General features: G+C 40.8%; 4 protein-coding genes and 1 pseudogene across 5 annotated transcripts; 3 read left to right on the forward strand and 2 right to left on the reverse strand.

Annotated features, from left to right (window-relative positions):
- Positions 1-5525: 5525 nt before the first annotated feature.
- Positions 5526-8881, reverse strand: LOC111978998 (apolipoprotein D). Its single transcript, XM_024009261.2, has 5 exons — positions 8820-8881; positions 8363-8490; positions 7480-7601; positions 6722-6810; positions 5526-5941 (listed from the first exon to the last, which is right to left on the reverse strand). Exons 2-5 carry the CDS (start codon positions 8480-8482, stop codon positions 5691-5693), a joined length of 582 nt encoding a protein of 193 aa, XP_023865029.1. The 5' UTR covers positions 8483-8490; positions 8820-8881; the 3' UTR covers positions 5526-5690.
- A 5858-nt stretch (positions 8882-14739) lies between these two features.
- Positions 14740-19138, forward strand: apoda.1 (apolipoprotein Da, duplicate 1). Of its 2 annotated transcripts, none has more exons than XM_024009600.1 (5): positions 14740-14822; positions 16368-16508; positions 16789-16910; positions 17274-17359; positions 18514-19138. In XM_024009600.1, the coding sequence occupies exons 2-5, from the start codon at positions 16389-16391 to the stop codon at positions 18738-18740; spliced, it is 555 nt and encodes a 184-aa protein (XP_023865368.1). In that variant the 5' UTR covers positions 14740-14822; positions 16368-16388; the 3' UTR covers positions 18741-19138. The 2 variants fall into 2 exon arrangements, with proteins under 2 accessions (XP_023865368.1, XP_023865367.1); XM_024009599.2 differs by having other exon boundaries at positions 14744-14822; positions 16355-16508.
- Positions 19139-19243: 105 nt separating this feature from the next.
- LOC111979218 (COP9 signalosome complex subunit 9) lies at positions 19244-28426 on the forward strand. The gene is made up of 3 exons (XM_024009602.2): positions 19244-19573; positions 24286-24358; positions 27913-28426. The coding sequence occupies exons 1-3, from the start codon at positions 19511-19513 to the stop codon at positions 27948-27950; spliced, it is 174 nt and encodes a 57-aa protein (XP_023865370.1). The 5' UTR covers positions 19244-19510; the 3' UTR covers positions 27951-28426.
- Positions 28427-30616: 2190 nt separating this feature from the next.
- On the forward strand, positions 30617-38619 carry LOC111979216 (proline-rich protein 36-like; annotated as a pseudogene).
- A 1942-nt stretch (positions 38620-40561) lies between these two features.
- Positions 40562-47543, reverse strand: LOC111979167 (uncharacterized). Its single transcript, XM_024009512.3, has 5 exons — positions 47374-47543; positions 46479-47180; positions 46285-46338; positions 43915-45144; positions 40562-43764 (listed from the first exon to the last, which is right to left on the reverse strand). Exons 1-5 carry the CDS (start codon positions 47393-47395, stop codon positions 41756-41758), a joined length of 4017 nt encoding a protein of 1338 aa, XP_023865280.1. The 5' UTR covers positions 47396-47543; the 3' UTR covers positions 40562-41755.
- Positions 47544-57356: the final 9813 nt, after the last annotated feature.

Genomic DNA, 57356 nt, shown 5'->3' on the forward strand with positions numbered 1-57356 from the left:
GAGGCCCTTGGTGCAGTTCCTCGAATTATGCTTTTTTTTTTTTATCCTGGAGGGATAACGTGGGATTAGTCTACAGCTAGGTGTGCAGTATTGTGGGGGGTGGGGTGTTTCTGCTAACTAAGGGTGTTATTGCATGGGGGACAGTGGTGGACAGTCTCTCTCTCGCTCTCTCTATCCAGTTTAGGTGTGAGCATGAGGCTCCCGCAGGGTTAAGTGGACTCAGGATCGTTACACTGTTGCCATGTTTGTCATACTAGCACCCTCCAGTCACTGGTGCACGTACGCACACACCACACACACACACACACACACACACACACACACACACACACACACACACACACACACACACACACACACACACACACAGACAGACAGACAGAAGCAGACAGACAGACAGACAGACAGACAGACAGACAACAGACAGACAGAACAGACAGACAGCAGACAGACAGACAGACAGACAGACAGACAGACAGCAGAACAGACAGACAGACAGACAGAACAGACAGACAGACAGACAGACAGAACAGACAGACAGACAGACAGACAGAGACAGACAGACCAGACAGACAGACCAGACAGACAGACAGACAGACAGACAGACAGACAGACAGACAGACAGACAGACAGACAGCAGACAGACAGACAGACAGACAGACAGACAGCAGACAGCAGACAGACAGACAGACAGACAGACGACGACAGACAGACAGACCAAGAACAGACAGACAGACAGACAGACAGACAGACAGACAGACAGACAGACAGACAGACAGACAGACAGACAGACAGACAGACAGACAGACAGACAGACAGACAGACAGACAGACAGACAGACAGACAGACAGACAAGACAGACAGACACGACAGACAGACAGAACAGACAGACAGCAGACATAAGAACAGACCAGACCAGACCAGACAGACATGACAAGACAGACAGACAGACAGACAGACACAAACACACACACTCACTCACTCACTCACTCACACAGACAGACACAAACAGACATACAGACACAAAATCACACAGACACAAAGCTATCGTTGTAGTTGAGATTTTAACATGGTTGAGAAGTAAGGAAGATCGAGAAGGAAGTTAGCATTTCGTTGGACGCTGTGTACCATGTGATCCCGTACATACAACTAATAATACTGGAAACTTGCCCATGGACTTCGTAGACAACTGAAACAATGTGACATCATGCATTTAGAGATTTAACCACAGAGTTTTTTTCCCAACTGCTGGCATAACATTACTTGCTAACTTAGCGAGCTAACGACAGTTGTTAGCTAGCTAGCTAAACAGTCTTCATAATATCAAATTTGGTAGTGCTAAAACAAGAAGTCACAAATACATTTCTTCCTGTAGACCCTTTTCCAGTACACGACACACTGACGTCATGCTCTTGGCGGCAGTAAGAAACCAGCTCCATCTGCACCCATTCAACCCTAGCCTAGATTTACATTTTTATTACTTCTAAACAAAATAACTTTTTGGGGTTCTCATACGCTTACAATTATGTTTTGATTCTTGCTTGAACAGTCACTAAGATTATATTTGGCTGTGATCTTTGCAAAATAACTATTTTTGAAGGAGCAGTTGTTAGCTAGAATGCTAACACTCATTGAAATAGGCTGTACCAAAAGTCTAGCCTCTGAGCAATTTTACTGGTTGAAGTTGAAGTGTTTTTTAAAGTATAATACAGTTGATTTGCGATGATGACACAAACATTATATTACGCAGGACATTCTTACGAGACAAAAAATCCAATTATAATCCAAAAGTAAAATGCAACATGTAAATAGAGGCTTTTTTTGCTGGTGTTCTATAGGAAGTCACCCTTGTTCTGCCACCAACTCGCCCTCGTGCTGGAAATGTTTGCAAACACAGAAAGGGGTCTTTGAAGAAATATTATTCTGAACTTAAATACATTATACATTAAATGCTTTGCTTGCTTACCTCAATTTGAAAAACAGTTTGTAAATCCTCCAGGTTTTACAGACTGTAATTTTGAGTCTTGTATCAACTGTCAGTTGAATTAAAAAATTTCCATGAATTTGAAATGTTGAACATGACAAAATTCCAAACTTTCTTGAACAGGAATACAAGGATAACAAGGAAACAGTAAACATTTCATCCCCCACGAATGATGCAGAGCCCCCTCTTGGAATATCAGTTATAAAGAATATATATAGCTGCAAGCAGCAATTGCGGGGGCCAAGCACGCCATAGCCACATGTAAGTCACCATTTGGTTAATCGGAGTGACCTTGGAGTGACCTATCATTGTGCAAATTTGACAAAAGACCAGGCGTTTATGTAGTGTAATCAAATCATATAGGAAGGAAAAGTAGCAGCATTTTATCAAAACAATCTGTTCCCCCAAAAAGTTTAATTTGCAGAAAATGTAATGGGCAGAGTGCATACACTGAGTGTACTAAACATTAGCTATTTCCATGACATACACTGACCAGGTGAATCCAGGTGAAATATATGATCCCTTATTGATGTCACCTGTTAATTCCACTTCAATCAGTGTAGATGAAGGGGGGGGACAGTTGAGCTTTGAGACATGGATTGTGTGTGTGCCATTCAGAGGGTGAATGAGCAAGACAAAATATTTAAGTGCCTTTGAACGGGGTATGGTAGTAGGTGCCAGGCGCACCGGTTTGTGTCAAGAACTGCAATTCTGCTGGGTTTTTCATGCTCAACATTTTCCCGTATGTATCAAGAATGGTCCACCAACCAAAGGACATCCAGCCAACTTGACACAACTATGGGAAGCATTGGAGTCATCAAGGGCCAGCATCCCTGTGGAACGCTTTCGACACCTTGTAGAGTCCATGCCCCAACGAATTGAAGCTGTTCTGAGGGCAAAAGGGGGTGCAACTCAATATTAGGAAGGTGTTCCTAATGTTTTGTACACTCAATGTACGTCCTTATGGGAAACTTGTTGCTCGAATTACACGCAGTGTTAGAAATAGTGCAAGTTATCCTCAACCTTGAGAGGAATGACATGTGTGTCATTCGTTTTGAAAGTGGAGTGTAAATGACTGGTTCATGTACAGCTGTCTAACCAAGAGTAACAAGGCAACAGTAAACATGTCATCCCCCCACGAATGATGCAGCGCCCCAACTTGGGCCAATTAGTGAATAATATGGATTAATGAGAGAACAAACAACAACCAAATCTTATGTTAACTGAATGGAATTACAGGGCCCATAGATGTTGTTCACTGCAGAGCTTATGGGAAATGTGTTTTATTTTACTAGGCAAGTCAGTTAAGAACAAATTCTTATTTTCAGTGACGTCCTAGGAACAGTGGGTTAACTGCCTTGTTCAGGGGCAGAACAACATATTTTTACCTTGTCTGCTCGGGGATTTGATCTTGCAACTTTTCAATTACTAGTCCAACGCTCTAACCACTAGGCTTTAAGTAGGCAAGTCAATTAAGAACAAATTCTTATTTACAATGACTGCCTACCAAAAGGCAAAAGCCCTCCTGTGGGGACGGTGGCTGGGATAATTTTTTAAAATAAAAAATATATAATAAAATAGTATAGAATTACACTCTGGTTTTTACCTCAAAATAATGTGAAATACACATCACCGGATGTTGGTGGAACCTAAATTATGGAGGACTGACTCGTGGTAATGGCTGGAGAGTAATTAGTGGAATGGTATCAAATACATCAAAAACATGGTTTCCGTGTGTTTTATCCGATTCCATTCGCTCTGTTCCGGGACGTTAATGTGAGCCTCCAATCAGCAGCATGCTGTGAAACACATATAAACAATAGCCTAAATCAGCATTTCCCAAACTCGGTCCTGGGGATCCCAATGGGTGTACGTTTTGGTTTTTGCTCCTGACACTACACAGCTGATTCAAATTATCAAAGCTTGATGACTAGTTGATTATTTGAATCAGATGTATAGTGTTAGGGCAAAAACAAAATGTGCACCCCTTGGGGTCACCGAGGACTGATTTTGGGAAACTCTGACCTAAATGCAGACTGATTTTGGGAAACTGGCCTAAATGCAGACTGATTTTGGGAAACTGGCATAAATGCAGACTGATTTTGGGAAACTCTGGCCTAAATGCAGACTGATTTTGGGAAACTCTGGCCTAAATGCAGACTGATTTTGGGAAACTCTGGCCTAAATGCAGACTAATTTTGATGGGGGCAATGAGAAGATTCTAAATCTTTCCCGAAAGGGGGGACACATGAGTGGCATTTCCATTGTTCTCTTTACTCTCTTTACCACATCTATAGGAATGCAGGTCAGAGTGATCCTCACATGTATTTTAATTATGTTTGCCTTTTGTGGCAATGCTTTGAATTAAAATATAAAAAGAGTGGCCTGGACCCTGAGAAGGCTCCACATGAGGCTGTTGAACCAGAAAGATAACTGTTTGTGAACGGTTTCTGTCTGTCTGCCTGGGGGGAGGGGCTGTCAAACCAGACAACCATATTGTGAGGGGAATGCTCACTTCATCCCCCCAAAAAAGAAGAGGAACTCACTAATAAAGGACTTAGGAATTAAGTAAACAAAGTATTAAGATACTTAGCTAAACCGCTAATTTAAGAATCTCCCTGGTGTAAGCTGGGATTTCTGTTCGGCTTGTTTGCACCCTGTATTATGTAGTCACTGTGAAGTGGGTTTAGCCTTATACAGAGCTCTAGCTATAAATTCCATGGTTTGTTCCCAGAGACTGGACAGCATGAGATAAAGGCTCACGACAGGGCTGTCCAATAACAGCGCTAAGCCTCTATAATGTTTCAAAGGTAAACAATGCATTCAAATTTCACTGTATTTATTATATATAGAGATTTTTCATTTTTCAACAGAATAAATACAGCACACACAATCACTTATATACTTAGAAGCCTAATCCTGGAGTAACAGGACTCCCTGTTGCTTTTGGACACATCGCAGTACTATTACTGTACATAACATATTGCCCTTAATATTTAATAACATTACTGTAATAGAAAATCAGGATCTATTTGTGATAAATACATATAAATAATATATTTACTTAACTTGTCCTTTTGATTACAGTACAAAAAGGGCCCCCACAAGTGTTAGTTGTGTAACCTGGTATGGCGGACAATGGATAATGGTGGGAGCATGTGCAGACGTCAGGGAGAAGGCTACAGAGTCTGAATTCCGCCCCGGTCATAGTGCCATCTAGTGCTTCACAGAAAATCAGTTTAGGAAAAAATATATATACTGTACTGAGCATGTGAATTCACAGTAGGACACTCATCTCTAAATACCTATTTACTTGTGAGACAATATGGAATGCATATGGTAGCAATATTGTCATATAAGGTGACAGAATGTTTTTTATGCCTTTGATGCATCATTGGACTGGTTTCTCTTTTTTTAAATCATACATTTGCTTGCTGAATGGGACAAAAGCTTCCATTTTATACAGTCACCTCACTGAACAGCGAGGTGATTGGAATCATTATAAATACTAGTCAGAAAAAGTACACATTCACACCAGATAAATGTTTCTAGTATAATTTTATTGCATTTCCTCATAAGATAACATGTACAGACCAAACGCAAAACAACCATGCAGGTATCAACCATTGGACGTTGTACAGCGGTCTATGTGCATACCATGTTATGAATCCAAATCATCCGTCTGTTGTAGACTGAATCAGGTCTCTTAGGCCCACAGAGGCATGTCGGCGCACAGCTCTTGGCTCTGGTCGGTGACGGTCATCACGTCGATGTCGATGCCATTGGAGGTGAACACGTGGTACAGCTCCTCCAGTTTCTCCTCAGACAGGGTGGACTCTCTGCTCAGGATCCAGGCAAAGTCAGCATGGAAGGTGCCCAGGATGTCAGTGCAGCCGTACACCAAGGAGTGGCCCTCGTAGTCAGTGGACAGAACCCAATAGTTGCCGGGGGGAGAGTCTGCAGGAGAGGAAAACATATTCAAATACACTTAGTAGTTTATTTACGAGAATAATTCAAAGAAATAAATGGATTATAATTTTACATTTTTCTACAGAGGTCCATATGAATATAAATATTGTTACGAAACCCATAACTAGCCTAAGGATATTGTTGCACTCGCTTTGTCTAGGGATCCTAGGCCTAGCTACATGGTCTGTAACCTGAATGTGTGCATTTCTGTGAGAAATCTGTGTATGTGCCTTGGTGTTGAATGTACATGTGCTCAGGGAGACAGCAACCTTACCTTGGTCCAGAGCCAGTTCAGTCTTTCTTGACCTCTTGGTCATCCAAGAAGACTATTATTGTTTAGATGATGACGAAACATGAATATGTACAAAAAAGAAAAATACAAAAGGCATGCCCCAAACTAAAGACAAAAACAAACAAAAGGCCTCATGGCCACCAAACAAACCAAGCAGCCTTACAGCTTACCAGCTGCTACTATGACTGACCATCAGCTTCATTGGCAGCACCTGATGTGCTTATCAACAAGGCTCAGCATTTGGACAAGGTTGCTGCTGCCCCCTGGGGGATGGAGTGTGGAAGTGTATCCTGTCAATATGTTTGCCTGACCGTGCGCTAACACTACACAGCCCACTACATAAACGCTATACAAACACATACAGGGTCAGACCAGACATGGGTCAGAAGCAGACCATTTAAGAAGTCAAATGGACTTATTTAGGTCTACCTCATGAGAATGTTGAGACAAGTATATTAGACTTGACGTGTGTTTACCCTCGAAGAAGGTGACTTCCAGCTTGGCGGGCTCAGAGGGGTCACTGGCCTTAGCATAGCCAGTGATAACACTGACAGTGTTATCAGCACTGAGGGGGAAAAAAGGGAGAGAGAGGTTAGAGGTTAAACACATTTAACAATGGCGTTTTATGAGGCCTACAAACTCAGGGGCCTCTACTCCATCAATGGCAGATAAAGGAAAACAGCACTCATTCACTGGGAATGTTTCTGCTATAGCTGAGGTGATCACCTTGTTCACCGACTCACCACCACGTAAGCTGCGGACATTTCCATTGGATAATGACATCACATCCCACCTGTACTTAACATACCATTCTGAGTAAACCCACAGTGCGGTTTTCCATTACATGTACTTGATTGAATAGGAGGCTTAGACTTGGGTTAATAAAAGGTAGTCTGCTCTCCTGGAATGAGATACAAACATTGAATTTTGACTATCTCTTTAAAGGTAAAGTCAGCGATGCATGATTTCCAACAATAACTAACAGCACGAGGCAAAACTTCTCTGTGGCTTCAGATCAGGTAGCTATCACGTCGTTGCTATGGAAACGCGCCCGTGCACATGCACAGGTACTCTGTGATACTCTACGAGAGCATCATCTTGCATTGCACTCATCTACATCTGCATTGCTGCTCGTGGGAACGTCATATCGCTGAGTCTCAGTTGAATGTAAAAAAATACTGTAAAAAAGTACTTTTAAAAAACCGTTTTAACTTGATCTCTTTAATGTACATACAGCAGCTCCCTGTTGAGCACTCCAACGACTCCGGGGCTCTCCAGGGAGTAGGTAGCTGTGGTACACTCGCCCTTCTGGAAGACGACAGGGAGCTTCTTGATCTCGTACCACTTGCCCAGATACTGTTGTCAAAGACAAAGGTCAAAGGTTATACGACAATGTGATGCTACGGTATGGTTTAGAGCTCAGGGGTTAGGTTTCCCCTATGTACAGATCTAGGATCAGATTCCCCTGCCCCATTCCTAAACTTAACCATTTGTTGGGAATGGTTGCAAAACTGACCCAAGATCAGCATCTAGGGGCAACTTTACCCTACTCCTCCTGACTTTGACATGCCATGGCTTTATCCATACCTGCAGCTCACAACATGCCAGTGGTTTGATCGAAGGCAACACTTTGGTCACACTTAAAGTAGATACAAGTTGCTGTATACCTGTGTAGTAATGCTGTAATAACATTGTATTCAGTGTTTTCTTTTTATTAAAGTGGAAATAGGATCGATCTCTCTTCCACTTGTGTAATAACACAAATGCTCAAACGCGTTACTATGTAATGACAAAACAATTACTAAATTAATAGGTAACAATTTATGAATACAACACAGGAGGTTGGTAGCACCTTAATTGGGGAGGACGGGCTCGTGGTAATGGCTGGAGCAAAACTGGTGGAATGGTATCAAACAAATCGTTTCCATGGTTTCTATGTGTTTGATGCCATTCCATGTGCTCCGTTCCGGCCATTATTATGAGCCGTACTCCCCTCAGCAGCTGGCTGTGGAATACACTGTTACTACAATTCCATGTTATCACTCAATGAATTACAATGCTACTGCACATGCATAAGAGCAACTTCAAATACAGTAATAAAAGTTAGGTATAGTCACCCTGGCGGCGTCGAAGTTAGCTTGGACGGGAGGTTGGGGGCATTTTCCAGGGCGTAAGGTTTGGGCGTTAGCGGCCAGAATAGACAGCAGAGTCAGAGAGAGAACCTGTAGAGCCTGCATCTTGGGTCCTGGGTAGGAACGAACACATACGCAGAAAAGCAGAGACATTTTCACCAACTCCGTTGGAGGACAATGCAAATTGACTTAAAATATACAGTGATTAATTAATATCAAAACTATTTAGGAAAAAGAACAACATACTGTATAAACAATTATCCTAGACACTGGTCAAGATACGTCAATTTTATGTCAGAAGTACGTTACGAATGCAATGCATTGTGCCTAACAACTACAGATCTACAGTGTGTACAGTGTCATTCTTCAGGCAATGGGAAATCGCAGAGCTTAAAGCATCAGAGAGCGAAAGAGAGAGACAGGGGGAAAGGGTCCCACTTACCTGCACTTGTTCAGAAGATCAACCTGTTTCAGTGATGTTCAGTGGGTTATAGACGCCTATTTATACGTCAAACTCATTAGTTATGCGGCTGACGCATGGCTTTCATGTCGGGTTTTCTCAGAATTCCAGAATTGAGAGTGTGTGTGTTAGTGTTTGTATTAGGGTTGGGAGTATGGCACCTGTTCAAATGGACCTTGTGGAAACAAACTCCTGGCTGACTCCTGCTAGTGGCTGACATGTTAGTGGTTTCGGGTTGTTACACAAGTGAAATAACACGGCATTTTGGCAGATGCTTTTATTGAAACCGACTTACAGTTGTGAGTGAATCCATTTTCCGTGTTGGTGACCCTGGCGGGAATCAAACCCACACAATCCTGCTGTTGCAAGCGCCGTGCTCTACCAAAGTACTAAGTAATAACATGTTAATACACAGTGTGTTTCTACACAGTGTAACTTGACTTCTTACCACTTTCTTAGATTCTGTACCATTGCAAAAATATTGCCAGTATTCAAGCTATGACTTGCGAAAATGTGCAGCAAAGCTTTTAATTTGATCCCCTCATCCATTTGACTACAATTGTTTTTAACATTTTTTAACTGGGGATACAAAGGGGCTTATATAGGGGTTGATTTTTAGCGGAATAGAAGACAAATTATATTTTTTTATATGTTGTCCCAAGGGTGGCAGCTACCATAGTGGTTAAGAGCACTGGACCAGTAATTGAAAGGTTTCTGGATCAAATCCCCTCGCTGCTTTGGATAAGAACATCTGCTAAGTATTCAGACCCTTTTCTATGAGACTCAAAACTGAGCTCAGGAGCATCCTGTTTCCATTAATCATCCTTGATATGTTTCTACAACTTGATTGGAGTTTACCTGTGGTACATTTAATTGATTGGACATGATTTGGAAAGGCACACACCCGTCTATATAAAAGTCCTACAGTTGACAGTGCATGTCAGAGCAAAAATCAAGCCATGAGATCGAAGGAATTATCCATAGAGCTCCGAGACAGGATTGTTTCGAGGCACAGTTCTGGGGAAGGGTACCAATGTCACGACTTCCGCCGAAGTCGGTTCCTCTCCTTGTTTCGGGCGGTGTTCGGCGGTCGACGTCACCGACCTTCTAGCCATCACTGATCCATTTTTCATTTTCTATTGGTTTTGTCTTGTCTTCCTTCACACCTGGTTCCAATCCCATCAATTACATGTTGTGCATTTAACCCTCTGTTTCCCCTCATGTCCTTGTCGGTGATTGTTTGATTGTATGTTATGTGCAAGTTATGTTTTGGTGTGCAACGGGTTTTGCATCCAATTTTATTATTTTGTATATTTTGGTTTTCGGAGTTTTGTGAGCACTTATTATACCAAGTTCCTTCTCCTGACTTCCCTGCCACCAGCACGCACCCATTACAACCAAAAATGTTTCCAAGAACACAGCAGCCTCCATCATTCTTAAATGGAAGAAGTTTGGAACCACCAAGAATCTTCCTAGAGCTGGCCGCACGGTTTGAGAAATCGGGGGTGAAGGGCCTTGGTCAGGGTGAAGGTGACCAAGAACCCAAAAGCCACTCTGACAGAGCTCCAGAGTTCCTCTGTGGAGATGGGAGAACCTTCCAGAATGACAACCATCTCTGCAACACTCCACCAATCAGGCCTTATGGTAGTGGCCAGATGGAAGCCACTCCACAGTAAAAGGCACATGACAGCCCACTTGGAGTTTGCCAAAAGGCACCTGAAGGACTCTCAGACCATAAGAAACAAGATTCTCTGGTCTGATGAATCCAGCATTGAACTCTTTGGCCTGAATGCCAAGCGTTACGTCTGGAGGAAACCTGGCACCATCACTACGGTGAAGCATGGTGGTGGCAGCATCATGCTGTGGGGATGTTTTTCAGAGGCAGGGACTTGGAGACCAGTCAGGATTGAGGGAAAGATGAACGAAGCAAAATACAGAAAGATCCTTGATGAAAACCTGCTCCAGAGCGCACAGGACCACAGACTGGGGCGAAGGCTTCTGGACAAGTCTCTGAATGTCCTTGAGTGGCCCAGCCAGAGCCCGGACTTGAACCCGACCGAACATCTCTGGAGAGACCTGAAAATAGCTGTGCAGCGATGCTCCCCATCCAACCTGACAGAGCTTGAGAGGATCTGCAGAGAAGAATGGGAGAAACTACCCAAATACAGGCGTGCCAAGCTTGTAGCATCATACCCAAGAAGACTCAAGGCTGTAATCGCTGCCAAAGGTGCTTCAACAAAGTTGAAGGGGCTGAGTCACTGGCTTACTGGTGCCATCCCTAGGAGGGGTGCGTCACTTGAGTGGGTTGAGTCACTGACGTGGTCTTCCTGTCTGGGTTGGCGCCCCCCCCCCCCCCTTGGGTTGTGCCGTGGCGGAGATCTTTGTGGCTTGTCTCAGGATGGTAAGTTGGTGGTTGAAGATATCCCTCTAGTGGTGTGGGGGCTGTGCTTTGGCAAAGTGGGTGGGGTTATATCCTGCCTGTTTGGCCCTGTCTGGGGGTATCTTCGGATGGGGCCACAGTGTCTCCTGACCCCTCCTGTCTCAGCCTCCAGTATTTATGCTGCAGTAGTTTGTGTCGGGGGGCTAGGGTCAGTCTGTTATATCTGGAGTATTTCTCCTGTCTTATCCGGTGTCCTGTGTGAATTTAAGTATGCTCTCTCTAATTCTCTCTTTCTCTCTTTCTTTCTTTCTCTCTCTCGGAGGACCTGAGCCCTAGGACCATGCCTCAGGACTACCTGGTATGATGACTCCTTGCTGTCCCCAGTCCACCTGGCTGTGCTGCTGCTCCAGTTTCAACTGTTCTGCCTGTGGCTATGGAACCCTGACCTGTTCACTGAACGTGCTACCTGTCCCAGACCTGCTGTTTTCAACTCTCTAGAGACAGCAGGAGCGGTAGAGATACTCTCAATGATTGGCTATGAAAAGCCAACTGACATTTACTCCTGAGGTGCTGACCTGTTGCACTCTCAACAACCACTGTGATTATTATTATTTGACCATGCTGGTCATTTATGAACATTTGAACATCTTGGCCATGTTCTGTTTATAATCTCCATCCAGCACAGCCAGAAGAGTACTGGCCACCCCTCATAGCCTGGTTCCTCTCTAGGTTTCTTCCTAGGTTTTGGCCTTTCTAGGGAGTTCTTCCTAGCCACCGTGCTTCTACACCTGCATTGCTTGCTGTTTGGGGTTTCAGGCTGCGTTTCTGTACAGCACTTTGAGATATCAGCTGATGTAAGAAGGGCTATATAAATACATTTGATTTGATTTTATACTGAGTAAAGGGTCTGAATACTTATGTAAATGTGATATTTCCATTATTTTTAATATTTTTTAATTTGCTAACATTTCTAAAAACCTGTTTTTGCTTTGTTATTGTGAGGTATTGTGTGTAGATTGATGAGGGAAAAAACGATTTAATCACTTTTAGAATAAGGATTAAATAAATATTTTTGGTTAAAAAAAAAATCTTGAACCTTTATTTAACTAGGCAAGTCAGTTAAAAACTAATTCTTAATTACAATGATGGCTTACCCGGCCAAACCCGGACGACGCTGGGCCAATTGTGCGCCGCCATATGGGACTCCCAATGACGGCCGGATGTGATACAGACACTAAGGCACAATGTCAAAGGTGCGGAGGAATAGCGGTTGTCAGGGTGTTATTGTTAAAGAGAATGTGTTCTCAATGACTTACCTGCTTAAACCCGTGAATGACATTGCATTATTTGCCATTTACGTAAACGGTAAGGACGTGACCCCTGGAGCCCATCAACAGGAGCTAGTGTCCCAGGATGGGGGTACCTCCCCCCCCCCCCCGAGTGTGTACACAGCTGTCTTACACACTGGGTTCTGCCACCCTTTAGGGTAGCACGTGACAGTCTAGTGGTTGTATAAGGATGTCAATCATAATTATGCAAGTTCTACATCCATGTAACTGACACCTGTTTCACATTACACGGTGGAGCTGTGTGATTACAGGTACAGTATAGGAACTTCATACTACATGTTGGTTGGGTTTGAGTTCAACTATTAGTCAATTAGTCAATTATTATCAGTAAAATTATCTGAATACTTGGGGTGTATTTATGTCTACTGTCTCAAAACAAATACTTTGTATGAAAAGTTTTTGGGGTTTAAAAAAAAATCACATAAATAAGAGACAATAAAATAAAGTATAACAAATATGACAAATTATGATTTCCCAGTACTTGCCAATTCTACTGATATGAATCAACATACATTTGACAGTAATTAGTTATGTTAGTTAAGGCCAGATGTTCCTCAGTTCACCATATGGTGAGGTATCCCTGTACTCCCTGTTCACTCATGACAGCACGGCCAGGCACGATTCCAACACCATCATTAAGTTTGCCGATGACACAACAGTATTAGTAGTAGTAGTAGTAGTATTGAAAGTAGTAGCTGTTGTTGTAGTAGTAGTAGTAGTAGTATTGGAAGTAGTAGTAGTATTAGTAGTAGAAGTAGTAGTAGTTTTGGAAGTAGTAGTAGTAGTAGTAGTAGTAGTAGTATTGGTGGTAGTAGTAGTAGTAACTGTTGTAGTAGTAGTAGTAGTATTGGTGGTAGTAGTAGTAGTAGTAACTGTTGTAGTAGTAGTAGTAGTAGTAGTGGAAGTAGTAACTGTTGTAGTAGTAGTAGTGGAAGTAGTAGTAGTAGAAGTAGTAGTAGTATTGGAAGTAGTAGCTGTTGTAGTAGTTTTGGAAGTAGGAGTAGTAGTAGTAGTATTGGAAGTAGTAGTAGTAGTAGTAGTAGTTTTGGAAGTAGTAGCTGTTGTAGTAATAGTATTGGAAGTAGTAGTGGTAGTAGTATTGGAAGTAGTATTAGTATTAGTAGTATAAGTAGAAGTAGTTTTGGAAGTAGTAGTAATAGTAATACTAGTAGTATTGGAAGTAGTAGTAGTAGAAGTAGTATTGGAAGTACTAGTAGTAGTGGAAGTAGTAACTGTTGTAGTAGTAGCAGTAGTAGTATTGGTAGTAGAAGTAGTAGTAGTAGTAGCATTGGAAGTAGTAGTAGTAGTAGTGGAAGTAGTAACTGTTGTAGTAGTAATAGTAGTAGTATTGGTGGTAGTAGTAGTAGTAGTAACTGTTGTTGTAGTAGTAGTAGTAGTAGTGGAAGTAGTAACTGTAGTAGTAGTAGTGGAAGTAGTAGTAGTAGTAATAGTAGTAGTAGTGGAAGTAGTAACTGTAGTAGTAGTAGTAGTAGTGGTAGTAGTAGTAGTAGTAGTAGTAGATTTGATTTGATTTGACTGTGTGGACTGAGCTTGTTAGAACAAATTGCTTAGTAAATACCTAGTAATGTCTGCACAGCTAAATAGAGTGCTACTCAAACATTTCCCAGTGAACCAACAACAACAACAACAACAAAAAGAACAGACAACACTTTCTTGTAAGTAAGAAATAAGAAATAAAGGTCCTGGATTCCCCCTCCAAGTGTGACATTAATATTTCACGACAATGTCCCAGAGAGTGCTGCCCATCCCAGTCCATCCTATTCCATCCCAGTCCATCCTATTCCATCTATTCCATCCCAGTCCATCTATTCAATCCTATTCCATCCCAGTCCATCTATTCCATCTATTCCATCCCAGTCCATCTATTCCATCCTATTCCATCCCATCTATTCCATCCTATTCCATCCTAGTCCATCTATTCCATCCTATTCCATCCCAGTCCATCTATTCCATCTATTCCATCCCAGTCCATCCTATACCATCTATTCCATCCCAGTCCATCTATTCCATCCTATTCCATCCTATTCCATCCCGCCAGATTGTTTTATAACATTTATCCTGGTATGTCCCCATGACTCCAGTTTGCTAATTGTTTACTTTATGTCAGAAATAAGCCCTGGAACAAAGACGTTCATTCATGACAGAGACTTCAGTGTGGCGTGACCCAGGAGAGAGAAGCTTCTCTTATAAATACACATCCTGAATTGACCAGATATCCTGACCAGAGAGACAGAGGTAAGATGTGCTTTTCGCTGTTGTATGGGATTTCATATAAAGATAAATGTTTCGAATGAATGAACGCTATCAATGTTCAAATTAGAAAACTTGTTTGGGAAGTTCAAATGAATGGTAGAATGTGGTTGGTATGATAGCAAGAGAAATAAAGTAGAGTTTGCTGAATCTCTTTGTCATCTGAGACGAAGAGACCAACAGCAGGGACTGGGAAATTAAACTAATCTGTCCTCTATATAGCTGTATAGTTACAAATAGCAGTGAACCTAAAATAACCCAATGATTGATGTGTGTTACATGGTTGTTGCTGAAACACATTTATATTGATCTTTCTTTTCTGTCTTGAAAATGTGACTAATTAGGAGAAAGTGTGAGTGACATTTGCCGGCCATTTTAAGACAGATATCAGAGATACTGTATGTTTTGCGTTTATAACAGATAGAGATATTATATGTTAATATTTTGCATTTGAGGAAATGATGGCCGATAAGTCATCTGTCCTCCTTTTCTCCATTTACTATTTTAATCGACAATGAAAAAAACACTGTCGAGATGGAATTTCCTGTGGTTTACTCTCTTTAACCATCTTTCTATTAGTAAAATGGACAACAACAACATCTAAGGCGAGTTTCACCAATTATGCCTATTCCTGGACTGACTTCTTGTCCCCAAAAATGTTCTATTATATTGACAAGATAGTCAAGTGACCGCTCTAACAATGGAAATACATGTCATCAAAGATGGAAGGCAGGTGGGAGGAGGCGAGATCAGGTGGGACCATTCTAGCCAATGAGAGGGCAGATAGACATGTGAACAAGAGGCCCTAGAGATACTGTAGATAAAGGATTCGTCTTTGTATCTGTGCCATTATAGATCTGTGACCGCATGGGAAGCACCATTGAGGCTATCGCCATTTTAAAATGTAGTTAATTTCCTTCTTCTTCATTGGCTGATTGCGCCAAATTCATAGGAATCTCCACCTAATTTACTATTTTGAAATGGTGGAAGTCCTCAACTCAAATTTCCATGCTAAAACTATATATCTCTATGGTAAAAGGCACAACTAAAAAAGTTGCCAAAAATCCAAGTGCGTCCACTTATATCAGTGCATTTGTAAACTCAGGAGGCCGCATCGGGGAGAACGGCTCATTATAATGTCTGGAATGGAGTAATGGAATGGTATCAAACACATGAAAACCATGTGCTTGATGTGTTGGATGCCATTCCAATGATTCCGTTCCAGCCCGTCCTCCCCATTTAAGGTGCCACCGGCTGCCTGTGATTTGTAACAACCTAACCATTACGAAACTTATTTTCGATCAAATAAGCCTCATGTGGCAAATTAGGATGACATTTTTTGTTGACCAAATTCTACACTCTCATTAACCTCCATACAAAAATTCCTCATTTCGGGGGCTTATTTTCGTGGACAGATTTTGGGCGGAGTAAACCTCTCGCTTCGCCTCTTCCTCTCTGTTGTCCCTCAGAAAATGTTATTTAAAAAAAAAAAAAAAGTTTTCTCTGTTGATTGATAGTAATTATTTTCAGGTGACGGCTGCCCCTGTGACCATGACTCCATTGTTTGCCCTCCTCTTGCCTCTCCTCCTCCTGCCCCTCGTCAGTGCCCAGGTTCCCCACTGGGGGCCTTGTCCGGAACCAGCCGTCCAGCCCGCCTTCAGCATGAAAAAGGTACTAACCCCCTGCCTGACCAATCGGCACAGATAATTGACCTACTGTACCTGCCAATCATGACTGGCCAGTCAATCAGAAAATGAAGAGACCATGACTAATGTAGTGTTTAGTGTTCATCTTGTAAGACTTAGTATGACATTCACTGTGATATGTTCATGATAATAATCATTTATTTAAATAACTTGTATAGCACTTTATCACAGAAAGAATCAACAAGCACAACAACATGTTAAGTTGGAGATTTTGAGCATTGGTGTTTATTTACCCATGGTTCTAGTTCGTGGGTAGATGGTTTGAAATCGCCAAACTGCCTGCCCAGTTTGAGAAGGGGAAGTGCATCGAGACCAACTTCTCCATGAAGGCTGATCAGACCATTAGAGTGGTCAGCTCTGAAATATTGTGAGTAGATTACGTACACCTAGGATTGAAAAATTCCGGTAATTTAAATTCTCCAGTTTTCCAAAAATCCTGGTTGGAAAATTCCGGATTTCCTGCTTATTTCCTAATAATTCTGGGAAAACCAGGCAATATTGGGAAAGTTACAGGAAATTTTCAACCCTAGATACACCTTTTGATTACATACACTTTTATCCTGAACAATGTTGTTCGCAAATTCAAAGTAGTGAGCCATGCAGTTTATTTCAGTTGTGACACATTTCATTTCAGTTGAAAATCAGATCCTTTCAGTTGCTGTACAGTTCTTTCTGTTGATATCCTTTGATATGAATCTCATGCTTTTGACCTTTTGGTAACCTTTGACAGAAAGGGAGAGCTAAGAACTATCGAGGGGACAGGAGTCACAGAGGACTTAAAGAACCCAGCCAAGTTAGGCATCAGCTACTCTTACGGTGAGTGTTATGATCAGCTGTTACACCATAACTACAGTAGAGCAAGGCAACCAGGATTGTGTTCAGTAGGGAGAAACTGCATTAAATAGGGAGGGACTGCCTGAACTTGTCCTACACCTCATCTAGGGCAGGAGTGCCACTGCCCAGCTCCAGTCCTCAAGAGCTCCAGTCTATTCTGGTTTAAGCCATCCCTTTTCTTCTTACAAGTGTAACCAGGGTCCTGTTCAGTAGGGAGAAAACCGTTTGAAATGGCATAAACCCTGGATTGCTGATGCTTTGTATTGGCCAATGAGAGGCTTTGAAGCCACCGTCCATCATATTAGCACTTCCCAGAAGGAACAAAGGAATAGGAATTCTACAGTATTTCAATAAAATGTTTCAAGGACAAAATTGAATGTATTTAAGTATTTTATTGGTTGCAGCGGGGAAAGTAACATTAGAACTTGCAAAAAATATATATACTTTAAGGAGCATGTTTTATATATTTTTATTTTCATGCTCACATAATATTATTAAAAAATATGCATTAAGGTGTAATAGAATAAAGGTGGCAAAAACAAATGTAGACATTAATAAATTACTTTTTTACAGCGGTGGGGGAGTTCCAAGATGGAGGCACGGTGGCTTCAAAACAGCGGCCCCTGTCTATCATCTAGTGTATATTAAATCATTAAATAAAACAGGGAGGTAGCTTCTACCTGAAATTGTCCAATGAGATTTAGTTTGTTTGTTTTCCGTTGCTAAATGTTTTTGCTACAGTGTGCCCTACTAAACATGTGTGTAGACTTCCCAGCTAACAAGTGGCATTCATTGGTCAACAAAAACGAGAAAGATGCTAGCCTTTAAGGACAAACTGAGCAGTAGAGATCACTCACCACAGAGTTCAAATGGTACGGGGTTGTTTTTTGAAAGTCAGGAGATGTCATGAGTTGGACCTGTTAGCCCATATAAACAGAATAATATAAAATAAGAACCGAAGGCCATCTCATCCCACTTTGTTGATCTTGACATCATTTGAGAGGGATAATGACATTTTCTGCAGTTTGAAGAAGTCATCACGACTGCAATCACGTTATAATCTGTGGAATAAACGTAATGTGATCCTGTGCGTCTTGCCTTCATGTGTTTGTTTCTCATCTCTGTGTCTCTAACAGTCCTGCCCTACTCTCCTTACTGGATCATCTCCACTGACTATGAGAACTCAGCGCTGATCTATTCCTGCACCGATGTCCTGCGTCTGTTCCACATGGACTTTGCCTGGATCCTGGGTCGCACACGCACCCTCCCCGCCGCCACCGTCGACAAAGCCAGGGAGATCTTCACAAGCAGCAACATTGATGTTAGTCGGATGGTTGCCAGCAGGCAGCAGGGCTGTGATTAGACCCTCTGGGAGATTCAATAGAATTGGATAGAGTAGAGTAATGTAGAGTAGAACTTTTCCCACAGGGACATTTGGTTTGCAACAACATAGTATGCAAAAGAGATGTTGATGGAAACAAGTTATATATTTTCCCTCATCTGTGTAATAATATGTTAGCTCTGGCAAACTTCAGTGACATTCTATTAATTATTCAGGGGAATCGTTAGAGGAAAACCATGTACAGTAATAGTTTGTCTGAGTTTTATGCTTTTCTGTCAAAAATAATTATATATTATACAATTACGTTATTTTAAATCCTATGACTGGAAATTAATTGTTGTGACCTAATTTAAAATGTTTGTCACAAGCTGAAAACATCAGTATTCTCATTAGAGGCAATAAAATTACAAGGAAATCAATATCATGTGAGCTTGATTGGACAGATTTATACTGCCACCTTGTGGCTACTGTAAAAAGAGAATGCATGATAAATGCACGAGTCTTAATATGTTAAAACTCCTAACATTGTTTTAATCCATCATATGGTCTCATTTAACATAGTCTTAAACTAAACACAATGTTGGCGTAAATGTACCTTAGGAGGCACTTGTATACCCGGAACCTTTATTCTGTTGCATGCGCGTTCCTTGTCTCCCCATCGGATATATTTTTATATGACACTGCATCAAAACCGGCGACGGCAGCTAGCTAGCGGCTAGTTTGCTAAACATTCAAGCGTTCAATTATTTAATTAATGTATGACAATTAAAGACCGATAAAACTCAACCGTTATGAAGCCAGCAGTCGACGAGATGTTCCCCGAAGGAGCTGGGCCATACGTGGATCTTGATGAGGTTTGCAAACATTTGTTACGCTTCAGAATTGTTAGTTAGCTATGTTAGCTAACGTTAACATGACCTGTTAGCGAGCTACTGTAACTAGTTAGATTTCCTCTGCATGAACTCACACTAGAAGTAACCAAGCTCTATTTGGTGGTTGTAGGAAATTTAAGTTAGCTTTAATTGAATTTAGCCAGCTCACCACTGTCGTCTTCGGTGTGGGTTTATCGGCGATAGGCATTCAACGTTATGCTGCATTACCACCAACTACTGTACTGGAGTGTGGGCCAGAGACAGGGAGAAACTAAATCCTATCTGCCACCCCGTTACTCTTAAAAAAAGATAATAAAATATTTGAGACTATATCTAATGACGTTCGACACAATATACTCTTTAAACTAATTTCCTGTATCCACTTATCCCTCTTACTAAATCTCAGCGGCTCTCTTTCCCTCTGATACTGCCCACACTGTAGCAAATTACCAAATCACCTTTTATTGGTCACATACACATGGTTATCTGATGTTGATGCGAGTGTAGCGAAATGCTTGTGTTTCTAGTTTCTGACAGTGCAGTAATATCTAACAATTTCACAACAACTACCTAATGCACACAAATCTAAAGGGGTGAATGAGAATATGTACATAAAAATATATGGATGACCGGGCGGCATAGGCAAGATGCAATAGATGCTGTAAAATACAGTATATACATATGAGATGAGTAATGTAAGATATGTAAACATTATTAAACTGACTAGTGATCCATTTATTAAAGTGGCCAATGGTTTCGAGCCTGTATGTAGGCAGCAGCCTCTCTGTGTTAGTGATAGCTGTTTAACAGTCTGATGGCCTTGAGATAGAAGCTGTTTTTCAGTCTCTCGGTTCCAGCTTTGATGTACCTGTACTGACCTCGCCTTCTGGATGGTAGCGGGGTGAACATGCAGTGGCTCAGGTGGTTCTTGTCCTTGATGATCTTTTTGGCCTTCTTGTGACATCGGGTGCTGTATGTGTCCTGGAGGGAAGGTAGTTTGCCCCCGGTGATGGGTTGTGCAGACCGCACCACCCTCTGGAGAGCCTTGCGGTTGTGTGCAGTACAGTTGCCGTACCAGGCGGTGATACAGCCCGACAGGATGCTCTCAATTGGGCATCTGTAAAAGTATGTGAGGGTTTTAGGTGACAAGCCAAATTGTTTCAGCCTCCTGAGGTTGAAGAGGCGCTGTTGTGCCTTCTTCACCACACTGTCTGTGTGGGTGGGACCATTTCAGTTTGTCCGTGATGTGTACGCCGAGGAACTTAACTTTCCACCTTCCCCACTGCTGTCCCATTCATGTGGATGGGTGCTCCCTCTGCTGTTTCCTGAAGTTGAGTGAGAGGTTGTTTTCCTGACACCACACTCCCAGGGCCCTCACCACCTCCCTGTAGGCTGTCTCATCGTTGTTGGTAATCAAGCCCACTACGGTTGTGTCATCTGCAAACTTGATGATTGAGTTGGAGGAGTGCATGGCCACACAGTCGTGGGTGAACAGGGACTACAGGAGAGGGCTGAGCACGCACCCTTGTTGAGGATCAGCGAAGTGGAGATGTTTCCTACTTTCACCACCTTGTGGTGGCCCGTCAAAGTCCAGGACCCAATTTCACAGGGTGGGGTTGAGACTCAGGGCCTCAAGCTTAATGATGAGCATGGAGGGTACTATGGGGTTGAATGCTGAACTGTTGTCAATTGACAGCATTCTTACATAGGTATTCCTCTTGTCCAGATGGTATAGGGCAGTATGCAAATTGAAGTGGGCCTAGGCTGGCAGGTAAGGTGGAGGTGATATGATCCTTGACTAGTCTCTCAAAGCACTTCATGATGACAAAAGTGAGTGCTCCTGGGTGGGTGATAGTCATTTACAGTTGAAGTCAGAAGTTTACATACACCTTAGCCAAATACATTTAAACTCAGTTTTTCACAATTCCTGACATTTAATCCTAGTAAAAGTTCCCTGTCTTAGGTCAGTTAGGATCACCACTTTTTATTTTAAGAATGTGAAATGTCAGAATAATAGTAGAGTGATTTATTTCAGCTTTTATTTCTTTCATCACATTCCCAGTGGGTCAGAAGTTTACATACACTCAATAGTTTTTGGTAGCATTGCCTTTAAATTGTTTAACTTGGGTCAAACGTTTCGGGTAGCCTTCCACAAGCTTCCCACAATTCCTTCTGACAGAGCTGATGTAACTGAGTCAGGTTTGTAGGCCTCCTCGGTCGCACATGCTTTTTCAATTCTATCACTCATCTATCACTCCAGTGTTAATTAGCTAAATTGTAATTACTTCGCTACTATGGCCTATTTATTGCCTTACCACCTCACGCCATTTGCACACACTGTATATAGACCTTTTCTTTCTATTCTGTTATTGACTGTAGGCTTGTTTATTCTATGTGTAACTCTGTGTTGTTGTTTGTGTCGCACTGCTTTGCTTTATCTTGGCCAGGTTGCAGTTTGAAATGAGAACTTGTTCTCAACTGGCCTACCTGGTTAAATAAAGGTAATAAAAAAAGTCAAATCCTTGACTTTGTTGCTCTAAGCCATTGTGCCACAACTTTGGAAGTATGCTTGGGGTCATTGTTCATTTGGAAGACCCATTTGCGACCAAGCTTTACCTTCCTGACTGATGTCTTGAGATGTTGCTTCAATATATCCAAATAATTGTTCTTCCTCATGATGCCATATTCTTGTGAAGTGCACCAGTCCCTCCTGCAGCAAAGCACCCCCACAACATGATGCTGCCACCCTCGTGCTTCATGGTTGGGATGGTGTTCTTCGGCTTGTAAGCCTCCCCCTTTTTCCTCCAAACATAATGATGGTCATTATGGCCAAACAGTTCTATTTTTGTTTCATCAGACCAGAGGACATTATTCCAAAAAGTACGATCTTTGTCCCCATGTGCAGTTGCAAACCGTAGTCTGGCTTTTTTATGGGCAAGTCGGTTAGGACATCTACTTTTCATGACACACGAATGTTTACAAACAGATTATTTCACTTATAATTCACTGTATCACAATTCCAGTGGGTCAGAAGTTTACATACACTAAGTTGACAGTGCCTTTAAACAGCTTGGAAAATCCAGAAAATGATGTCATGGCTTTAGAAGCTTCTGATAGGCTAATTGACATAATTTGAGTCAATTGGAGGTGTACCTGTGGATGTATTTCAAGGCCGACCTTCAGACTCAGAGCCTCTTTGCATTGACATCATGGGAAAATCTAAAGACCCAATCCAAGACCTCAGAAAATCTCCAAGTCTTCATCCTTGGGAGAAATGTCTAAACGCCTGAAGGTACCACGTTCATCTGTAAAAACAATAGTACGCAAGTATAAACACCATGGGACCACGCAGCCATCATACCACTCAGGAAGGAGAACGCGTTTGTCTCCTAGAGATGACGTACTTTGGTGTGAAAATTGCAAATCAATCCCACAACAGCAAAGGACATTGCGAAGATGCTGGAGGAAACAGTACAAAAGTATCTATATCCACAGTAAAACGAGTCTATATCGACATAACTGAAAGGCCCTCATCAAGTAAGAAGCCACTGCTCAAAAAAAAAAAAAAAAAAGCATTACGAGCAGCTAATTTTATAGACACAAGATGCAACACCGCAGACCAATCCAGCCCGCTCATTATCTCAGCCAATCATGGCTAGTGGGAAGGTTGCTGACTTTCTCTGTGGCTAAACCAACTAGGCTCGTAATTTAACAATTTTATTTATATTTACAGATGGCATATACGTTTGATATTATTAAGGTGCATGAAAGTTCACATGTTCCAGAAGGCATTTCTGCCAAAAAACACATTTTGATAAAAATAAAGAAATTACGTTCAAAAGGCTCTCCTGTGAAGTCAAGACTTGCCACATACGCCTAGTTTCCTGAATCGGGTCACATTTGGACATTATTAAACTTGAAAAGCTGTTGAATGGCAAGTTGAATTAGCTGCTTCCTGAGCTTAAAGGAGAATCGCCATATTCAACATCTCCTTTGTAAACCCAGATTCAGCTCACCACTATCTTTGAGCACTGCTGTCTTGTCTTTAGTTGCAGCTGGATTAACTAACGTTAGCTGTTGAAGTCATACGTTGTCCATTGGCACAGGGAAACCCCCAGGAACACACACATAGCTACAGATTATACACCAGATAATGGGAACTAGACACAGAGGTATCCATTACTGTGTGTCCTGTTACGGTAGAGGCTAGGTACTGTTTGGTGTAGCAAACCTTAACTTGGCGATTTATTTTCTAGATTCGGCCAAACGTATCTTCTTCTAAAATGTCAGTGTCCAGTTGCAAGGGGTTTGTTTTGAATTTAGAAAACACTCTGTTATTAAATAAAAATATCTTGCTCCATGAAGTAGTCCAACAATGTGTACGCCGCCATCTTGTCTATTTCTAATCTTCTCTCATTGATCGAGACGGGTGAGCGTCATCATGACATGCAGCACTTTGGGGTGAACAGCCGCCTGTCTCAATCAATGAGAGAAGATTTGAAAGTATCGTTACATTAAGGTTGGTCATTTTTTTTGTGCTACTCAAAACGGTACCTATCAGCCAGCTGGAACGAGAGTAATGATCTTACTAGGCGATATTTGAATAGCTAATAGCAGCAACCCTCAGAGATGCCCGTCTCTTTAACTGTGTGCTCGTTGAGTTCACCTCCATCACCTGCTTTCTATCCTAACAGGCCGGGGGGAGTACAGGACTGCTCATGGACCTGGCCACCAATGAGAAGGCAGTTCATGCAGACTTTTTCAATGGTAAGATTTAAGAACACCTGTTAGGGTGAAATGATAACTCTACATCTCCCATAGTAAATATGGAACTATCTATCCTGACAGAGGTGCTGCTTCATTGTTGTGAATATTGGTCAGGGCCATGTCCGCCTTGCATCCTATATACCAGGGTTTCTCAAGCGTTGGTTTTTGCCCTAGCGCTATTCAGCTGATTCAAATAACCAACTCATCATCAAACTTGGATGATTTGAAACAGCTGTATAGTGCTAGGGCAAAAAAAACTAAATGTGCACCCGTGGGGTGCCCCAGGACCAAGTTTGGGAAACCCTGCTATATGCTACCACTCTTTTTGAAGACACTCATTATTCATAAAGGTACGACCATGCCCAGGACACAAAGCTGGTTGCAATGACGTCATTCTGACATATTTTGTGACGTCATGGTCAGGTTGTGTACTGATAATACAAGTATATTTTCTAGATGTCTCTTTAGTGATCTGAAAAAGGTGTCTTTTTTTTTACTGACAAGATAACAAACTAAATATGAAGTTCGAGAAAGGAATCACGGCTAATTGACTAGATAACCAAAATGTCTTTCCTAGACACATTGATGTTGTCCTTGTAAAACATTTTTTTTAAATGGTTGTAAGATGGTAATATGACGTCTCAACAAGCAGAAATTGACATTGACGTCCCATGCGAAATGTAGTATCCTTGGATAGACATAATCTGACCAGAATAGTCAGATTAATTTGTAATGTTGTAGTGTGGTTAACTTTGCAATGTTGTTGACTCAAAATAAATAATAGCAATGATAACTTTTGTGCTTTTCAAACATTAAGAGTCAAACTACTTAAACATCACTGAACAGTATCAAATATATGCATCATTTTGATATTGTAGTGATCTGTTTGCGAACGGTAGCGGCGTATAATGTATTGAGGCCCTTGCGGGTCTCGATACCGGCTCTCCCAGCCCGTAGGCAGACCAGCTAACCACTGCTTCAATCAGGGTTAATCCTTCAGTTGCATACGTAGAGATGGTTTGTTACAATATCAATCCTGAAACTCCTATCATGTTAACACTCACAGCATCGATCCAACTGTAATGTAACCACATTGACTTGGTAGGGCATTGGAACTTTGAATGTGTTGAGGCTGTTGCCTTTAACCAGAGCAGCTGACCTGTATTCCATATGAGCCGAGTCGTCAGGGCAGATTGAATCCATTAGTGCATGCCTTCCTCCAACAGCTCACCTCCTCCATTCTGTTTCTTCAGAACTCTGTTGGCTTCTGGAGCAGCAGGAAGTAGCTTTTACTGGCCTCAAACCATCACTCCTGTTTTTTTATTTTACAAAGTTAGTTTTATAATGTAGTGTGATCCCTGTCTTGAGGCAAAATAACATCAAACATGACTTCTTCTCACCATATGTCTATAAAATCCGCGATGTGGAGAATGCGGACGCAATCCAGACATTAAAACAGAACAACAATATTCAAAAATGTATTGAAATTGATAGGGAATCAACTAAAATATATTGAAAAAATATATATTTGCCCAAGTGTGTCATAATGAACAGAATGCACAAGTATTTTGTATTTCCTGCAACTTTCTGAAGAGGCAACGATAATGCCCCTGTCTGTGCGGTGTGTGCGTATACCACTGTTTTGAAAACAGCCTTCAGGGCCCATTTTTTTTCTAAATTAATCTGGATTTCGCCTATCGGGTAGGATTAAAATGCACAGAAATATAATGAATAGAACAGACAAACCATTGTTCTATTCATTCTATTTCTATATGTTTAATCCTATCTGATAGATGAAATCTAGATAGAAACTAGTCCCTGGTAGATGGAAAGGCTTTCACAAAATCCTTCTGAATTAAATTTTAACTGCATAGTAGCCTATGCTTACCTGGCTTACCTGGCAGAATGATATTTTCATTAATCCAACTCTATCATTACATGTGTGCTTTGTGAAACAGCTAAACAACATACTCTTGCTATGTACATACTGGAATTAAAGGGTAACTGTATTGTTTGAGAGATAGGCACACCTGGTTAAAATGGTATGCACGTGTTCAGTGCGTGATATTGGAGATATGTATCTGATTGGATGCGCATAGTTTTATTGGCAGGCCTCATTGGTTGTTAGCCAATGTATTCAATTATGTTTCCTTTGAGCGGGAGCAGCTTGGAACCGGCTATGTAGTATCCACTGTCACATTGGAAATAAACCTATTCTTCCCAGACCTAAAAAAAATAGTCTCCTGGTGTGTTTTAAGAATTGTTGTGGACTTAGAACATCCACATTTTTAGTTTTTCTATTAAATGTTTTTAATTTTGTAAAACAGATGATAATACAAAAAATATGGAAACCTGGAAAAACAAAAGTAAGTAATGGAGTCTGATTCACTAGCCTACCTAGACCTCCTCTGCTGGAACATTCAGGGCTGTTATGCAAGACGTTTGTTTATAGGAGACAGAATGTATTATGTATTTATTTCCTCTTTGTTGCAATAGACTGTGTCTAGTTGAAGAGGCTTCCCTCAAACTTAAAGTGGATTGTTTGAATAAATACATTTTTATTTTTGTGTGTATTTTTATTAGTTTAGAGTATTGTTTTCCTAATCAAAAGTCTTTCCTGGAATACCCCCAGCCAGTCCACATCTTTGATCTATTCCAGAACTAGCAGTAGCTGATTTAACTAATGAGGGGCTTTTGAATCAGCTGGCTGGGGGTGCTCAAGGAGAGCTCTGTGAATCACTGGGTTAAAGGTTGATTTAGAAAAACATTATTGCATTCGTTTAGACAGTACTGTAGAATACAGCATTTGTGTATACAGTAGGCTGCATATCAGACCTGGATTTAAATAGTATTTGTTTTATTTACACTCTTAATCTGTGCTTGATCTTGCATGGCACAATGAAACCAATCAAAGAGTCTCACAAGTGCAAAACCCACCCATCTGGCACTCCAGGCAGGCTCAATCAAATGGCCAAAGTTTCTTTAAAGATGTAAAATACTAGGCTAATTGAGCCCAGGTCTGGTACATTAAGTGGCTACACGTTTCCCAATTGAGTTCAAAGGAGATGCACAAATAGAGCTCCACAGTGTCTTGAAATGTGGCTCCTAAAAGAAAAAGATATGTCCCTTAAACATGCCTCCCTATTTATTTTATGTAACCTTTATTTAACTAGGCAAGTCAGTTAAGAACAAATTCTTATTTAAAATGTTCACGGGCAGAACGACAGAGTTGTACCTTTTCAACTTGAGGATTTGATCTGTACGCTCTAACCACTAGGCTACCTGCTGCCCCCCTATAAACATGTAACATATGAGATAGGTACTTGTGTCTATTTTAACAGCCCGTCTTAGAGTGCAGGTAATGTGCACGTGGTTGGTTTGGTAAAGTCTTTCATTTGGCTTAAAGTATTGTTTTCCTGTTGTCTGTCTTTTCATTGATAGTATTGCCAAAGTATGGTTTTTGAACAGCTTTTAGGGGATTGACTTCCATAGACAATGACTTGTGAAGATCACAGATTATTCTAAATTCATGCATCTGGTTTTTTTCTTCACAGATTTTGAAGACCTTTTTGATGACGATGATGTCCAGTGAGGAAGATTATGGGTTTGTTTTTGGAGGGGGACTTTAAAAAAAAAAATATATATATATAAGGTGATTGAATGAAAGACTGGATGATTTTTCTGGGACTACATGGAAAACTGGCTATTTAAACTCTAATGACATACAATTTACATTCAGCCAAATAGCTAGTTCTAGGTTGTAACAAAATCATCACTGCTGCCACCAGATGTTGCACCAAAAAATATGTTGGAATGTTCCAATTTATGAGTTGCTATCATGCTAACGTAGCTTCAACATACTTCCAAGCTGGATTGTAGGTTTGTCTCTCTCTCTCTCTCCCCTCTTCTCTCTGAGAACACCTGTTCCTCAGGCATGTGGAGCATAATTATATACGGGATGATCCCAGAGCCTCCGATGCAGTCAGATTGCAGATGGCAGATGATGAATGGGGCGCCGCAAAGATTCGCTTAAATTATTTGTAATGACAAATAAAAGCCTGACAATAATGATAGTTCCTAGGTTTTATATATGGGCACAGTGAGGCTTGATGGATATAGTGTTTTAGAATAATATCCTGTTTTCATTTGGTCTCCATTGGTTACATAAATGTTAAGGAGAACGATGAGAAAATGCATATATCACTTGTCCATGCATTTGGTTATAGCAAAGACATCAAAACTATGAAATAACACATATGGAATCATGTAGTAACCAAAAAAGTGTTAAACAAATCAAAATATATTTGAGATATATATGATGACAGCTTTTGCACACTTGGCATTCTCTCAACAAAATGTTAATTGTACTCCACAAAGAATTACATGAATAATCTGTATTTTCTAAAGTTAACAACTGAAGCACAAAGTTTTTGTCTGTTTAATGTCGATATGGAGAGGTGTTGATTTATTGGTGTGATCCAATTCCACCAAACATTGTAATAGGCTATGCTATGATTAATTGCTCAGGACACATTTTGATGTTCCAAATCCAAAATTTAAATAATTCCTGGCCTTTAGAATTAACACTTTCCATGTCAACAAATAATATTTATTTTTAATTAAGTGTGGATGACGAGGGATCTAGTTAGGAGGGTGCTACGTCACGGAACATTTAGATAGAACTCTGTTCTGTGGAACAGATTTGATTGTGATGGTGAATAAATAATGATATCAGCTCTATTCACTCCCATAGCTGTGGGATGTAGGGGTGCTGAGGGATCTGCAGCACCCCCTGAGGTGGATATTTTTTGTGCACTGGGACTTTACAAAAATAGTTTCAGTACCCACACCACTAAACATCTTTCCGCGGCCATGTTTATCTTGTTTCAGAATGTTTCACCTCGTTGACTGTTGGTGGCGTGTAGTTTGTCAAACGAACACGCAAGAGAACACATGAAAAACTGCTTACATGAAAGTGGTGGTAGGGCCTCATCATTTTTACAGCAAGGGTCTGTTTTTTTTCTTAGTCCACAAGTGTTAAGAAACTGCTTTATGGGCTTTTCACACAAATTTCCCTTGCCATAATGTTTCCATGAGTATAACAACTTTGACATTAACAGTATGGTTACTATTAACTTAAGAGTTGTTTTCAAGGCAACTGGTTCATTGACCTATAGAATGCCTCCATGCATGGAAGACTGAGGAGGTAATGTCTACACATTGCACGTGGTCCATTTGATGATCCATACATTCTATACTACATATTATTCAAATGTGGCATAGCCCTTTTCCCACCTTCCATGTAGCATGACGTTTGCTTATGAATGGTTTATGAAGCATCTACGAAGGCCTTATGAAGGGGCCATAAAGCTTTCCAAGTTGATTCCAACAGAACCAGCTCAGTGCCACTGGTCCCGGTTGGCATGTTTCCAGGTGTCAGTCAGAGCTCAGTTGGAAGTGTGCTCATAAAGGTCTCTGCTTGGACAACAGTCGCTCTCTTCAGTTGTGTTTCCAGGAAAGATGGTGTAAAGAAGTTAAGATAGTGTAACGGTCAGTATTATTCAGCATTCTTGAGACATCCCTTACCTTAACCTTAATCCTAACCTTAACCATTATAAATTTCAACTTCAATGGGGTAGGGACGTCCCAACGATTCTGGATAGCACGGACCATAGTTTAACTGTAGGACCTTTTTTTTGGGTTATTTTAAATCTGTATAATTCTGTTCCTGTCTGTTAATGTTCTGTATTATGTCATGATTTGTGTGGACCACCAGGAAGAGTAGCTGCTGCTGTAGCAACAGCTGATGGGGATTCTAATAAAATACAAGAGGAATGTGTTATGAGATATATGACTAGCTATTGACTAGGGCTGTCTCTATGAACCTGCTGGAGACACTGCACATTTAGTAGTAGAAGGTAGGCTGTATCTATGGCTGAGTGAGGGATCTTTACATTATATTATACTACACTAGATGTTCTGTGAGAAACAACACAGAGACAAGTTGACTGTTTTATGGTTTTACTGAGTGAATCATGCTGCCTGAATCAGCTCCAAGATCCATAATAATGGCTGTTCTATCCAGAGACAATGATTGTTGTCTTGATTGATATTTGTAGCCATCTTAAACCCAAATAAGTTACATCAAAATGGTATCCTGTTAATCAGGTATTTATCTACCCAGGGGTCTTGCTGTTCAGTTGGGGTAATTACAGGCCCCCTATTGGTCCATCAGCTGGCTGTACAGGAGCCAATACCGGAGCTTGTAACAGCATGCTCCAGCCATACGACATGCCTTTTGTTTTTTAATGATCAAGAAGCTCCTTAAAAATGTTGCCCTGCGCTCCTCTCCCATACAAGGGGGCAGAAAGGTAGGGTGCACACACAGCTCGGTGAGCTATACCCCCCCACCCCCAAACCAATCAACCCAGAGAGCCACTGGCTTCTTCAGCATCTCAGGAAGACAGAGCTTCACTTGAACAACAGGTAAGTCATGGATTATAATGTGTTACAGTGGTGTGCTTATAAATAATCAGAATAATGTATTACATTTGTAAAGCGCTTTTCATTATACAAGAATGAGCTCAAAATACATAAATGTGTCATGTTTGCTAGATGTATAATGTTCGCTAATGTGACTTTTTATATACAGTTCATGTATATTGTTTATATAACCATGGCTAAAGCTGGGTTTATTTAGTACCAAACTCTTTGTATGGTAGGAAAGCTAGTGTCAGTCAGTTACTACATGCAAGAGTTTATTTCAGAATCTACAATGATTCAGTTGTTGGTTTGGGAGCAAAGCTGGCAATGGATTTTCATTATAACAGATGGGAGTTTTATTCTGTTAAGTCAATCCCTCCATCAGTGGTAAAGCCAATAGAAGAATACATAATTCCAGTAAATTACATTTTAATGCCTTTTCAAGACTTTGCATCAGGAAAACTGTATAGTCTAGTCCGAGCAAGATAAGCAGGCTACATGATATTGTTTTGCAGAAAGTTTAAATCTTTTTTGTTGAGAAGTTACTAGCCTTTGGTGCTTCAGTGCATTGCTCCAAGGTCAGCTGTTGTCAACCTTGATAGAAGAAACAAATTAGACTGATTATCCATATACAGGACAATGACTTGGGCCTGTATAAACAATTGTTTACTGCAAAGGTTATGAATTTACATGACCATACACAAGCAGACATTTTGTGAGCTAGATGAGCCGATCACTATTGGAAACGTATAAATGCTTATAGACTACATGTTTATAAATGTTAACAAATATAAATTTATTATTGGTATGTACTCTACTTATACATAGTTATTTAATGCTTATACATAAACGTGTATAAAGTCTCACCCATTTTAGCCTGTTCAGGAATAAATCTCACCCTCTCTTACCTGTTCCTCCCCAAAAATACTCAATATTCCCAATTTCACCCTCAGCAGACAGACAAAGCTGAAAATGGCACGGGCAGGAAGACTAACGTTTTCCCTGATCTACACTGGAATCCTCCTAGTGTTATCACCAGGTGAGTGACTGCCGTGCTTCAGCACTTTCTACAAGACATGACTGACTGATTTACTGACTGGCACTTTATATCAGTCGCTTTACTGTAGCCCAGTGCTTAATTTGTAAAGCGGGAGGTGCCGGAACAAAAAGTGAGCAAGAGGGGGGTGACCTGAGGCATGAGGAAAAAAATGTCACTTTTATAATAAAGCATTGCATTCATATCACATTTGCGTAGTGGCATAGAGCAGTAGATAGAGGCACTTGCAGAAGTTGCACACATGGGAAACATTTTTGGGACTTTTATAAACGCATTTCATTTTACATAACTTTGGTATAATCTTTTTTTTTTTATGCTGCGTTCAAAACAACTAGGAACTCGGAGCTGGGAATTCTCCAGCTTCCGACTTCAGTGCGTTCAAGACAACAGGGAATTCTGTAAAAAAAAAAAGGAATGTAATGTAACTCGGAATTCCAAGTGGGGAACTCTGGCCTCTTTCTAGCGCTCAGACTTTTCAACCTGTAGATCACTGACGACATGATTCAACCACATTTTTTCAGAGTTCCAAGTTGTCATGAAAGCATCATAATACCGCACAATGATCGAAATAGCAGGCTACTTTGAGAATGGTTTTGGCATTCTCTCTCTCTCTCGCTCTCGTTTTACTTTGTAAAACAATATTTGGAAGATGATAAAATATTTTGGAAAGCAAATGGCTCCTGCTGAAAAGAGAAGACTATAATCTGTCAGCTGTAGGCTATCAACGTGTTTTCCCGCAATTGTAGAAATATTTTGAAAGGCCATTTTTGTCTACATGCTATTCGTTCACTGACAGATTTGTTGTGTGTTTCCGACTGTATGCTATGCCTTGTTTTTGGGCTACACTCCACAGCGTGGCTATTTTTAATAAGCTATTCATCCTCTGTGGCAAATTTATAGGCTTTCTCATGGTGTAGTAGGCTTTTCTGAATTATTTAATTTCTTTCTGAACAGACAGCAGGAACTCTATAACTTTGGCAAAAAGGGGTGTGGTAGGAAGGGGTGTGGTATATGGCCAATATACCACGGCTAAGGAATGTTCTTATGCACGACGCAAGGTGGAGTACCTGGATACAGCCTTTAGCTGTGGTATATTGGTCATATACCACAAACACCCGAGGTGCTTTATTGCTATTATAAACAGGTTACCAACGTAATTAGAGCAGTAAAAATAAATGTTTTGTCATACCCGTGGAATATGGTCTGATATACCACGGCTGTCAGCCAATCAGCATTCAGGGCTCGAACCACCCAGTTTATAAAAGGCAATACATTATAAAGTGCAACGCTGGAGAGATGAGAGCTACAGGCTCATGTCTATCAGAGCAGCGAAAGTTAAACAGCCACCACTAACATTTAGTGGCCGCTGCCAACATACTGACTCAACTCCAGCCACTTTAATAATGGGAATTGATGGAAATTATGTAAAAATGTATCACTAGCCACTTTAAACAATGCCACTTTACATATAATGTTTACATACCCTACATTACTTCATCTCATATGTATATGTATATACTGTACTGTATATCATCCACTGCATCTTGACATCTTTATGTAATACATGTATCACTAGCCACTTTAAACATATGCCACTTTATGTTTACATACCCTACATTACTCATCTCATATGTATAGAACTGTACACTATACCATCTACTGCATCTTGCCTATGCCGTTCTGTACCGTCACTCATTCATATATCTTTATAGTACATATTCTTTTATCCCTTTACACTTGTGTGTATAAGGTAGTAGTTGTGGAATTGTTAGGTTAGATTACTTGTTGGTTATTACTGCATTGTCGGAACTAGAAGCACAAGCATTTCGCTACACTCGCATTAACATCTGCTAACCATGTGTATGTGACATAAAATTTGATTTGATTTGAAAGGGAGAAGAATCCATAGAAAGTGAATTTCATTCAAGTTCTGTGATAGATATAGGGAGGGGGGCAGCAGAATAATTAACGAAAAGGCAACTCAAATTAACTTTATTCGAATTTTTACATTGCAAAAACTGCCAATTATTTTCCAGGCAACTAAAGGTACCGGATCCAGTCAAATAAGTTCCAGAACGAAACAGTCCAAAACGGAGAGGTGACAGGATCCGGCAAAAATTAAAGCACTGCTGTAGCCCAATAGATTGCTTTATAATCAGTCACTTTACGTTAGCCCAAAAGCATTATACAGTGGGGCAAAAAAGTATTTAGTCAGCCACCAATTGTGCAAGTTCTCCCACTTAAAAAGATGAGAGAGGCCTGTAATTTTCATCATAGGTACACTTCAACTATGACAGACAAAATGAGGGGGGAAAAATCCAGAAAATCACATTGTAGGATTTTTTATGAATTTATTTGCAAATTATGGTGGAAATAAGTATTTGGTCAATAACAAAACAAAAGTTATCTCAATACTTGGTTATATACCCTTTGTTGGCAATGACAGAGGTCAAACGTTTTCTGTAAGTCTTCACAAGGTTTTCACACACTGTTGCTGGTATTTTGGCCCATTCCTCCATGCAGATCTCCTCTAGAGCAGTGATGTTTTGGGGCTGTTGCTGGGCAACACGGACTTTCAACTCCCTCCAAAGGTTTTCTATGGGTTGAGATCTGGAGACTGGCTAGGCCACTCCAGGACCCTTGAAATGCTTCTTACGAAGCCACTGATAACAAGTTCAAACAGGTGCCATTAATACAAGGTAACGAGTGGAGGACAGAGGAGCCTCTTAAAGAAGAAGTTACAGGTCTGTGAGAGCCAGAAATCTTGCTTGTTTGTAGATGACCAAATACTCATTTTCCACATTAATTTGCAAATAAATTCATTAAAAATCCTACAATGTGATTTTCTGGATTTTTTTTCTTCTCATTTTGTCTGTCATAGTTGAAGTGTACCTATGATGAAAATTACAGGCCTCTCATCTTTTTAAGTGGGAGAACTTGCACAATTGATGGCTGACTAAATACTTTTTTGCCCCACTGTACATACCACTAATGGATGTTAGTACATAATAATTTATCTACAATGCCACTAAAATGATGAGCTGTTACTTACTACACTCTACATCAAACCAATGCTTGTACGGTAGATGATCACTTGTCAGCCATAGGGGAATACAGCCTAAAGTGTACACCACCATATAAAAATACATGAATCTCTGATGCCTTGGAGCTGAATCTCTGATGCCTTGGAGCTGAATCTCTGATGCCTTGGAGCTGAATCTCTGATGCCCTGGAGCTGAATCTCTGATGCTTTGGAGCTGAATCTCTGATGCTTTGGAGCTGAATTTCTGATGCCTTGGAGCTGAATCTCTGATGCCTTGGAGCTGAATCTCTGATGCCCTGGAGCTGAATCTCTGATGCCATTGTAGCTGAACTCTAGTCTCATTAGTCAAGGTAAGGCATCGTAGACGTCTCACCATAACATAACCAGTTGACGAGGCGTTTTCCCTTCTGCCATAAACCTCTGAAGGAAAAACCCTGGTGCTTCTAACGTACAGAACATCAAATTCCGCCCCCTCCCTCCCCCCAAAACATCTTACTTTATAGTGGGGGTTTAATTGGGTGGAGGGGGGTGGGGTCTTCTGGGCTCTCTTTGTAGTTTTATGGTTTCCACTGACTTCCAGGTGGTGTATCTGTACAGTATGTGTATGTTTAAAGGATGTGTATGTTAATGTTCAGGATGCTGCCTGGGCTGTTCCTCTAAGTGCCGGCTCCTGCCATGTGCTCCCAGGGACCGATTAGCAGAGCCACACAACATCTGGTTCTCGTCGACTCATGTCCCTACCGTTGTTTTACAGAGTTTCTGGGGGCCGGCCCGGTGAGGCAGAATGTGGAGGAGGAGGGTGAGTGAGGGGGACTGGTTTGAATGAGACAACAAGGGGAACATGGATATTAGCATGTACAGGACCAGTCAAGCTGTTTGAGAGAATGCCAAGACTGTGAAAAGGGCGGCTACTTTGAAGAATCTAAAATATAACCATTTTTGGGTTGCTACATGATTACATATGTGTTATTTCATAGTTTTGATGTCTTCACTATTATTCTACAATGTAAAAAATAGTACAAATAAAGAAAAACCCTTGAATGAGTATGTGTGTCCAAACTGTGGTACTGTGTACTGGACAGTATGTTATACTAAAAGATTTACAGACATAAACAGTTAACTCACTTACTGTGTGATACCATTATACATACACCCTTACAGTACACACACAAACAGCCATATAGTGGTGTACTCACACATACTCATGTACAGGTGTTGATGTTTATATTTAATCTAATATGGCTCTTTTTGAGTCCACATTCTCTTCTTAATATATGCTGTCTTTCTCTCTATTGTATCAGCATCGTCAGTATCCAGGGATGTCCGCAGCAAGAGGAGTCTTCCTGTTCACATGCCCGTCCTCCAGCGGCTCCCTGACTTCTGGGGGTGGTACAGATTCTTCATGGATACTGGTAACCAGGAAGGAGTGAGTGTCAAACAATCCACAGACGTTGTTTTGAGTGAACGTACTTTTGGTTTGATAGCTACCAGTTTATCTTAATCCATATACTTCAGTTTATTCACTTGTAGATAACTGGTACTTTGTACTGCGCCTCTCCACCACCCCCAGTAGCCCTTGACAGTCTAGATTGAGCCTGGCACAATGGAACCAATGGTATAGTTGGGAAAAGTGAAAATTTGACCCATCTGGCTTTCAGGCAGGCTCAATCGAATGTGCAAAGTATTTGAAAGAAAACATACAGTTTGAACCCATGTCTGGATCTGATGGGAGTCTGTCTCTTCCCTCACTTAAAGGTCGAGGATCTGGACAAGATGTACATGATCTACCTGCAGAACAAGCACCGCTCCGAGGAGCGTCCCACCTTCAACCACTACCTCACCCACCTCAGTGCTATCTACAAGACCTGCGCCGAATCCGACGACCCAGAGTGCATCGCCGAGTCCACCAGCAAGCCCAAGGCCAAGGTGTTGATGCCCTCGCCCATTAAGACCGCCACAGTCGGAATGTGCAACCCTTATATCGACCCCTACTGCCTCTTCCCCATGGCCCCTAAGATGGCTGCCCCAAAGCCTCCTCTGARTCCAGCCCCGGCTCCGGTCAAAGCTGCCCCAGTGCCTGTCCTGACCCCCTTCCTGCCGTACCCTCTGAAGACCTCTACAGGGTTCTACTACGCCCCAGTCCTGGAACCCTTCCTCACCGCTGAGCAGGAGACAGAGCTGCTACGTATCTGTAACCCTGACGACAACGACTGTCTGCAGTACCACCTGCGTGCCGCCTACGGCTACAGGCCCGCTACTGGACCCGCCCCGTCCTATGCTGCCCTGGGCTGCGATCCCACCAAGGTCCCCTACTGCCAGCCCCAGCTGGTGAAGAAGGCCCCCTCCGGCTTCTTCCACCTGTACCCCACCTGCGACCCGGCCACCGACCCCCTGTGCATGGCTAGCGTAGCGACCCCTCCTCCCGCTCCCCTGGAGACCCCCAAGGAGCAMCACTGCAACCCCCTATTTGACAAGGGCTGCAACCCCCTCACCGCCACCAAGCTGGCGGGCCTCACCAAGCCCGTCCTGGAGTACACGCCAAAAGACGTACCGGCACCAGCCCCCGCCCCTCTGGCATGTGACCCGCGCTACGACCCATACTGCCTGCTTGGTGCCGCCGCCGCCCTCCATAAGGCCCCCCCAACGCTGCCCCAGTTCCAGATCCGCTCTCGCATGGGCGTCCCCGGGAAGACCAAGGAGGGCCATGACTGTTACATGCACTACGACAAGGACTGCACTCCTGTGGAGGCCAGCGACGAACCCAAGACCCCCGCCGTACCCCAGTGCCACCCCTARGACTTCACCTGCAACGGCATGTCCGCCCCCGCTACCCTCACCGCCGAGGCCAACAAGCCCAAGAGCGGCGTGATKTTGCCCGATCCCGACTGCGACCCCGAATACGACTACAACTGCCGCCTTCGTCGCGCCGAGGACTCCCCCGCTGCGATGGAATCAGCGGCCAAGGAGCCCAAGGAGAAGCCGGTGCAGCAGAAGGCCGGGCCCGGGTACGCTGTCCCACAGTTCGAAGACTTCCTGAGGAGTTACATGGCCATGGGCCAGTACAGGAAGAAGTACATTTAAAAAAACACACGTCACACAAATGTCAACTAGACGCTAGATTGCTAGAACTGGAAGGAAGTGAGACAAGGTAATGTTTTACACACACACTCTCATGGTCCTCCCAAGGTGCTAAAATATCTCCCATGGTCAAATACTGCTAAAGCAGGACGGCTAGTGTCTTATCAACAGGAAGTTCCAGACCTGCAATAGTTAATCAGATTTGCTCAATTACAGTGCCTGAAGGTATATAATTTTACTGGCTGTGATATACTGGCTGTGATATCCTGACTGTGGGAAACCCAACATTAGTCCCTCTAGGTTTTATGGTCCTGTGAAAGTTGCGCATTTAATACTACGTTTGTCTGTAGGAAAACATGTCTGTATTGTGTTTGTAGAATAGGGGTAGCGTTTATACTTGAAGACGGTCTAATCTAAGTTTGTGTCAGTATGTTGGTATGTTTTCTGTGGTTGTACATTGTCCATTTCCAGTGTTTTGTGAACAGTCTCTCCTGAGTGTATTTAATGTTGTTTTCATAGCTTTTCTAAAACCTGTCAACCTCAAACCCTCTGGTTAGTTTTTTAAATTTTAGTTCCAAATAAAAAAAAAATGAAACAAGCTCCCATTTTCTTATGGAAACATTKATTAATACCCTAACTACACAACAACAACCAATATATCACAGTGGTTCTGATAATGTGTGAAAACACAGTAAAAAGCCATTGCTGTCTGAAATGTATGTCATATTAGCAAACATGTTCAGCATTTTAGAGGTAAGAATACTCAGTGCTGGTCATCGCCTGAATCCAGCAGTGGAATCCAGGGGTGTGGTAAGGCTATTGTAGATGTATCCAGGAAGTCAGAATGAGTATCAGTATCATGACAGATCTTCTCTATGACGGAAAGCTGACTGAAACATTATGTAAAGACTCAGATGTAGAAGACATAAGATGTATTTCCACTCAGCCATGGACTCATTGTTTACACTTCAGGGCTTTTCTTAGACAGTACCTACCCTCTGTAATTATTGGGACAGTGAAGCATTCTTTATTATTTTGTCTCTATACTCCAAACGTTTGGATTTGAAATCAGACAATGGCAATGTGTTAAAGTGCAGACTGTCAGCGTTTTAATTTGAGGGTATTTTCATTCATTTAGGGTGACAGTTACGAAATTACTGCACTTTCTGTATGTAGTCCTCCCATTTTAGGGTACCAAAAGTGTGTATTAAAGTAGTAAGTATATGTTCCCATATTCATACCACGCAATGACCTCATCAAGCTTGTGATTTACCATTCTGCCTCAAGCTTGTGACTACAAATTTGTTGGATGCATTTGCTGTTTGTTTTGGTTGTGTTTCAGATTATTTTGTGCCCAATAGAAATGAATGGTAAATAATGTGTTGTCACCTTTATTGTAAATAACAATAGAATATGTTTCTAAAAACTTCTACGTTAATGTGGACGCTACCACGATTACAGATATTACTGAATGAATCGTGAATAATGATGAGTGATACATTATTTGACACAATACATTATTTACCATTCATTTCTATTGGGCACAAAATAATCTGAAACACAACAAAAACAAACAGCAAAAGCAAATGTAGTGACACGCTGGATGTAGTCATTGCATGCTAGGAATATGGGACCAAATACTTCACTTTTTACTATTTTAATACACATACAAATGAATACTTTTAGGGTTCCTAAAATGGGGGGACTATTTTTACAAGTGCTGTAATTTCTAAACGGTTCACTTGATATGGATTAAAGCTGACAGTGCACTTTAACCCCATAGCCAAAATAAGAAAATATGCTTCACTGTCCCATTAAATACGGAAGGCACTGTATCTTGGACTGGACATTAAATTACCAGAGCTCCATCCAGCCCTCATAAAAGTGCTGAAACCAAATGAACATACAGTATATTACCTCCTGACTGAGAAGCATAGAAGGAAATACAACAACTGTATGAGTTTCACAGGTATCAGTTTGCGTTTGCTGCCGCCGTTGGTGATAGGGGCCTCTTGCTTTTCAACTGTCACCAGACGGAGCACAAACACTGGGTTCAGGTAGTCATTACATTCTCCACTGCATACTACCTGCGTTTAAAACTGTCAGCAGCAGGGGGCTACACCTTGAGGCCAAAGTGTGCTTCTGGAAACCTGTGGAAATATGCACTGGATTGCAGGTGTCGTCTTGTAAATGTTTGGTTTCTGGTGTTTCTGCTGGTTGAAGAGAGTTTAGACCATCTCCACTAGGGAAAGGACTACTGAGGATAAATTAGATTTACTGCTCACTGAAACCATCTCTTTTCTCAAAAAGGTTATAAAACCAGATTTGAGTAAAACAGCTCTGTAGTTTTATCTTAGTTTTCATGTGTTGGGCCAAGTTCTCTCACATACATTAAACCTAGTCCTGGACTACAATACATGTTCAATGGAGAATCTCTACTGGGGACCTCCTCCAAGTTTAAAAGAACTCAGCTGCGTTTTAAACAAGACTGTGGGAACAACTATGAAGTAAAAGGAAGAAATAAAATAAATCAAGATTAAACTCATTTGTTGATTTGTCTTTTATTCTCATTTTACAACACAAAGACAGAAATAGCATCAGAATATATAAAGCACAGTCACAGACAGAAAAATGAAACATATGACATCATAAGAACAGCCCTTAGCCATGTTATATTGGCCATATACCACACCTCCTCGGGCCTTACAACTTAATTATACCAGTCCCATTTAAATAGGGCTTCAATATACTTTGCTAACGCTTCATGTAAAGATGACATTGTTTTCTGTAGATGTGCTGGTCTATCATCATGTAAGTAAAAAAAATTAAACACTTTTCTGTCCCAGACTGCTGCTTTATCACATGTATATTGTGGATGGTAGTATTTCGTGAAAGTGTCCTTGAATGGAGACGAACTAAAGTGCTCAACATGCTAATTTCAGACTTTAGGAAAATGACACCCTAGCACATCGATAAAAAATGACCAACAATCCAGCAACATCTTTACTTTTGTAACGGTCGTCTTGTGGTGAACCATGACCAACAAAACAAAGGATTAACACAATAACTAGAGTCAGAACGTGACAACTTTCATGAGTCAAGGCCTTTGAACAAGGATAATAAACAATAAACAAATAGGTTTAGAAACCATAAATGGAGTTTTGGACAATTCCCCTTTATGTACTGATGTTCTAGGACAGAGAACATCTATTCAAAATAGTATCAGGCAGATATCACATCACAGGAGATTGATGACTCCCATGCCCAAGCACACAGCCGCAGATGTTCTGTTTGGGAGTCTAACCTCTTGCATCACGCTCACTCTGAATTATCTCTGGTTCACACTGCTGCTCATATCACCGCAGTCTATTMAAACATATATTTACATTTCAGGTATTAAGTTACAATGTTCATTAGTTATAGTAAACTGGGTGCTTTGATCCCTGAATACTGATTAGCTGAAAGCCGTGGAAAATCAGACCATATACCCCAGGTATGACCCAAAAATATTTTTACTGCTCTGACTATGTTGGTAACCAGTTTATAATAGCAATAAGGCACCTCAGGGGTTCGTGGCATATGGCCAATATATCACGGCTAAGTGCTGTATCCAAGGACCCAGCATTGCGTCGTACATAAGAACAACCCTTAGACGTGGTATATTGGCCATATACCACACCCACTTGGGCCTTATTGCTTAATTATACCAGTCCCATTCAAATAGGGCTCAAGATTCTCACTGTACAACACATCTGTACAGGTGCTTTATCTCTTCCTCATGCTTCTTATTCAAGTCATTGATTTCCTCAGTCAGTTTTGTTTTATCATGACCATATAGAGCAATCAAAAGATCATACTCCTCTTTGTGCTTTTGTKTTAGTTTCTCCTTCTCTTCTTCATGTTGATCCAATAGTTTCTGGATGTCATTTTCATATTTCTCTTTAAAGTTATTAATCTCCTCTGCATGTCTTCTGGCCTCTTGTTCATATTTATCCATCATTTCTTTTGTTTCCCTTTCATGCTCTGCCCTCATTTCCTTCCATTTATTCTCTTCTTGTTCTTTCCTGACTTTATCTTCCTTCTCCTTCCTCCTGTTTTCTTCTTCACGTTCTTGTTGAAATGTTTCCTCCAGTTTTCTTAGTCTTAGTCTCTCCTCCACTCCTCGATTTACATCCTCTTTAAATCTTCTTTCCTGTTCCTCTCCACGTTCTTTCTCCCACTGCTCTTGTTGCATTGTCATTTTGTCTGTCAACTCTCTCCTCTTTTCTTCAAAGTCTTTTTCAATTTTTTCTCTTTCTTTCTGCTCTATTTCTCTCCTCTGCTCTTCTGATTGCTTCATCTTTATTCTATCTTGTTCCCTCTCTCTTTCAAACTGCTCTCTCAATATCCTCTGTTTTTTCTCTTGTTCTACAAGAGTGTCTGCCTCCTTCTGTCTCCTCAGCCTTTCTTCTTCCTGTTGTCTGTCTCTTTCTTTCTTCAACTGTTCCTCCCATTCCTCTTTTTCTCTACGCATGACCTCTTGGAGTTCTGTTTGACCTTTCTCTGCTTCCTTTATTTTTCTTTGCCACTCTTGTCTTTCTTTCTCGTCCTTCTTTCTCCTCTCATCCTCTTCTTTCTCTCTCCTTTTAATTTCTTCCTCCTGTTCCCTTTTTAGTTTATCAAACTTCCTTTCTTGATTTTGAAGTTGTTCTTCTTTGTCTTTCTCTTCTTTTCTCAGTTTTTCCATCCTCATGTTATATTCTTCTTCCTTTTCTCTTTGGAGGTTTTTCAACTTTATTTCCTGAGTTTGTATCTCTTTTTCCATCTTCTCTTTTTCTGTGTCCCATATTTCTTTTTTCAACTTTTCATATTTTTTCCTTTTTTTGTCCTCCAACTCTCTTTCTTCCTTCTCTGCTTTCTCCTTGTCTTCATGCTCTTTTCTAATAGCTTCCTCTCTCTCTCTCAACAGTTTTTCTCTCAGCTGTCTTTCCTCCTGAACTTTCAATCTCTCCTCTTCCAACTTTGACTTCATCTTTTCCATGTCTGTTTCATGGCTAACTTTCAGTTTCTCCATGTCAGCTTTTATCTCCATCTCTCTCTCCTTCAGTATTGCTTCCTGTTTTTGTTTAATGGCTGCCTCTGCCTCCTGGAACATCTCATTGGTGTAGAAACTGCCCTTGTTCATGGACACCATTTTGTTAATCTTCTTAAGAAGCTCAGTGACCTGTGTGCGGTTATTGTTGTTGTTGTTGTTGAAGACATGGAATCTGTCTCCACAATCTCGGATCAGTTTTTTCAGTTTGTCATGCTTGCTTTTCCCAATGTAATCTTGAATTGATTTATTTTTCAAGTCATCTCCTCTAGTAAACAGAACTAAGCAGAACATTCCTGCCCGTGGACCAAAGGTTGTCTCTATGAGGTCCAAAGTGTCCAGCTCCTCRTGWGTGATTCTCCCGARACTCAACACTATGATAAACACATGGGGTCCAGGAGCTGACAGGGAAACACATTTCACTATCTCTTGCTGAACATCTTTATTAGACAATGTTGTGTCAAAAAGACCAGGGGTGTCCACCACAGCAACTGTTCTTCCATCAACTTTGCCGACTGCCTTCTTGCAAACTGTTGTCACAGAATCAGGGCTGGATTCAGACTCAAATTCATCTCTGCCCAGGATAGTGTTTGCGGAGGCGCTCTTCCCATTTCCAGTTTTCCCAATCAGCACCACCCTTATGCACTCTGTGCTGGAACACTCCATTTCAGCACCTACAAATTAAACAAATTATAATAAATTAATGTTAATTACAGCATGAACTGATATTGAAATCAACACTGAAGGTTCATAAAGTACTGTAAAGTCATTGCTTTCCCAATCAACCCCTAATATTTGTTCCTCCCTGTGTTCAACAAACTCACCTTGTGACATGTTCCTGATTCTCTCCTCTAAATCCTTGATTCTTCTGTTCTTTTCCTCCAGTTCTGATTGGTGTTTAGCCTCCATGTACATGTACAGAGTGTAGCAGGTTCTGTTCTGATCCATCATTTTGACTATTTCTGCTACAAGTTCTGTCGTCTGCTTGGCGTTCTCAATCTTCAAAGCATCAAAGATTTTATATCGCCCTCCGCATATCTTGATCAGTTGCTTTGTGTCTGCATTTTGTTCCACAAAGTCAACTGCAGTTTTATCAACTGGAATGTAATCCTGTCTAAACAGGACCATGTTAAAGGCATTGACTCGTGAGCTGAGAATCTTCTGGATGGTCTCCAACTCTCCTTTGTCTTCATCAGTGAGTGGACCCAAAGGTACGACCAGGAGGAAAGCATGGACTCCAGAGTCACAGAGAGAGACACAGTGGAAAGTCTCACGCATCACTTCCTCCTGAGTGAGATGTGTTCCATACAGAGCAGGAAGCTCGATAAGGGTGACTGGCAACCCACACACCTCTCCTTCTCTCTTCACACACACTGAGGAGGAGCTGGACTTTGGACTGGACTCTGTCTGACCCAGTATGACATTGGCTATAGAAGTCTTCCCAGCTCCTCTTCTGCCACATAGAACCATGTTCAGTCTCTGAGCCTTTGGTGTCATGGTATCATGTGTCGTCTCTTCATTGGAGGTGAGGTATCTCCATTCATTCTCCTCTACCATCTTTTCTATCTTTTCAGTTAACTCTTTGTGGTCACTTCCTTGTTTGTACATTTCATGATGCCTTCCTCCACATTCTTCGATCATTGGACTCAGATGAGGATTTCCTGCAACTCCCTCGTGAGTAATGATCACCATTGAGTGCTTGATGGCCTCTTTACCAAATATACTCAGGATCAACTTGAATGTGGTTCTGTTCTTCTCCGTGAACTCCTCAGGCTTCAACACCAGCAGGACCCCATGAGGCCCAGGAGCAGAGAGGGACTTACAATTCTCCATCTCCTCCATCAGGGACTCCACAGTCAGACGTGGAGCAAAGAAGTCTGGAGTCTTTACAACAGTAACAGACTTGCCATTCACCTCCCCACTGGCTGAATCACATGGCTGTTTATAGTTGAAGAAATGAGCAGGCCTAAAAGCCTCTTTCCGTAGGATCATGTTACCAACAGTACTCTTCTTGTCGTCGCTCTTCCCCAGAAGCAGAATCCTGAGTGAAGACACTGTAAAACACATGTACAAATTCATTAATATAAGGATATGCATATAAAACATAATGTAGTTGATCTGTTTACCAAATGTTCACACTGGAGGATTGTCCCTGTTGTGAATTAACAAAGCTTTACTCCCAATGCTTGTTTTCAAAATGCTTGACAGTAGTAGTCAATAATATTGTGTGAGTTCAGTTCCAGCATTTTATTTTGCACAGTGATCCCTCACATTGTACGCCAAAGCACCATTGTTAATGGCCATCATAGAGCCCCACAGTGGAGGTGTCATAATACCCATAAAACCTAGAGATCATACAGGGAAATGGTTCCTATCGTTTTTCCACCATTCATTTTTCCAATAGGGGATTTTAGAATCACTTAAAATAAGGGCTGTGTTTCATGTAGGCTTAGGTAAGAATCTCTGGATTAACTATCTAATGTTATCTACATGTAGTAATGAATAAATTGGCAACATTTCTTTAAAAATTGACAATTCTGTGAACTGTCTTGTGCAAGTTTTAAATTGACCTGTTAGCAAAGTTGTAAGCTATGACGTTCAGGAGCTTGTAGGGATTTGTAGTTTTGCATGATGTCTACATTGATGCTAATTAGCATTTTCGAATCTGAGAGTAAATAGAGCCAAATTATATGACAAGGGGGGGGGGGGCGGGGGTCTATACAGCACATCTCTGCACTAAGCAGCACCTCAAAAATAATCTCTAAATGTTGATCCGTATTTGTCTTTGTATCCACCAGAGGGCGCAATGACCTCAAATTGATAGATACTGTTGGTTTATGAGCTGTGAACTCATACCACATTCTAATCGGTAAAAGTATTAAAACAAAACAATGACGAGCATGATACTATAAAGTACAGTAGGACCTCAGAGATACAAACACATTGGGAATGGAGGTCGACAGAATATTGAAATGGACTTAAGTGAATAATAAAACGTATATATTTATTTATTTTGGTCACGTCTACCTACACAGCTTTTGTACCATATTTGCCCATCAGGATAGACATTTTGAAAACAGAAACAACAATAATGAAAATGTGTCCTAATGACAAATCCTTCTGAGCCGTAGCCCTCCCTCTTAAATAACAAATAGTTGCATTATGGTGTATAATAACTACTGAATTTTACCCACATTTTTCATGTCTACCTGATGGCTTCCGTCTTTCTTGCTTAAGTGATACCAGTCCTGAAAAAAGGTTGACACTATTAATTTCAGTGACTTCCTCTTTGCAGTCAATTTAAACCAGTCATAATGAAACAGAAGTTAATTGTCAGTTGTATTCAATGTTCATCTCACAATAAGTTTTGTGCTCTCTGTATACTTACCAATTTCTCTAATTTTCTCCCATTTGTCCAATTGTGCTGATTCACCTTGTTCCGAAACATCCTTTCCAAGTTGTTCCTCAGAGGAAGATTTGAGGCTCCAATCAGTTTTACTCCTGTGGATTTCCTCTTTCCCTTGAACCATGTCACTTGAACTATCTTCAAATGGCTCACAGGTGAGATAGTCTCCTCCATTCTCCTTTACAATCTTGTCAACATCTGCCATAAGTTGAGTGCGGTCACTGAGGTGCTGCCTCCCTCTACAGGCTCTGACCATCTGATTCAGAGGGTGATCCTCATCCATGTGTCCCCTCTTGTCTTCATGAGTTGTCAGTACCATTGAGTAGTCAAAGGACCGATCACTGAGGGTGTCTAGGATTGTCTTGATTCTGTCTCCCTCTTCTTGTGTGAACTTCTCAGGCTGCAGCACCAACAGGAACATATGAGGTCCCGGGTCAGACAGAGTGACACAGCAACGCAGTTCCTCTGAGAGTTTGTCATGTGAGATGTGAGGGCCTAACAGGTCTGGAGTGTTGATCACAGCTATGTGTCTTCCCTCCACATGACCCCTGGCTCTCTCACAGCAACTTCGTACATAGTTTGGGTCAAATGCCACTGTGTCCAGGATCAAGTTCCCAACAGCACTCTTCTCAGAGCCATTCTTGCCGAGCAGCACAATCCTTAGCTCTGTAGGACTTTCAGACACTGTAACATAAACACCACCACAACCTTATTTAAAATGTCTGCTGGAAAACATTGTTGAAAATGTTGACACTAACATTTTGGTTTGCTTTTCTTTCAGAACATTATGCACCATATTTCAACAGAACAACATAAGCACAACTCTTCAATCTAGACAGAGAAAAAAAATCTCCTTGATATTTTATTGATCACTCACTCTTTGGGGGCAATAGTTCCATACTGTTGCGTCTCAGGGCCTTTGGATTTGAGACTGAAAACACATCCAATTAATTACATGAGCGATTTGAAGACAAACAGATTTTTTTTTTTGAAAAGCAATTAGGAACAATTATAACCCCAAATAGGTGCTAAGTGGCATAAAAAAGTCAAAGTCCAGGCACTCGTGAGAGTTTGAAAATTAAAAACCCACTAATGAATGGGTAAAAACGTAAAATGTATGTATGTAAAATGTATGTATGTAAAATGTATGTATGTAAAATGTATGGGCAAAAACGTAATTAAAATACATCATCAGATCACCCTGATTCCCCTTTAAGAGCACCTCTGGTTCTTGTGGAATACTTGAAGTGCTCCTGCTACTTTCTTCTGAAAACATTTTTTTGTTGAGTAGTTATGTAGGTTTTCGGTAAGCTAATTTAATGTCATATCAACGTTATTGTGAACAATTGATCAAATAATAAATAAAATATTGTGCTGATTCCAATTCAAAATCAAATTGCAACTATTTGCATCAGCTTTTTGGGTATACTCAAGATGATGTATTTTTATGTATGATATATTTTACTTTTAATGTTTCTCAAACACTAATATATTAAGTCCAGCATAAAACAATGGCTAAGATCCAACTTAATTGTATCAAATCCAGAACTGTTATTGTACATTAGATCTACTTAATCTTTCCCAATGGTTTTGCTATCCGTTCATCATGATCCATTACACCTCACAGCACAACAAACTGTTTGATACTAATATACAAATGTGCTTTTGTTTCTTCAAACATGCAACATTGTTTAAAAGTATTGTAATGTAAAAAAATATATATATTACCCACAATCCTCTGAAAACAGTTTTTACAGTTTACAATTCCCACCAAGTGGACTAACCCTATAGGCYCAATGCATAGAGTGTTGGCCTTTCACGCCAGTGACCCAGGTTCACTTCCTTCCCCTCCCTGTCGTTCGCTACATTGGTGTCAGWAGTGGAATGACAGCCGTAAGTTCATCGGAGCGCACAGCCSMAACATGTGCGGGGACTGACTAGTCAAAGCACGGGGACATGCCTTCCCATTTGAAGGGGGCAGTTTCGCGAGTCTTGATAAATGAGCCGCATTAAAATCCCCACATCTGTCTGACAGTTATCAGAAATGATCACAAAGCAATACTTCTTTATGATCTTCTATGTAGGATGTCAGAGTACAAAAATCGGTTAACCACCTAACTGAGGAACTAAATGTAACCTTGTGCAATACCCTAGATGCAGTTGAACCCCTAAAAACTAAAAACATTTGTCATAAGAAACTAGCTCCCTGGTATACAGAAAATACCCGAGCTCTGAAGCAAGTTTCCAGAAAATTGGAACGGAAATGGCGCCACACCAAACTGGAAGTCTTCCGACTAGCTTGGAAAGACAGTACCGTGCAGTATCGAAGAGCCCTCACTGCTGCTCGATCATCCTATTTTTCCAACTTAATTGAGGAAAATAAGAACAATCCCAAATTTATTTTTGATACTGTCGCAAAGCTAACTAAAAAGCAGCATTCCCCAAGAGAGGATGGCTTTCACTTCAGCAGTAATAAATTCATGAACTTCTTTGAGGAAAAGATCATGATCATTAGAAAGCAAATTACGGACTCCTCTTTAATCTGTGTATTCCTCCAAAGCTCAGTTGTCCTGAGTCTGCACAACTCTGCAGGACCTAGGATCAAGAGAGACACTCAAGTGTTTTAGTACTATATCTCTTGACATAATGATGAAAATAATCATGGCCTCTAAACCTTCAAGCTGCATACTGGACCCTATTCCAACTAAACTACTGAAAGATCTGCTTCCTGTGCTTGGCCCTCCTATGTTGAACATAATAAACGGCTCTCTATCCACCGGATGTGTACCAAACTCACTAAAGTGGCAGTAATAAAGCCTCTCTTGAAAAAGCAAAAACCTTGACCCAGAAAATATAAAAAACTATCGGCCTATATCGAATCTTCCTTTCCTCTCAAAACATTTTGAAAAAGCTGTTGCACAGCAACCTCACTGCCTTCCTGAAGACAAACAATGTATACGAAAAGCTTCATTCTGGTTTTAGACCCCATCATAGCACTGAGACTGCACTTGTGAAGGTGGTAAATGACCTTTTAATYGCGTCAGACCGAGGCTCTGCATCTGTCCTCGTGCTCCTAGACCTTAGTGCTGCTTTTGATAKCATCGACCACCACATTKTTTTGGAGAGATTGGAAACCCAATTTGGTCTACACGGGCAAGTTCTTGCCTGGTTTAGATCTTATCTGTCGGAAAGAAATCAGTTTGTCTCTGTGAATGGTTCGTCCTCTGACAAATCAACTGTAAATTTCGGTGTTCCTCAAGGTTCCGTTTTAGGACCACTATTGTTTTCACTATATATTTTACCTCTTGGGGATGTCATTCGAAAACATAATGTTAACTTTCACTGCTATGCGGATGACACACAGCTGTACATTTCAATTAAATATGGTGAAGCCCCAAAATTGCCCTCGCTAGAAGCCTGTGTTTCAGACATAAGGAAGTGGATGGCTGGAAACTTTCTACTTTTAAACTCAGACAAAACAGAGATGCTTGTTCTGTCCCAAGAAACAAAGAGATCTTTTGTTGAATCTGACAATTAATCTTGATGGTTGTACAGTCGTCACAAATAAAACTGTGAAGGACCTCGGCGTTACTCTGGACCCTGATCTCTCTTTTGACAAACACTGTTTCAACGACAGCTTTTTTCCGTCTACGTAACATTGCAAAAATCAGAAACTTTCTGTCCAAAAATGATGCAGAAAAATGTATCCATGCTTTTGATACTTCTAGGTTAGACTACTGCAATGCTCTACTTTCCGGCTACATTACGACTCCAGTAAATTAGATAATGATGGATCTTTAAACAGTGATTATCCAACAAAGTAAATTTAGTCACCAATTTAACTCCTAACTATCATTTTGACCCCAAGGGGTGAGATCTTGCGTGGAGCCCCAGATCGAGGGAGATTATCAGTGGTCTATGCTTATTTGTAAACAACAGCTGGTGCACGATATCTTAGGAAGTCTCAAGGTTTTGCTCGCCTTCCGAATACTGCCCCCTAGCCTTAAGAAGTTTTAACGACCATTCCACAGGTGCAATTAATTGTTTATGGTTCATTGAACAAGSATGGGAAAGTTATTTGGATTTTTATGAATTATCTTTGAAAGACAGGGTCCTGAAAAAGGGCCGTTTCTTTTTTTGTTGAGTTTACGTTATAATGTTTTATTTTTTTGCAAAAATGTCTAAATACCTGTTTTCGCTTTGTCATTACAGGGTATTGTGTGTAGATTACTGAGGATTTGTATTTATTTAATCCATTTTAGAATAAGACTAACGTAACAAAATGTGGAAAAAGTCAAGGGGTCTGAATACTTTCCGAAGGCACTGTATACAGTATATACATATATTTTCCTTTATTTTCCACTAACTCCCCTAACTGGAGTAAATGAACAAACAACAACACTAAGGCTTCTATTTCCAGCTTATACATACTATATACATTTTATGGACAGACACATCTATTTTACAATAGTTATATTTGTTTGTTTTTAGTCATGTCCTTCTAATTTTTGTGTTTATGAAAATGTATAAAGTTTCCAAAACTGTTAAAATAATGTCTGTGAGTATAACAGAACTAATATGGCAGGCAAAAACTCGAGGACAATCCATCCAGAATGTTTTTTCCCCAGCTCAACAGTGATTACTATGGTGTCAATGGGAATATAAAAGGAATACCTCCCAGATTGCAGTTCCTAGGGCTTCCACTAGATGTCAACAGTCTTTAGAAAGAGTTTCAGGCTGTGTTTTGAAAAAATTTGCTAGAATTTGTAAGTGGTTTCCATTTTGGCTGTAGTGTTTGTAGCGCGTTCCGGTGAGTGTGCGTACTCCGTTGTTTATCTACGGTAATGACAATACTATTCTCTGTCTTAAATTGTATAATTTATTTACATTAGGGTACCTGAGGTTGATTAGAAACGTTGTTTGACTTGTTTAGAAGAAGTTTATATGGTAACTTACGGGATTCATTTGTATGCATTTTGAACGAGGGAAACGGTGGATTATTGAATGAAGCACGCCAGCTAAACAGACTTTTTTGATATAAAGAAGGACTTTATCGAACAAAACGACCACTTGTGATGTAGCTGGGACCTTTTGGATTGCCAACAGAGAACGATCTTCAAAGGTAAGTGATTTATTTTATCGCTATTTCTGACTTTCGTGACGCATCTGCCTGGTTGGAAAATGTTTTTAATGCTTTTGTGTGCTGGGCGCTGTCCTCAGATAATCGCATGGTGTGCTTTCGCCGTAAAGCCTTTTTGAAATCTGACAAAGGGGCTGGATTAACAAGAAGTTAAGATTTTTACTGATGTATAACACTTGTATTTTCATGAATGTTTAACTTCTTATGGCTGCAGGGGCAGTATTGAGTAGCTTGGATAAAAGGTGCCCATTTCAAACGGCCTCGTACTCAATTCTTGCTCGTACAATATGCATAGTATATTACTATTGGATAGAAAACACTCTCAAGTTTCTAAAACCGTTTGAATTATATCTGTGAGTAAAACAGAACTCATTTTGCAGCAAACTTCCTGACAGGAAGTGGAAAATCTGAAATCGATGCTCTGTCCCAGGGCATCCCTATTCATTTGCTTGATATGTATTAGTATACATGCACTTCATACGCCTTCCACTAGATGTCAATAGGCAGTGAGAGAAGAAATGGAGTGTATAGCTTGATCTGAGGTCGAATAAGAGCTCTTGGCATGACGTGACACAATTTCCTGTCTTCAGGAAGGCGAGAGAAAGGACCCTGGATTGCCTTCTGAAAAGCTGTCGTATTAGACAGCTACTATCTCCGGCTTTGATTTTATTTGATAAATGTGACAATATCATCGTAAAGTATGTTTTTTTTATTTTTTTTATTATTTTTTTTATCCCATTTCCTCCCCAATTTTCGTGGTATCCAATCGCTAGTAATTACTATCTTGTCTCATCGCTACAACTCCCATACGGGTCGGGAGAGACGAAGTCGAAAGCCATGCGTCCTCCGAAGCACAACCCAACCAAGCCGCACTGCTTCTTAACACAGCGCGCCTCCAACCCGGAAGCCAGCCGCACCAATGTGTCGGAGGGAAACACCGTGTACCTGGCCCCCTTGGTTAGCGCGCACTGCGCCCGGCCCGCCAACAGGAGTCGCTGGAGCGCGATGAGACAAGGATATCCCTACCGGCCAAACCCTCCCTAACCCGGACGACGCTATGCCAATTGTGCGTCGCCCCACGGACCTCCGGTCGCGGCCGGCTGCGACAGAGCCTGGGCGCGAACTCAGAGACTCTGGTGGCGCAGCTAGCACATGCGATGCAGTGCCCTAGACCACTGCGCACCCGGGAGGCGTAAAGTATGTTTTTTCAATATAGTTTTATCATATTATTGAAATTTTTTCGGAGGTTAGCGTTATCCTTTCTCTGCGTTTGTTGACGATGGACAGCTTGCGCCACTTGGCTAGTTTGCTTGCTAATTCAAGAGGGAAAAAGGCCATCTAATCCAAACAACGATTGTTCTGGACAAAGGACCCCTTGTACAACATTCTGAGGAAGATCATCAAAAGTAGGACCCATTTATGATGTTATTTCATATATCTGTCGAACATGTTTACTATTAGTTTGCACCCAGATTTTGTGCGCTCTCTTGCCATAACGTAATCTGTATGTCGTACTGAAGTTATTTTTAGAATTCTAACACGGCGATTGCATTAAGAACTAGTGTATCTATCATTTCCTATACAAACATGTATTTTTTAGTAAAGTTTATGAATAGTTATATTGGTCAGAATAGGTGAGTGTCCGGACATTCTGGGAAAAAGATGCTACGTTAGACAATGTATAACCACCGATTTCAGCTCAAATATGCACATTTTCGAATAAACCATATATGTATTGTGTAATATGATGTTATAGGACTGTCATCTGATGAAGTTTATGAAGGTTTAGTGAAAAAATTTATATATTTTGCTGGTTTATTCGACACGCTAACGTTGCGTTGAATGAATGGGGTTGTGTGGTAGGCTATTGTAGTAAGCTAATATAATGCTATATTGTGTTTTCGCTGTAAAAACACTTAAAAATCAAAAATATTGGCTGGATTCACAAGATGTTTGTCTTTCATTTGCTGTACACCATGTATTTTTCAGAAATGTTTTATGATGAGTATTTAGGTATTTCACGTTGGTGTTTGTAATTACTCTGGCTGCTTCGGTGCTATTTGTGACGGTAGCTGTGATTGTAGCTGCAATGTAAAACTGATTTATACCTCAAATATGCACATTTCGAACAAAACATAATATTTATGTTATAACTTGTTATAGGACTGTCATCTGATGAAGTTGTTTCCTGGTTAGTTGGTTGGTTCTTGGTTAGTTTTGGTTGGTTTTGTGCAAGCTACCTGTGCTGTGAAAAATGTCTGTGCTTTTTTGTATTTGGTGGTGAAGCTAACATAAATATACGTGGTGTTTTCGCTGTAAAACATTTTAAAAATCGGAACATGTTGGCTGGATTTCACAAGATGTTTATCTTTCATTTGCTGTATTGGACTAGTTAATGTGTGAAAGTTAAATATTTCAAAAAAATATCTTTTGAATTTCGCGCCCTGCACTTGAGCTGGCTGTGTCATAAGTGTACCGACATCGCCTGCAGCATAAAAGTTTTAATATTCCGAATTTTGTATTTTTAAAATTCGCGCTCTGCAATTTCACCGGATGTTGTCGAGGCCGGGCGCTAGCATCACGCCTAGCCCAAAGAGGATAAACCAGCCTTTAGTCTGACATCTTTGGTTATTTAGTACACTACCGTACTCACTCTGTTTAGCACATGGCCTCACATGTGATCCTTAAATAGATGGGTGGGGCTAAGGCTTACAAGGGTGTGAATTGATGCAGGTATAGACAAAGATGAGCGCTACAGTAGGTGTACCAAAACATTCAAGGGCCATTTTCTCAAAAGTGGTTACAAGTTTATCAACTTTCAAAGCAGAATACTTCCCATTGTTCTCAACTGTAGTGTATGATATACCATTTTCTAGCTCTGAGTCTCTAAAAAAAAACATTTTACATTTTGCTATATAAGACCAAACGAGCCAGTCGGTCACATATGTGTTGATCATATCTCAGATACTTGTGATGTCAGACAAACACCGTACCACGGAGAGTCACTAAAAAAACACTTCAGCAAAAATAAATCCGATCGACCGTTCAGACCGTTTTTACCTGATTTCAAAACATCGTATGATTGATACAGAGAATCTTTTTGAGCACATGCTTTTGGGCTTTTATTAATACCTTAGGGAAAAGGTTGAATTTGTATCACATTCATAGATGTTTTGAATTCAGGTAAAAAAATATTTGGGTCACTTCAAACTGATAGTCTGGAGCAAAGGCAAAAGTTAACAAAGCCCTTGCTAAACTGGTTAGACAGCTAGTGTAATGACTGGATGCATATCTATGTCGCATACAGAAGAATCTCTGCCAAGCTGATGAAATGGCATACGTTCTCTCTTTATTTTTACAAATGTAACACGGGAAAAACCAATGAACACAAACCGAACGTAAAGCAGTCGTGCCTACACACAACAAACAAAAGACAAGATCCACAAAACCAAAGGAAACTGACAACTTATATCTGATTGCTCTGGATAAGAGCGTCTGCTAAATGACTAAATGTAAATGTAAAAATTCCAATCAGAGACAACGATAGACAGCTGCCTCCGATGGGAATCAAACACACCACATAAAGAAACAGAAAACCTAGAATGCCCACTCTAGTCACACCCTGACCTAACAAAATAGAGAATAAAACCTCTCTACGGCCAGGGCGTGACAACCTGGCAATGTTGAAAACACAAAAAGCTTACGGTCGTTTTAGTAAACAAATTATAAATAAATAGCTAGCTACATTACGACCCAGTAAATTAGATAATGATGGATCTTTAAACAGTGATTATCCAACAAAGTATATTTAGTCACCAATTTAACTCCTAACTATGTTGCAAATGTAAAGTGAAAGTCATACCTATTGATCATTATCGCATGTGGATACTCAGAGATATTAAAATATGTATATTTCTATGAGTCAATAGGCAGTGCATCATAATCTGTATTAGGTAATGGGCTACAGATTGTGTTTTTATGTTTTTATGTGTCATCAACTGAAGTCAAATTCCATGTTGCTTAATAAGATGTTGAAAGTAATTTTCAAACATAAATATATTTTTTTAGGTGTTACATTTTTATAAATATAAAGTGGAAAACAATAATATGGTGCCTGCCTGGTGAAGGCCTTCTCCAGAACCCCTTGTTTCAGATATTTCCTGTAAATGTATTTTCCAAAGAAGAGCACTGAAGCATAGAGATTGAGGATGGCCATACTGGAAGAAGAGCAGTTACCCAAGATGATCCCCCAAAATATATATATTTGCCTGTTTGGCATATTGAGTTAGACATGTAGGCCAACATTATGAATGATACATTACAAGCAATGATGAACATCAAACCAACAGATATATTTTTTAGGTTTTACTGCTTTACCTTCGTCTGTGGATGATGCAGCGTCCGCCATTTCATTATTAAAATGTCTGTACTGGGCCAGATAAATGAAAGTGAAAGTTGCAGTAAAACCTGTTCCTACCTGTTAAAGGGAGTTGTGGAGAGACTGAAATCTACATGTTGAATTTGTTTTAACCCACTAACTTGAGCATTTGTAATCAGAATAACAATAAGACTGAATGTTCTTCACCTGGCATACTTTAAACTTGCATGCCCAAGTCATTTCAGTGAATTAAACCCAGCTCATTTAGCCATTAACAAGTCATCTCATTGAATTAAACCCAGCTCATTTAGCCATTAACAAGTCATCTCAGTGAACTAAAACCAACTCACTTAGCCATTATTTTTTTTTTTTATAAATCACATACCCAACATTCTGCCACTTTCCAGTGGAGTCTTTTGGCTAACATTGTTAAACTACATAAAAATTTTTTTTTTAACTCAAATAGTTTTGGGACATATAATTCAAATAAATGTTATATTATTGATATTGGCATATACTGTACACATCTCCAATCCCACATCAAAGTAATTAGCTAAATTACTTGTTTTGATGTTACTCTGAAGTGATTTGAGATGGCTAGGTAGATCAGGCTTGGCAAAACAAAACTGTGAAGACAGAATGCCAAAATGTCTCCAGGTACAGTGGGGCAAAAAAGTATTTAGTTAGCCACCAATTGTGCAAGTTCTCCCACTTAAAAAGATGAGAGAGGCCTGGTACACTTAAACTAGGACAGACAAAATGAGAAAAAAAAATCCAGAAAATCACATTGTAGGATTTTTTAATAATTTATTTGCAAATTATGGTGGAAAATAAGTATTTGGTCAATAACAAAAGTTTATCTCAATACTTTGTTATATACCGTTTGTTGGCAATGACAGAGGTCAAACGTTTTCTGTAAGTCTTCACAAGGTTTTCACACACTGTTGCTGGTATTTTGGCCCATTCCTCCATGCAGATCTCCTCTAGAGCAGTGATGTTTTGGGGCTGTTGCTGGGCAACACGGACTTTCAACTCCCTCCAAAGATTTTCTATGGGGTTGAGATCTGGAGACTGGCTAGGCCACTCCAGGACCTTGAAATGCTTCTTACGAAGCCACTCCGTCGTTGCCCGGGGGTTGTGTTTGGGATCATTGTCATGCTGAAAGACCCAGCCACGTTTCATCTTCAATGCCCTTGCTGATGGAAGGAGGTTTTCACTCAAAATCTCACGATACATGGCCCCATTCTTTCCTTACCCGGATCAGTCGTCCTGGTCCCTTTGCAAAAAAACAGCCCCAAAGCATGATGTTTCCACCCCAATGCTTCACAGTAGGTATGGTGTT

Source organism: Salvelinus sp. IW2-2015, linkage group LG19, assembly GCF_002910315.2.
Source record: "Salvelinus sp. IW2-2015 linkage group LG19, ASM291031v2, whole genome shotgun sequence".
Lineage (NCBI taxonomy): Eukaryota > Metazoa > Chordata > Actinopteri > Salmoniformes > Salmonidae > Salvelinus > Salvelinus sp. IW2-2015.

Excerpts from the sequence above, each read along its gene's own strand:
- LOC111978998 (XM_024009261.2), bottom strand. The coding sequence starts at position 8,482 with ATGCAGGCTCTACAGGTTCTCTCTCTGACTCTGCTGTCTATTCTGGCC. Across the intron at positions 6,811-7,479 it reads GTGCTCAACAGGGAGCTGCT|TGCTGATAACACTGTCAGTG; the intron begins GTATGTACATTA and ends TTTCCCCCTCAG. Across the intron at positions 5,942-6,721 it reads GGAAGTCACCTTCTTCGAGG|ACTCTCCCCCCGGCAACTAT; the intron begins GTAAACACACGT and ends CCTCTCCTGCAG.
- LOC111979218 (XM_024009602.2), top strand. The coding sequence starts at position 19,511 with ATGAAGCCAGCAGTCGACGAGATGTTCCCCGAAGGAGCTGGGCCATAC. Across the intron at positions 19,574-24,285 it reads CATACGTGGATCTTGATGAG|GCCGGGGGGAGTACAGGACT; the intron begins GTTTGCAAACAT and ends CTATCCTAACAG. Across the intron at positions 24,359-27,912 it reads TCATGCAGACTTTTTCAATG|ATTTTGAAGACCTTTTTGAT; the intron begins GTAAGATTTAAG and ends TTTTCTTCACAG.
- apoda.1 (XM_024009600.1), top strand. The coding sequence starts at position 16,389 with ATGACTCCATTGTTTGCCCTCCTCTTGCCTCTCCTCCTCCTGCCCCTC. Across the intron at positions 16,509-16,788 it reads CCGCCTTCAGCATGAAAAAG|TTCGTGGGTAGATGGTTTGA; the intron begins GTACTAACCCCC and ends CCATGGTTCTAG. Across the intron at positions 17,360-18,513 it reads AGGCATCAGCTACTCTTACG|TCCTGCCCTACTCTCCTTAC; the intron begins GTGAGTGTTATG and ends TGTCTCTAACAG.